Genomic DNA, 71,746 nt, shown 5'->3' on the forward strand with positions numbered 1-71,746 from the left:
GAATGACTTTAACCCGCTTGACCAGGTCGGGACAATGGCCTGTTCCAAGAACTGGCACACAGCAGGAGACAAGGCAGCGGCACTGATTAATGCCAGAATGAACATCGATTATGACTGGATAGCCTCAAAGAGGGGTCTGTGGAAAGCAACCTCCACTCTGGCCTGGACCCCGCTTGTGGGACAAACAGCAGTCATGTCACGGGACAGTTTCGCCTCCACACTCCACCCCTCATGACTGGCTCTTCCAATCTCATGCCTCCTCCTTCTGAGAGGAGGCTTGCGTGGCCAGCAAGGGGCTTCAGTAGTGTGAAGGTAGCTCACTCACGGCTAATTGACCGCATTGAAGACACAATTCTCAGCAACAGTACAGATACATACAAGAAAAGAGGCAAACTGAAAGAAGTGGTCCAAAATTAATATATTAAATATATACATAAAATAGTCCAAGTATTAGTAACAATTTTTTCCATCATGTTCCCCAAGGACCCAAACCAGTGGGTTAGTAGGTCACCAAGTAGGCTTGGGGACAGATCATTTAAGGCATTTAGAGTGTCCTTGACTTTTTATAGGTGTTAACAAAAAAATGATAGCAGATGCATCTGGTATAAAAACACAACAGTCCATTTGGATAATTGCACGGGTGGGCCCCATCCCCAGAACTAGATGCCACAAGATCAGCAGAATTCTAGGTCAAAAAGGCAAATGTTCAGCAGGGACTTGAATTAGGAGGGCTCCTCCCACTATGAGAATTATACTTGTAGCCTGGCCAGGCAGTGTAAGCCGCACATGTTGGCCAGGAGGAAGTTGTGCTCTCTGGCACGAGAAGGTGAATAGGAGGGGGAATGTGCCAGACTAGGACCCATTCTCCCGTCTTTCAACAGTGCGTGTACCAGTCCACATACAGCATGTCTCCATGGATGGTCTCAACAGCATTGGAATGACAGGGTCCCACCAGGGACTAAGCAGTTCCTCCCCATCCCGGGATGTGAAGTGACTGACCCATCCTGGTGGAAAATCCCATTGCAGATTCTACTAAATGGTCCTTGTTCCAGGGACAATAGTGCCCAACGCCCTCATTATCACAACTCCTTGGTCCATGACAGGCTTAGGGGCCTATTGCTCCGTCTTTTGTTTTCCACACTTTTACTATAATTTAACACAAAGAAAGAACCAAATTTTGATTTTGCACCAGTTTACTTTTGACACTTAAATCCACTTACCTAAATGTATTCTAATCTTAGAATGCTTAACCAGATCAGGACAATGGGCCTATGCCAGGAACCAGCACAAAGCAGGAAGTAAGGAAGAGGTGCTGATTTTTCTCAGAAGGAACATCAGTTACCATCAGACAGTTTCTACGGGGGGATTGTGGAAAGCAGCCTCTCATCTGGCCCAAGCCCACCCAGCTCACGGGACAGACAGAGGTCAGGTCAAGAAACAATATCCTCCATAGTTGGGCTCGGGTCCCAGCTCCTCCACTTAGGAAGCTGGGTATCTCTGTGAGTTACGAAGTGGGTCCAAGCCTTGATTTCCTCATTCATAAAATAGCACAAAAAATACTTGCTCTATCTCCCTTCAAGGACTGTTACAATGAACAAAAAGGCTGTGGGTGAACTCTGAAAACCAAACGTAAATATGTGTGACTACTATAGCCAAAGTGTGAGGGGAACTTACTGTGTGCCAGGCTCTGTGCATGCTACTTTTACAGAACCCCTCAGGCAGGTGCTGTTATTAGTCCCATTCCTGGAGGAGGAAGCTGAGGCTTGGAAAGGTTAGGTGAACCTAGCTTCCAGACAAGGTCTTCTTACTTTTGCTCTTAATCATTAAACTATATGACATGTGTAAGCCTGCCTAGTACTTCATTAACTCCCCTTCTGGTCTAAAGATGCAGTAACTTACTCCAGGCAGGTGCCGGTCCTCCATTTCTAGTAGCCCCTGAGAGGCTTGGTGGAGAAATGGGTGATGGCCTTGGTATACTGTGGCAGTGGGTCCTGTGCCTCCCGGGAACGAGAACCCCAGACTCTAGCAGCCTGTGCACTTGGTAGAAAAGTAAAGCCTAATGCTACAAACTGGCAGCCCAAAGACTCTACGTGGCCTGCAGAAGTGCTTTGTACAACAGTTCTGAAATGTGTTGAAATTTGCCTCCTCCATAAAGTGAAGGGGTTGATAGTGAATGATATTTCGTGATACTTCATAGCTCTTCTAGCTTTACAATGCCACCCACTTGAATTCAACTGAGTAACAAGATGAATGCTACCAATAAATTAGCACGTTTCTGGATACCTGCTTTCCCTTTATGCTTCATCTTTATATACTTAGAGTGGACACTATTGACCCTACTTCAACCACCACCAACGGCTGGGGGACAAGTTCCAAAATGCCTCCTCTAGAAGTAGGTCATGTCTTATTTATTTGGGAGGCCAAAGATTTAGTGACTAGTTTTGTTAAACTCTGAGACTCTGCCAAAAAGCACAATAGGTCACTGATAAGGATTTTCTACTTTAATCCAATTCTTCCACAGTTTTTACTACTGCATTAAGGCTAACAGGATATGACTAAAGATACTAAGGATGAAAAAGTCCAGGATTGTACAATCGGGCAGAGACACAGGTAATAAAATTGGGTAGAAAAATATAAACAGTAAATATATAGTCAGGTGTGTCACTCCCCCACTTACAACCCTCCCATGGCTCTTTCAGAAAAAAAGATCCTAACTTCTAACCCAGATACAAAGGCCCCGTGATCTGGCCCCTGCCTACCTCTCAGGTTTCTCTACTACTCTCTCCCCAAACCTGTTCTTTCAGATGCATCCCTACTTTAGGACCTTTTCACTGGCCATACTCTCTGCCTACCTCCCCATTCCTTGACTCCACCATCTCCAGATTTCTGCTTTTCATTCTGATCTCTGCTTGTATGTCACCTTCTCAGACATGCTGCATTGCCTCTACCTGAAGTAGCCAACCACTCTCTGAGTCACTTTATTTCAGTTTTCTTCACTGTTTGTTCATCTTATTTCCTGTGATGTGTCTGTGTGTGTGTGTGCTGTACATTTCTCTTAGAATTTTCTGTGATGATGGAGAATTGTATATGGGTGCAGGGCAAGCCCTGAATATGTGGTTAGTACAAATGAGGAAGCTAACGTTTTTTATTTGATTTTATTTTAATTAATTTAAATTCAGGGAGCATGTGAACTCTTTCTCCTGGCATGTGTTGTCAGTTTGGCTGAAATAAACACTTATCAAAATGTAAATAAATTAATTTAAAGTTAAATAGCCACACGGGCTATTGTGTTGCAGACTACTCAATACTAATCCATAAACACTTTAAGGCGGAACTCCTCCCTTTCCTTTTCTGCTCTATCCCTGAAACGTTGTAATGGACCCAAGAAGCATTGATTGAGTAAACAAATGGAGCCACAAAAGCATGGGGAGAGATTCTTTGTTGACAGAGGGAGCTTTCGAGGAGGAATGAGAAGACATCTCTAAAAAATGTGAAGTTCACAGTTGGAGCATGGAAGAAGGGTGTTTTAAGTGGAGGAAACAATGAACAATAGCCAAGACAGGGACACAGAACCAAGGCCCTGAGATGCTAAGTAATTGTACATGTCATAGGATTGCATTTTCTGACAAGCCAGTCTCCCATGAGAGCCACCACTGTGTCCTGAAGGCTCCCAAAAAACTCAGTGGATTTTTTTTTTTTAACAAAAGCTATAAAACCTTTATAAATTGTTACTCTTTAGAGTCAACTTTGTGACTGATCCCAGTTGAGGGATAGGCCCAGGCACTGAACATGAATTTCCAGATGCTCGCTGCACATGAAAAGGCACATGCTTGCAGGCGCAGAGGTGGCAGAAGCAGACTTACCTTTCAGAAGGAACACCGCTAGGCCGAGAACATGAAAAGCTGTCGGGAGACTATTGCAGTACTTCAGGGCAGAGGAAGGGATGGCAATGGAGACGGTCAGTGAACATCTAGAGCTAAGACTCTGGAGGTTTAGAAAGCAGAGCAAACAGGGTTCCTGAAGGCTGTGAAGAGTAGGAGCCTACAGATGAGTCCAAGGGATTTGAGCCCGAACAACGGAAACTGGAGGTGCCACTAGTTTAGGGACAGTTGCATGTAACAGGTTTGGGAGGAAATACTCTGATTTCAACCAAGCAAGTTTGAGACGTCTTAGACACCTGAATAGGGATTGTTAGAGTCCAGAAGATAGGTCTGGACTAGAGGAACATATTTGGTAGTCATTGGCCTAGAAATGGTATTTTCTTTTTTTCTTTTTTTTTAAGGTTTAATTTATTTTTAGAGAGAGGGGAAGGGAAGGAGAAAGAGAGGGAGAGAGACATCAATGCGTGGTTGCCTCTCGTGTGCTCTTTACTGGGGACCTGGCCCACAACCCAGGCACATGCCTGACTGGGAATTGAACTGGCAACCCTTTGGTTCACAGGCCCACACTCAATCCACTGAGCTACACCAGCCAGGGCTAGAGATGGTATTTTCAAGTCACAGACCTTGAGGGGATGCTCAAGGCAATGCTTGTGACAAAGGACTAGGTCTTGGGGCCTTTCACAAAAGGTTGAGCTGGCAGAAGCCACAATACACATAAGGAAACAAACCAAGGAAGTAGTAAGAAAAGAAAACATAAATGGCATCTGGAAGCCAAGAGAAGCAAATGCATCAACGAAGAGGCAATGATCATGAATCAAATGTTACAAAGGCAAGGAACGAGAAGTGTTTATGGGACTGAGCAACCCTGGAGATCACTAATGACCTTGACAAAACCAGTTTCAGTGAGTGACTGGTTACGCTCTCTGGGAATATTTGGGCAAACAGTTTACAAGGAAAGGGAAAATTAGGAGAGAGCTGCAGACAGGCAACTCTTTCAAAGAATTTTGCAGCCAAAAAAGAAAAGAGAAAATGGGACTTAGAGAGTAGGGCAACAGATTTATTAAAATGCTAAATATAACAGTATATTTATTTGATATGGAAATGACTGAGAGAAGGAAGAAAAATTGATTCGAGGGAGGAACAACTGGGGGAGCGATGGAGGGATGGAATCCAGTACCAGACTAGGGGATTTGGCTTAGCCATGGGAGGAATGCATGACCTTCTGGCAGCACTAAGGTGACACAGGAGGTAGATGTCATGAAAGTGTGACCAGCCCGAGAAGATGATGTTATTCCCCAGAAACCATGAGAGAGAAGTAGGAGAATCCACACCTAAGGATAGCTAATTTTTTTTAATCATCTTGGGTATCTGTAGATAACCCAATCAAGCATCTCCCCCCACCTTAAAAGCATACAATGGCTTCCCAATGCCAAAATCTAAACTCCACAACCTGCCCACCTTCCCAAGCAGATCACACTGTTCCAACCCAAGCCTCACACAACTCCAGCCAAACCATTACTACCTGCTAAGCTTGCAACCTCAATAGTTTGTAACACAGAAGAGACTGCAGTACTGTCAAACCTACAAGAGTCAGAAGCCAGCACTAGGCTCCTCCTTCACCAAACGTTAGACTTTACACAGCTAGTTATTATTTACAATTCACAGATACTTTTACTTCACAAATCACAAAAGCCAGTGAGCAAAACTACTAACACAGCTGTGCTCTAGACATGCACGTTCCCGTCTCCATAATATTCTGTAACACCCACTTCGCAGGTGGAGAGAGAGGCTCGGCAAAGGAACGAGCTCACTCTAAACCACACAGCTTTCAAGCCCAAACATGCAGGTCTTCCTCCAACCACACACAATTCCCGTCCCTGATGTTGCCCAGGAAAAGCATACCAACTCAGATGTGTAAGTCCATGGTTCCGTTTCAATGAGACTCTTATCTCCAAAGAAATTTAGAGAACTCTATTTATGTGAATTTCTCCTAGTTTTTAAACTTATTGTTAAACTACAGGTGATATAAAATATTATATTAGTTTTAGGCATACAACAGAGTGATTAGACACTGACATACCTTGCAAAGTCATCACCACGAAGAGCCTAGTACCCTCTGGGCACCATACATAATCGCTGCAATGTTATTGACTATTTTCCCTATGCTGCCCTTTGCATCCCTGTTAGTAATTTTGTAACTGGCAGTTTGTATTCTTTTATTCCCTTCATCTTTTTCACCCACCTCCTCCCCCACCCCAGTCAGGTAACTATCAGTTTGGTCCCTGTATCTGAGCTTGTTTCCATTGAGTTTTGTTTGCCCTTGTTTTTACACTCCACACGTAACTGAAAATGGGTGGTATTTTTCTTTCTCTGACTGCCTTATGTTACTTAGCATACTACCCTCTCGGTCCGGTGTGTCACAAAAGGCAGGATTTCATTCTTTTCGTGGCAGAGTGATACTCCATTGTACATACGAACTGCATGCTCTTCATTCGTTCATCTATTGTTAGATGCCTAGGTTGCTGTTTGTGCTGAATTTAAGAGCATTTGGGAGACATTGCAGGGCATGCCAGAAGCAGGCCATTATTCCTGTAGAGCTCAGGGGCACTTCGGAGAGACTGTGTGGGCTCCAGTGAAGGGTCTGGAGCTGCTGGAATGGGCTCCAGCAGGGCGAGTGGGTTGGGAGTAGGGGGCAGGGTCTCATGGAAAAGCCAGAGCAGGGCAGACAGTGTTAGCCAGGTGATGGAAAGAGAGAGACTTCATGCCTGCTCCCTCAGGACAAGCTAGATGGGAGGAGAGCACAACAAAGGAACAATAACACCCACCAGAGCTTCTGCCCCCTAAAACAGCTCCTGCCAACCCCTGTCCCTCCAGCCTTTGCCCTCAAGTTAGTCAATTTAGCTCCTCCCCTCCGTCCCAGGCAATTCTGGAGCTGCCGCTTCTGTGCTGGAGCCGAGGGTGAGTGAGTTTCTGCCCAGCCCTGTAAGTACAGAGCCTTGGTCTCCCGCAACCCATCTTCTATCTCAGACATAATCCCCACTGGTGTTCAAGGTTGGATGTAATGGAGACTCATCTTCCCAATACAGTTCTAGCACACTAGGGAGCCTGGTGTGGCACTCAGACCTCTGGCTTGTCAGGGGGGACTTCTGCAGTCCAGCTGTCCTTCCCATTCATTAACCACCACACCGGTATGTGGGAATTGCCCAGACCACATATCCACCCCTCCTACCTGCCTCAATATGGCTCCTTCTTTATAACCATAGAGGACCTCCTGTTCAGCTAGTCTTCAGGTGGTTCTCAATGACCTTTGTGCTACAATTTCCACGTGTTCCTAGGAAGAGGGGAGTTCAGGATTTACCTTCTTGGCCACCTTGACTCCATGCCCCCCGCCCTGAATTTTCCCTTATTACTGTTGGCTCAATCACTGTTGTCTTAATATGCCCTATAATACTCAGAAAGTTCAAGCAACAAAGTTCTGGTTTTCTCCTTGGCATACATTTCCAGAGGGTTCTACTTACCGGTGAGACAGGAGGCTTCCAGCTCCTCTGGTGGTTGTCACTGACCTTCCCCCAAAGGGTTTTATGGGTAAAGACAACTACCTTCCAGAATTCCATTCTTTATCTCTTTGCCACGCCTTCACATAAGAACATTGGGAAGTATCTTTGAAAGTCAAACTTCTCCTGTGGCCACTGTCTTCTTCCTGAATTTATCTACTTACTCAGTTAAATGGATTACAAGGAGATATTAGTGGGCTGGAACAGTATTTGTCCTCTGCTAGGCTGTCTTTAAAGATTTGGCACAGAGATTAATTGTAGGTCAAACTCGGCCTGAAAAGGCATGCAGATTTTGAGAAGTTTATACATGAAGGGGCCTTAAACTACTTGGGGCAACTGTTCAATTTATAGGATTAAACTGAGAACCAGAAGGAGGACTAGAGGATGGGGCCCAGAGAAGACATACTATGGGGCAGACACAGATGTGAAAGCCTGGTGTGCCCACTCCTACTGCCTGTTCTTGTCACTCAACGAACATTATTCCACCAAATATTCATTGAGCAACCCATGCTAAGCAAGGGAACATCCTATTTAGGAAAACAAGCTGCCACCTTTAATAAAAATGAACTAGAGCCACACTGTTCCCCAATATAATTGATGTACATCTTTTCTTATTGATTTGAGAGAGAGAGAGAAAGAAACATTGATTTATTGTTCCACTTATTTACGCATTCATTGGTTGCTTCTTCTCTGTGCCCTGACTGGGAATCAAAACCACATCTTTGGCCTATCTGGATGACGCTCTTACCAAATGAGCTACCCAGCCAGGGCCTGATATACATCTTTCAGATGTTAATAGCATGTCCACTGCCACTTGGGGTTCTGAACTTGTGTATGACAAAGATGTCAGAAAACTGGATGTGAGCTGAGCTCATGTTCACACCGCTAGAGGGAACTACTTGTGCACAGCAGGGTGTTTCCCTGCGGAATTATGCTATCATGGTGACTTAACCCCCCTCCAAAATGAAAATAATGGTATTATCTACTTGGAAACATGGACAAAATCACAGATTTGCAGTGGGATCCACACTTTCACTTGTAACCAGTGTGCCTTGTAGCATTATCACGTGATTGTAAGACATGTCCTTCACATGACCTTCAGGGACGATGGCGGGGTCAGAGAGACTTAACAGCATTGGGCTCTTAGCAGACAGGGTTAGGGGAGTTTCCTAAAGGGCTCTGCAACTCCCCAAACCAAAACCTCTGCAGGACTTGGGCCCCAAGTTGAAATGCCTGTGCTGACAGCAATTACTTCGAGTGGATGCTGGGCTCTGTCTCAATCCTTGTCCAAGCACTGTATTGGTGGCAGGCATTGGGACTTCAAATAATGTCCACAGGAAAACCCCCTGCTTGTTAATGATATACATTGACAAAGAATATCGACATTTTACTTCAACACTCACATGGAAATGTGAGGAAAGTGAGAAAAATAATTCACAAAACAACCTGCTTCATAAGAACCTATTTTTGTAAAATCATTGCAACCAAATGACAACATACATATGTGCATATGTGTCTGTATGGGAAAGTAACTGGGAAAACACGTGTGGATACCCCTGACTGTTCCGCGTCCTCTCTGGTAGGTTAGAGGTGACAAAGGGCCTTTCAGTTTAAGGCTATTTATGTATCATCTGAGTATTTTTACAACAAGAACGTACTAGTGTACTGCTCATATAATGTATGTAAAATGGTTTAACTAATGAAAAACACCAAAAAGAAAGCAAGCCCCCAAACTGTGTATTCTTACAGAAGTGGAAATCTTTTACATTTGCATTCATGTAACATATTTTTTGCACTCTAATTACATCCATCTTTTTCTTTACCTCCGATGGAGGGAAAAGAAAGCAATTGAAATCGACTAAAACTACATCCAGACATCACCAAGCCTCTAGAAAGATGGAAGATTATGAAATAATGCTTGAATGAACATATAAGCGCTTACACTACAAAACATGTTTTTCCATAAAGGAGAAAATGCATCAGGTCACTATGTATTTATTTAGGTGTCTGCTGTTAGAATCTGTGTATCACGTCATGCATTCACCCAATTAATACGTACTGAGCACCTGCTGTGTGATGAGAGAGTCCATTCCCAGTGACTCTCTTATTCTATGAGAGTCACTTCAAATTTTACAGCCGTAAATGAAGGAAGAAGGGGTAAAGCCAAGGATTAACATGTCCTGGTTAAAACAACAAAGATATCAACAGAAAATGCTTTTCTGCACCATGCAGAATCTAGTATGCAGGTCTGCTCATGCGTATTGCCTTTTATTGCAGTCATTTGTGTGGATATCAGGCTGCCCTGATGGGCTCGGACTTCCTTGAAGAAAAAACAGGAATCTTGTATCAGTGGCACGAGCATCATGGCTGGAGTCTGCAGCACAGCAGGCCTATATTCAAGGATTCAGTCGGTCTGCAAATGCTTATCTAGCACCCACGGGGAGTCAGGCCCCTGGGATGTGAGGTGAAAGATGGGGTTTCCTTCCTAGTTGAGTGTCAAGGGAGAAAAATCATGAAAAATGTAAACAAATTAGAGAATTTCAGATTCAAATAAACTACATATAGGAAACAAACTGGACTAGGGATGGGCAGCTTGGCACCCTAGAGAGAGTAGCTGGGGAAAGCTCTTAGATGACATGTAAGCTGGAAACTCAAAGAGAGAGAGAGGCAGCTCCGCAAACAGTGTGAGAAAAGTATTCCAAGGAGGAAAACGACTGTGTTGAAAAGGCTCTAAAACCAGAAAGAACTTAGTCTGTTCTAGAAGCAGAAGGGAGAGGTTGTTGAGGTCAGTGGAAATCAAGTCCCATGGAAAGTTTCGAAAGGGTTTAAATAACAGAGTAGTTGAATCTGGTTGGCGATTTAAAAAAAAGAAAAGAAAAATATTTAGGCTTCTGTGTAAGGAAAATGAACTATTAGGAGAGCAAGGTGAAATGGGGGGGATACCGGTTAGGAGGCTATTTCATGGATGGATGGATGGATGGATGGATGAGTAGGTAGTGGATGAAAAGAATGAAGGTGGGGGAGGGACAGATGAAGGAAATGAATAAGTTAATAAATAATAACCGTGATTACAAAAGAATAAGGCCTATGAGAGTATTTTGACCTAGGTATTATAGCTTAAACTGGTCCTTAAGTCAAATATTTTTTTTCTTAAGTCAAATTTCAAAAAACAAAAGTAAATCATTTTGAGCAAAAGGAACAATGCTGAAATAGTCTTCTAAAATGACTGCTTTGAGAAATTTAGTAATACACTGGCATATTTGTTTTAAAATATGTTATTTGGCCTAGATACATACTATTTCACGATCATATTGACACAGCAATCCCATACCTAGCACTTCGTACCTTGGAAGTGTACATAAATGCACACGTTTTTGTATAAAGGATTGCCCTTGCAGACTTATCTGAAAGGGAAGTGATTGAACAGATTATGCACATTTTTTCTACTGAATACCACATAGCTATCTAAATATAGAATGTTGTGTCACCTATTCTGACATAGACCAAAGTCCTTGTACAAATAGTGGGGGAAAGTAAGTTATATGTGTGTATGAGAAAGAGAGAGAGAACGAGAATGGTTTAGAAGTGTGCTCACACTGTACCACTAGCCTCATGTGGCCTTTGAGCACTAAAAATGTGACTAGTCAGAACTCACACGTGCTTTAAATGTAAAATACTCACTGAACTTTGAAGACTTGCAATGGAAAAATAACTAAAATCATTAATGACGTTTATATTTATTCTACATTGAAATAAGTCCTTAGGTAGATTGAGTTAAATAAAATATATTCCTAAAATTAACTTCAGCTAGTTCATTTTTACTCTTTTGAATATGACTAGTAGAAAATTTTAAATTACCTATATAGCTCCCATTGTGATTTTACTGGACAGTGCTGGTCTAGAAAAATCAAGTAATAACCCTGCTCATTCCTGGGGAGTGGGAATGGGGAGAGGGTTTGATGAGGAGGACAGGGAATAAGGACTTTCGCCTTCGCCTAAAACCTACTGTGTTTTTCACAGAGCATTTAACTGAAAATTTAAAAAGCCACTAGTGGGAATCCAAGCAATGCTTGTAGAAGTTTAGATGATAGTATTGCACCAATGCTAATGTCTCAGTTTCGACAAGTGAGCCCTGGTTATGTTGCTGTTAACATCAGAGGAAACGGGGGAAGCGTTGCAAATTTCTGTAAATCTCCAATTATTTCAAAGTAAAAAGGTAAAAAAAACAATAAAATAAACAAGCAACTTAAGAAGTGGTGTGTTTTCTGCTTAAAGAGAGATTCTTACTCAGAGTCTCAACACAGTGCAGGCAAGTGGCTCCAAACCGGCTGCCCTCCCCGGGTCCCTTGTGGGCGTGCTTGCTGGAGATAACATAGCCAGGGTGGCCAAATGTCATACTGTTTGGCTTCTATCTGAAACTCCACCCAATCAGATAACGCTTTTCTCCCCTGGGGACTAGAAACTACTTGGCTGCTGCTTGTACAGTAGGAATTTTTACTGCAGTACGAGGGTTGCTGGAGAGAACCAAGAAAGCACAGCTCTTCGGAGAACTTTACCGAGGCCTGGGCCGGGCAGATTTTAAAGCCACTGGATCCTCACTTCAACTCTCAGATTTAGCCAGGACTCAGGTCAGGAGATTTTTGCTAAGATCTTGTGGCAAACTTGGGAATAAAGACATGAATTAAAATAGCTATAATATCAGTAAAACAAAACTGTGTGAAATAACCTTAACCTACAAATACACAGCTGTTACATTTCAAGCATTTTATGAAAAAGAATTAAATCCAGCACACAATTGAGAAGTAATGACAAATAAAACTGTGGATAATAAAATTGAAAACATCTTAGATGTATAGACATGTGGATATTTCAGAGCCGACCAAATGAAAATAAACATTACAACGGAGTGTAAAATATTCCTATTTTAAATGAACAAGGGTTAAAACGAATGCAAAAGGAGAAATACACAAAGGAGAAATTATAAAAGACAGCATATCGATTTATCATGAAGCATGAAGCCAGTATGGACTGTAAGTTATAATAAAACATTTTCCAATGATGACATATGCACAGAACTATATCAAAATAATACGTATAATTAAGCAGTGGCCCACCTCCACCACCACCACACACGAATAGTTTAAATAACAATTAAAAAAAAAAATCTCACGCCCTGGCCAGGTGGCTCAGGTGGTTGGAGCGTTGTCCCATATACCAAAATGTTGGAGATTCATCCCTGGTCAGGGCACGTACCTAGGTTGTAGGTTCGGTTCCCAGGTGGGGCGCATACAGAAGGCAATCTATCAATGTTTCTCTTTCACATCAATGTTTCTCTCTCTCTCCCCACCCCCCTTCCTCTCTCTCTAAAATCAATAAACATGCCTTGTCTGGTGTGGCTCAGTGGATTGAGTGCCGGCCTGCAAACCAAAGGGTCGCCAGTTTGATTCCCAGTCAGGGCACATGCCTGGGTTGCAGGCCAGGTCCCCAGTTGGGGACAACTGGTTGATGTATCTCTCACACATTGATGTTTCTCTCCCTCAATTTCTCCCTCCATTCTCCTCTCTCTGAAAATATTCCCGTCTCTCTGAAAATAAATAAACAAAAGTAAAAAATAAAATCAATAAACATATCCTCAGGTGAGGATTAAAAAAAAATACCTCACTGCTTCTTCTGGAAAAAGAGGGCCACACCAAAAGCAGAAGGAATTTGAACAAGAATTCAGACAAAAACCACTACTATGAGGAAATGAGTCACTTGGAATGTCCTTTATAATTGTTGTCAATTAACTGATAATAAGACACAGAGGAGCTTGAAGGCTGAAAGCAACATTTCTGACTCATACCGCTCTTTGCACAGGTTTCTAGTTAAAATCGGTCAAAATCTGAGCCCTCCTAAAGCTTGAGAACCTTACCCAAATGGTCCCCCAAATGATCCAACTGAGTCCCAGAAAATGTGCATGGAAATCTTAAAAATTACAGCTCTAGGGCATCTCTACTTATCTCCAGAAGGATCCACACTTTCTCACTAGAAATCCAGAGACAAATTAATGTTTTCATTTAATTTTTTGAATTTAAGTTTAAATGAGAATAAAATTAAAATTTAAAGGGGATTTGAAATTGGCACCTGGGGATGACCCAAAATCAACTGCAGGCAAACCTCGGAGATATTGTGGCTTTGGCCCCAGACCACCCACAATAAAGCGAGCCGTAAATTTTTGCTGGTGAAGGACCCGGGCCCTGCCTTTAATTTGTGAAAAACTCACATGTAAAGCACAGTAAGGCAAAGCACAGTAAAACAAAGAACCATTTGGAATTTCTGCTTTGGGAATTTCAAACCGAGAAAAAGTCACAGTCAGACAAACCATAGTAAGGCTGGCCCTGGCTGGGTAGCTCAGCTGGGTAGCGTGTCACCCAGTTAGGCCAAGCTTGCAGGTTCCATCCCCTAACTGGACGCAGACAAGAATCAACAAGTGAATGCATAAGTAAGTGGAACAACAAATTGATGTTTCTCTCTCTCTCTCAAATCAATAAGTTAAAAAAAAAACAAAACATAGTAAGACCTTACTTTTTCAGTCTTAAAAGAGAAGGGCCCTTCTTTTCACAGCCTGTGAGACCCTTAGCAGAGCTCTGGGGAGGGAAAACAAACAGAATCTCTAAGGCACTTCTATGAACAAAACACATATTCAAACTAATTACACTTCCTAATTAAATTTCCACTTGTCATTTCCAGGGCACTTGCAGCAGCTTTTCATTCCGCTTTCCGCCACCATTCCCATTCCAAATAATTGGTGGAATGGGGCTCCTACTCTGGAGACCGGAGGTCCAGCCCCAGCTTGCTGCCACACCCTTCCACTGGCCCTGCTCTGTAAACCAACCAATCCTCCATTTCTTTCTATGAAGAGGACGGCAGACAGGAAAACATTGCTGTAATGTTTACATCTAATCTTTTTATTACTAAAGAAACTGGAGATTGTCAAACAATTGCAGAAGCATGTAAAAGAAAAAAGTGAAAGCTTGTCTCTTGGTCATTTGCCCCTGTGGGGTAGCCATGTTAACTTGGATATGTTCTTCCAGATATTTTAAGGGAAAGAAGAAATTTGCACCAACTGTAGATACTATTGTAGAACAGTTTTCTTTTCTTTGGACGTAGCGATATAGCACTGTCCTCTGACAAGTAACATAAGCTTTGTCAGAGGAAGGGTTTTATCTGCTGTTCCTAGGGACTAAACCAGTTTCCGACAGATTAGACGCCAGCGAACATTCACAGGCCGAATGGATGGAACCGGGACTAGGAGCTCTGGGGGGGTCAGGGATCTGTCTGTTTACTCTGCCTCTCTGGTCTCAGCATCACAGTACCTGGCACATAGTAAGTATTCATAAATTTTGTTCAATTAGCAAAACAGCTCAATGATGAAAACTACCTAATTCTACCTGCACCCGTGTGCTCATGGATCACAATAATCAACGATTCCCCTGTTGACGGAAAAAGTCTCTCACACCTTTGCAATGGTAATCCGTGCACAAACACACTCGTTTAAAGATTTTGTAGGATGAGAATCTCCTTTGAAGGGGAGCCACTGAGCTGCTCCAATGTGTTCTCAAGTCCCTTCCTTCCACAATTTCATAACTTTAAAACATTTACAATTAATTTTTCAACTGGTGTGACAGCCACTACCTAGGATTTTGCAAAACCATCTCCTTCCCATAGCTCCCTATAACAAGCCAGTGCTTCCCCAAACTGCCTGGACGCAGCCTGAACACTAGAATTCACACAAGACTTCAGACTGCCAGAAAGCCTCCTGGCAACAACTCAACAGGCTGGCTGTGCCTTTGGGGACTAGTATCCATGGCCTGGGGCACAGCTGCAGTTTAGTCACCACCTGGGAGGGGCGGTCCCCAGGCAGGGGCAGGTGTGTGTTGTTGATTAGGTCCTGGTGTGCTGAGGAGGGCTCAGCAGGAAGGGGAAACAGATGGGGGGGGGGGGTAACAGATTCCAAGCGCCTGACATGGGAGATGATGCTGAGAGATAAGAGCCACTTGGGCCTGCATAAGAGCACAGGTGGAGCTTAGGGGTGTTTGTGAGTTCTCCAGGAAGCGAGGTCACAGAGCCAAGTCTGTGGATTTCTGTGATGTGTGAGCGCAGTGACAGGCACTAGGGAGACAAGTAAGGCAGACCTAGTCTCCACAGTCTTGGGATGGAAGCTCAGGGACTTTCCACCAAGGGGCTTACTGCTGACAAACAGGGATTGCTGGAGCCCTTTGCCTTCTTTCCACCAAGAAACAGACATTGCATCCCAGTCACTGCTTCTTCTTCTGTGAACAGCACAGCTCCAGTCCTCTCCGTGAATGGAGAAGTTGGTCAGACACATTTCCCTCTGAGTGAGCCCCAAGCAGAACTTGACAACATACACCGAGCACGCTTCCCTTTTCCCCAGGTGCTCCTGCCCCGCCACCAGCTCGCTGGGCCGTCTCCTGGACTGGAGCAGGAGAGCTGTGCAGGGGTGTCTGCTGCTGGAGTCTTCCCTCAAAGCAGCAGAAACCCTGAGTCTCAAGGGAACCCTTCAAGACCACCTAGTCCTGCTCCAGTGGGTTCTTAACCTTCTGTGAGTCACTGTGCTCCTTGAAAGTCAGTGGCCCTTAGACTTTCTGGACAAAAAGACATGCGCACACCCCAGCACATGACTTTCCCTACAGTTTCGGGAGCTTTGTGGACACATCATGGGACCAAAATTCCTGGAACTCTGGAACCCCCCAGTAAGAATTCCCACTTTACACAGAAGCTCACTTGAGTGCTGATGCCCCAGTGAGCATTCTCTGGGCTGAGTAGCCCCGTTGGCAGGAGTGCAGAGGTCATGCTGTAACTGGCCTGGGTGTTGTGCAGGTAGGTCAGGGGCCAGTCCTCTGTGAGCCCATTATCTTCGGAAAATGGAAAAGGGTGCTCGGTAACCATGGCAGACACAACACCAGCTTATACGCTTCACAGTTTCCAGAGAGGACAACCCAAGCTCAAAAATGAAGCTGGGTGTGATGGCGAAGAAGAGTGACAACCCAGACGTTGTCAGGACCGCTACCCACAGCTGACGTAGGTGTAGTACTCTGAGGGGTCTTCTATCTCGTATATGTTCTCCTCGATTGTATAGATGTTTTCCTTTGAGCGCATCCCCTCTGTGACTGTGTTTTCTAACCCTGAGGGAGGGAGGCTGGCCAGCGTGATGAGCCTGTGGAAATAAAATGTTGCAGTTGAGGTAAGCATTTCCTGGGCATCGTAGAATAAAGAGAACAGGCTTTGCTGAAGACACACCGACCCAACGCAGTACATGAGGCTTGACTGGGTCCTGAGTGGGGGCAAGGGGAGGAGGAGAAACCATCACAGAGAATAATTTGATAAATATTAAGATAATTTGAAGTGATCTTAATTTTCTTAGGTATAAACAAATGGCATTGTGTGCTCTAAGAGAACACTCTTACTCTTAGGAGGTTTGGACTAAAATTTTGGTGAACTGTCAAGATGTCTGAAACACCCTTAAAATGGTTCAGAAGCAAACTGTGTATATTAATAAAGAAACAGATAAAGCAAACATCAAGTTCTTCACATGTTTATGTAAAAGATTCCATTGTTCCTTGTACTATTATTCCCAATATTCTGTACATTGGAAGAATTTCAAAAACAAAAACAAAATGAACATGGTGTATCCAATCAGATTTGAGTTTGAATACTGTCATGACAGTTACCAGCCATATAATCTTGGGGGAGCTGGATTTTGTTTTTCATTCATTTACTCAGGAAGTATTCAGTGTGTTACACACTGTTCTACGCAGGAAGAGATACAGCAGTGAATAAAACACACAAATCCCATGAAGGCTTCATATTAGTAAACTCTGTGTCTCGGGATCCTCATCTGCAGAATGGGAATAATGAGTGCTCTATGTCACCAGGCTGCTCCAAGGAGCATTCAGTAATCAAATATTTATTAAGTGCCTAGTAAGTATCCGTCACTGCGCTGGGGGATCCAGTTGCGCATGTGGCAGACAAGTCCCTCATTTTCTGTGCAGTTTGCCTGTACAGGTAGAGATGAACACTGACCAAATCATGTCACAAATAGTGATTTGATGCAGGTGACTGATACCTATGAATGTTATCACATTTCAGGTTTCCCCTCTAAGAAACAATAGTGACATAGATCATTTTAAACTCCTGATAATTACATATTTTACTTGACCTTTTTGACTTCTTTACTGCAGACTATCTTGTCTTCATGAACATATTGTCTCTACTTGGTCTAAAATTATTAGTGGTTTAGATGGCATCCAATAGACAGAGTCATTTTTTTTCTTGAAATAGACTGCGTTGAACCAACATACCAGATGTCACTGAAATCCAGTCAAAGGTATGTAAGCTACACGCATTTGGAACTGGGGTGTATGCATGTGTGTGTATGAATATATGTGAGCGTAGTCAGGAGTGGAGACTAAGACTGCAATATAATGAACCCTATTTGCACATTAGGATCACTTGCAAAGCTGTGAGAACAATACCTATGCTTAGGCCTCCTCCCTAAAGATTCTGGCGTATCTGCTCTGGGGTTGACAACACGTTGTGTAAATGCCATAAGGGATTCCAGCAGGTTTCTGAGTGAAGAACACCTGGATGGGTCTATAAAAGCCCTGAGAGAAGATTCGGGGTTTCTTGTTCACTTCTGGAGCCCAGTGCCTACCCAGAGCCTGGATATAGTAAATGCCCAATCAATTGAAGGGTCAGTTCAAGGAAACAATCTATTGATACAGAAATAAGTATTTCCTTTCAATGGGGAGATAAATTCTGAACCTTAACTTTAGGACTAAAGAAGCTACAGTGATCAGAACGTAAACAGAGCAGTGCGTTTGCATTTCATAAATTCAGGCCTACAGCAAAAAGCACTCAGAAGATTAGATCCCCAAGTCCCAGGGCAGGACTTCTGAGAGAAATATCAAAGCTGCATTAGTGTAAGGGCCTCCGAGATTCCTGCTTTCCCCTGCCCGACCCCTTATTCTTACCTTGAATTCTGTAACTTCTGTTTCCTATGAAAATGCCCTGGGTAAAAAAGGGAAGAAAGTCTATTAAAATTGCTTTCACAAGTAAATAAAATGGACCCACTGAAGGCAAGGATTGTTTAAATAAATCTGGTTTCCCCTTCGATTGAATTAAATCAAACTACTGCTGTGTGTCTTTGTTTATTACATGAACTACACCAGAAAATGATACAAATGCATTTTCCATATTTAACAAATAGATGGGACAACTACTGTGTGTCTGGTAGTATGCTAAGCATCAAGGACACAAAGGTGAATTATGAGCCCTGACTTGGTGAAACTTGTATTCTAGTGAGGGTGTATTTAAAATAGTAATAACTATACTAATAATATCTCCTGGTGATATAAGGGAAACCAACTCTGTGTTGGAACTGATCCTAGAGAGGCTGGCCTGAAAGCATGCTCAGAAAGGGGACCTTTAGCATCAGCTCTGAGAGAAGTCCACCACGCGAAGAGCCCGTTGGAGCATTCCAGGCAGAGAAAACCCTTGATAAAGACCACAGTGAGTGTGCCTGAAACCACATGCATGGCTGCAATAAGAGAGCGACCCAAGATAAGGGCTGAGAGGTAGCCTAGAGCTAGGTCCTAGAGGACCTCTTAAGTCACAATCAAGGGTTTGCATTTTATACTGAGACCTGTAAGAAATAACCGAGAGTGCAAATATGATGTCATTGGGTTCAAGAAGATCACACAGGCTGCTATGTGGAAGGTGGATTAAAAGGAGGTAGAAAGAAGTGAGGAGGTAAGTAGCGATGACAGTCTGTTAGAAGGGGGTGACCAAGAGAGACAGAGAGTAATGAATGGATTTTAGATATATTTTGGAGAATGGCTGCAAGAATTGAACTTGGATTGTGTGTTAGGAGTGAGGAAAGAGAGGATTCAAGGATGGCTTCTGGCTTTCTGGCCTTCAAAACCAGATAAATGGCAGTGTAAGAAGATGATGGGAGGGCCAGGGAGGGAGAGGCTGCAGGCTGGGAAGGTGCAATATAGCCTCAAGAGTTCTGCGGGACATGCTAGATGTGCGAGACATCAATTGGCACTATCAATTGGACAGACCCTCTGAGAACTGCAGAGAGATACTGAGGATGGCATTTAAGTCTATGGACAGTTAAGTCTATAGGCCATCACACAGAGGTGTAGAGAGAAGGAGACGGCCAGTGCTGAGGGATCTCAACACCTAGAAGTCAAGCAGAAGAGGAAATAAAAATGACTGAGAAGAAATGGCCAATGAGGTAGGAGAGCAGTGTTTCAGAAGCCAAGGGAAAAAAAGACTTTCTACAATGAGTGAGAGTCAACTTAAATATTTCTGCTTTGGCTCACAGGGAAGTCAGAGAAAAGATGGCCTTGGACACAGGTTCAGGGGGTTAGCCAGGGACAAGAGGCCACTTCTCATTGCTCCCCTCATTGCAAGTCTTCTAGGGTCCCTTAAAGTTGAGAAGATGCACGACTGCGAGGGAAGCAAGGTGTGGATGTGCTCCCACGAGGGAGCACGCCTTATTTACTCTTTTTTTAAAAATTATTTATTTATTTTGAGAGTACGGAGCAAGGAGGGAGAAAGAGAGGGAGAGAAACGTCAATGTGTGGTTGCCTCTTATGCTCCCCCCTACTGGGGACATGGCCCACAACCCAGGCATGTGCCCTGACTGGGAATCAAACCAGCGACTCTTTGGTTCACAGGCCAGCACTGAATCCACTGAGCCACACCAGCCAGGGCTCTTTATTCTTGCACTATATATGTTTTCCATAGTAGAAACTGTAAACCTAATTTTGCCCAGCCCTGAATGTGTGTGTGTATATGAAAAGAAAACATCAGACTTCATACTCCTCATTATCCTCCTTTCGCCCCCTTTTATACATACTAGAATGGTCCCTAATATTCAGGCCTTGGAAGAGCTCAGAAAGGTAGTGAGAGTTATCATTGCTCCTTATCAACTCATAGACTTCATATTCATGGGATCCATTCACAAACCCAGAGTGGCACCTCTGGTAAACCCTGGTAAGTGTGTAGGTGGAAGAGTTTCTTTTTTCTACTCAATCCATTTGGCAATAATGGCAGAATAACACAATAGTAAGGAGCAGGAAAGCCCTGGTTTCAAATCCTCTCTCCAGCAATTACCTGTGTGACTCTGGGCATGTTGCTTTACCTTGGGAAAGTGGGCTACTTTCTCCAAGCTCTACTCTCCTCTACTGTAAAATGAGGATAATAATCCTACCTACCTTATAAGATGGTGACAATGATAAAATGTATGTAAAACATTTAGTACAATGCTTGCCTGTTACAAGGTAACCACTGAATAAAATTAGCTATTATTATTGCTAGGATTTGGAAGGACTAGAGTTTTAGTCTAACCAGATTTACGTATAATTATAAACATATTTCTATCTAGGTTTATGGTGGCCCCTATATTAACAGTTTCTTATCAGAGGGAGAGACATACAACATGAAGTGACTTACATTTGAGAATTAAAGCACCAAAGATAAGAACCAGAGCCAGCCCAGCAGAAATCCCTGCTCCGATGTAGAGGCTTATTCTGGTGGTCGCACCAGAGTCTTGTAACTCATTAGTTGATGTGTATGTTTGCTATGGAAACACAAACAGAATCATAGCATCTGGCCAGAAATCGGTTGTATGCTCAGCCACTTCCTGACTTGTGCATTGGAACATCCGTTTTACAGCATCATGGGAGTACAGGGACCTTAAAACCACCCTGCTCTGTTCCCTTCTAAACAAGCCTCAAAACACCTGGAGAAAGGGAGTGCCTCAATCTTCGGAATTCACAAGGGAATAAAATGTGCCCTTCTGTGCGGCGGGTAAAGGAGGAGCTCTTAGTAAATGGACTTCCCTCTCCCGGAAACAAAAATGGGCTTTAGAGTAGAATCTTCTTCATTGAAGATCCCCTGGTGTCCCAGAAAGTTTCAGAGTAGTCGAAGTTTGGTGTCTTGAAACGTCTATTTTCACAGAAAGACAGTGACTCAAAAGCCAGATCTTTGCAGCCAGACAGTCCTGGGTTCAAATCCAAGCTCTGTCACCAAAAGCTGAGTCGTCTCATATTGGGAAAATGAAGTGACAAAAATATAAAATGCTTGGCACAGGACCTGATATTGGCTACATAATAAATGCTTAATTAATAATAGCTATTGCCATTGCTGCCATTTGTTTTTGTTTTTGTTTTTTTTGATAACTGAAGGTCACACAGAAAAATCCTCTCCTTCTAAAATTTCAGTCCATGTTCCCTCTTTAAAACCAACAACAGTCAACACTTCCCAAACAAAGAAGGAAAGAGAATAAAATGTTTACTGCAGGAGTGCTACACGCAGGCTGCTGCGCATCAGCACTGCGGGTGCGCAGAGGTACTTAGAAGGCAGTGCTTGGTCACAGAGAGGGGAGGGGCAAATACAAAGTGCTGAGCCTCAGTGGTGGTCGCCCGAGTGGCAGACCGAGTCAGATGAATGAGGACCCTGGATAAGTTCCCAAAGAACTCTTAAGTCATTGCTGCAAGTATGCTTTCTAGAGGTTTTCCCTTTTACTCTAAGAAGGTGGGGGACACTAGAATCGTCATTAATTACAGTATTGCTTTATTTATCGTTAGATATATAAGTTCTTGGCTTAGAATGTTCCTGACTGGTATCTTGTCATACATAAATAAATAAGTTTAATAGGAAAATAATAATCTTTTTCAGTTGGATGACAATGGAAGGAAGAAAAAAAACGTATTTTGGGGAGATGGAGGGTCTCCGAATTCTCCACAGTGGTATGCAGCTGTGAACTCTGAGAAGAGGGACAAAATGGAATGCTTCTTCTTTTTGGTTTTCTAGCACTTACTATGTGCCGGGCACTTCACACGCCTCACTGTACTCCACGCTTACACCAGGCCTATGTTACAACTGTTAGAACTGCTAGAGTCAACGTGTTATAGTCGAGGAATCTGAAACTAAGAAAGATACAGGCATTTGTCCCCAAGGAAAGAGTGGTCAGGAAGGAAGGCTAAAGCCGTGCTTTATTTTCTCTGAGTTAAACACGATGCACACACACAAATAGTCACTTACTGTTTGATTTTTATCATGGAAGGTCTCCGGTGTCTGTGTTTCTGCCACAAAGAAGAGGAAGAATGGTTAAAAATGTTTTCTTTTATCTGAGTTTTTAAAAAGTCTTAAAGATCCCTAATAATCCTATCTGAAGTTAATTCTACTCCATAATCTTTGCAACAATGAATTGGGAGACCAAAAACCTTTATTGAACACTTAGGAATCAACTTTAGGATTTTTTTTTACCCAGGTAATGAACCCAGTGCTACATATGTTCTCTGAAATGGAAATTTCTGCCAGGAAGACCTACGTTGAGGATGTAGTTTGTTCGGTCCACAGGCCCGAATGGGGTCTGCAAAATTCCAGCAACACTGATAACACTCAGGCAGGCATCGTATTATAATTAGACTTCAACAGATTACAGAAGTTAATTTTCCTGAAAAAGTTTGGCATTTTCTCAGAGGAAGACAGGGTATTTGCTTGCCTAAAAGTGAAAATAAAAAATAACTATAGCTACAATTTACCAGGAGCAGGCATCGTGTTAAACTCTTGAAACATCTCATTTACATTCAAAACAACTGTCCTAAAGTAGGAACAATTAGCTCCATTACAGATGAAGAAGCTGGGAATTAGGAAATGACTTAAGCAGGTCACACAGCTTAGTGAATGGCAGAAGTGGTCTCCCAATTTCGGTCTGCACGCCTTCAGCGCTCGTTTTTTGTTTAATTTGAGTATAGTTGGTCTATGATATTATATTAACTTCAGGTGTACAATACAGTGATTCGCCATTTCTATACCTTACAATAATCACCACAGTAAGTCTAGTAATCATTTGTCACAGTGGAATTAATCACAACATTACTGACTACATTCCCACTCACCTTCTTCACCTTCTCCCCGTCCTGGCTGCCATTAGTTTGATCTCTGTTACTATGAGCCTATTTTTGTTTTGTTTGTTCATTTGTTTTGGTTTTTTAGATTCTACATACAAGTAAAACCGTAAGGGAATTGTCTTTCTCTGTCTGAGTTATTTCACTTAGCATAATACCATTTAGGTCCATCCATGGATGTGGCACATAGCAAGATTTATTTATTTTTTTCTGTGACTGAGTAATATTCCTGTGTGTGTGTGTGTCTTCTTTATCCATTCATCTGTCAATAGCCAACTAGGCTGCTTCCACATCTAGACTATTGTAAATATAAGCATACACTCTTAACTCTGCTGCCTTCAACAACCTTCACATTGGCATTGCCACCACTGTTAAGTGCATCACATTGCCCAGCTGCCAGCTCACCTTCTTTCCTTTCTGTTTATTTATTTATTCATCTGCCTACTGATTTGACGAGCATGCACTGCACACCTCCTCTGTCAGGCACAGGGGACAGGGCAATGAACAAGAGGAGCACAGGCCCTGCCTGACCCTCATAGGTACGGCTTTGGGAAAACAAAGGATGCCATTCTTTTGACTCAGTCGGAGATTCTGAAACTCCCTAAGTGCCACTGCCACTTTCTGGAGGACTAAAACCCTACACCTTTTAACACAACCCCTGGTTTAACAGACTATGATTTCAATGTCATATGAGCATTGTCTCAGCCTAAAATTATTTTTTTAAAAAACAGAGAGGAAAAAGATTACCTTCTAGTCACCTTTGTTTTTATTTCCCCAAAGGAATTTAAAGTATAAAAACCACATTGGTGAAACTGCTTAGTAAACATGAATCTTAACCACACACAAGACTTTCTACTGTAAATCCAGTGTCCGCTTCCTAAAACTATCTGACTTCTCTCTCTCTCTCCTTTTACTTTATTTTACAGTGAATATTATCAATAAACTAGAGCCCTTCTAGGTTATCATGGTTTATTTTCACATAGATGCTCATCAACCGAGATGGTGGAACAGTTGGAAAAAGTTGTAATGCCTTTTCTAGGGAAACCAAGACTTGCCTCTGGTGGAGGCAGCAAGCAGTAGGGGTGGGATGCAATGGCATTCATTTATTTATTTATTTGTTTGTTTGTTTTTAGAGAGAGGCCAAGGGAAGGAGAAAGAGAGGGACAGAAACATTGATGTGTGAGAGATATCCATTGCCTCTCACATGCCTCCAACTGGGGACCTGGCCTACAACCAAGGCATGTGCTCTGACTGGGAATTGAACCAGCAACCTTTTAGGCCCTGGCTGGTGTGGCTCAGTGGATTGAACCAGCAACGTTTTGGTTCACAGGCCAGTGCTCAATCCACTGAGCCACCCAGCCAGGGCATAATGGTTTTAAAAGTATGTAAATTTAAAAGTTACCACCTAGTATGTATTATGTGCAAGACATGGTACTTAGCACCTTACATGCAAAATTTCTTTTAGTCTTCACCACAATAGGTAGATACTATTCTTTTCCCATTTTTCAGGTGGAAAAACTGAGTCTCAGAGAAGTACTTTGCCCCGAGCACACAACTATTAATTGGTAAACCTGAGATTCAAAGTCCTCCAGAGTGGAGGACCTACCCATGACCCAGTCCTACCTCCTTCAGGTGGAAGAGAGATTGCATTTGTTTTGTATTCAAGGTGGATTCAGAAGCTTCCAGGATCCTTGGAACCCTTATTGAGGCTCCACTTCACTTTACAGCAAACATATTAAATGCATCCACATTCCACATTAAGAAGAGGTACATATGACTACATATGAGTTGACTTGAGGGTAACTGTCATAATGTTACCTATTATAACTATGCAATTAAATAACATTAATTTGAAATTTTCATTTATTTTCCTATTTTAAATGTAGTTCCTTTTCTTGTTTATTTAAATAATTTGGGGGGTGTTTGAAAAGCTGAGATTATAGGTACTGTGCCTGTATTCCTTGGTGCAGGAAATGGCCCCATTTTTTTTTTTTTTTTTTTTTTTTTTTTTGCCTAGAGGTTAGGAACAAACAAGGAAGAACAGAAAGGGAGGAGACTTCTGTTTATGGCACAGACAACTCTAAGGAAGTGCACTGCCTCATGAGAAAGCGAACTCCCTGTTCGGAATGCATGTGGGCATAGAGTGAGTGTCCATTCGGTGGTGATATGCTAAGGAACACTGGAGCACAGGACGGGACAGTGGGCTGAAACAACCCCTGAAGTCCTTTCTAGGTCTGAGGTTATAGGGTCTTTAAAATATCATAATAGTGCCCTGGCTGGGTAGCTCAGCCGGTCAGAGTACCATCTAGATATGTCAAGGTTGTGAGTTCAATCCCTGGTGAGAGCACATACAAGAATCAACCAATGAATGCTTATCAACCAGCCAATAAGTGAAACAACAAATCATTGTTTCTCTCTCTCTAAATCAATAAAAATAAAAATAATTAAAAAATACAAATATAATAGCATACAAAAATATCTGATATTACTTGATTAGCTCACAACATGGACGATCATCTGCTCCCACCCTATTTCATCTCCTCACTAACTGTATAAGGGATGGTGGCTAGCAATCACTAAAGAACCAACAAAGGTTAAACCTTTAGAGAGCCGAAGTTAACGTCTACACTAATGACTAATTTTCAATGCTTTCTGTGGGCCGGGTACTATGCTGCACTTTACAAACATTATCACATTCAATCTTGATAACGATCCTAAGAAGCAGGCACTGGAGAGCTGAGGAATTGGGCCTCCCAGAGTTTGAGCAAATTTACCAAGTTCATAAATCCAGTATGAAGAACTGATACTAGAACCCATTCTACCTGTCACTGCAGCACTTACCCACAATCTCAGTCTGCCTGTGGTTTTTACTGACAATGTTAACAACTAACATGTATTGAGTAAACTATGATCAGACACTGGGCCAAGCACTTTAGTCATATTTCTTATTTAAATCTCATAAAGTACAATTGATGACATTTATGAGATTAGGAAATGGGATTTACCTATGTTTGACTTCACTTTACAGGATGAAAAACAGAGCTCAAGAGACTTCCGGAGAGACTAGGTCTCTGGGAAAACATATTTAAGATTAACCTTTCTGATCCCTGTGACCTGAAGTCTGCTTTTCTGATCCCATCTTCTCTTCCAGAGCAGCATGGAAAAGTCCTTGCTTAACTACTTAAAGAATTTAAAGGATGCTGGGCTTTACTCCAGTTACAATGGGTCCAGGATAGCACCTAATCCAATACCAAGCATGGCCTGGGGCCAAGTCAAGGCAAAACATCACCATCTAGGAATCACAGAATAACAGTGCAATGTAAAGAGTTTTCCATTACATTAAATTTACTTAATGTAAAAGTAATGGCAATGTGAGACAGAAGTTTTGCTTTTCTTACTTGGCAAAATATGTAGATCAAAATCCTTTTAAGTGGGAGTCAGGAATTCTATTGGGCCATGAAATCTAAAATTCTCTGGACAGAAGAGAAAGCTGAGATCCAAAGAAGTGAAAGGCATTGGCCCTGGGCCAGGTCTTGACTAACCCAGATCCTAGCCTGGGCTCATTTTTCCCAGCACAGGTTTATCTCCATCATCTCCCTCACCTGAAATACTACTTCGTGTGAACAAAAACATTCATACCTCCACTCTTAAACTGTTTCCTCATTTTCCCCATATTCAAAATCCTCTGAACTCAGAAACCACCTACAGGCTTCCTCCTACACCCCAGGTACAGTTACCTGAGCCACGTCCCTGGGTGGTGAATGTCCTCGGAAAGGCTGTGGTGAAGTCTCTCCATGGGGTCCAGGCAGGGGTGACCTTGGCTAAAGTGAGGAAGCAATGCAAGGATGAGGCTTCTCTGAGAGTGGGGAGCTTGTGTCAGGAATCGAAGGGGCAGCAAGCAAAACAAGAGACACAACGAATAAAGAGGAACACACGCTCAGCTTTCAAACCTGGACGCCTTCCTTGAGAGGATATCGCACATTTAAAATGTGCGTTACACATTTGAAGAGCTGTGTCACGGTCATCGTTTTCACAGTCTAATTGTTAAGAATAGAACTAAGAGCCACACAAATGGCCACACTGACGCTCTTCATAAAACATCTCCTAAAACGGTTCCAATGGCCTGTATGGTAGGTATTATCATACTTCATAAAGGAGAAAGTCACTGGGTTTAAATAACTTGTCCCCAGATTACACAGCTAGGAAGAGGCAGAGTTGGAGTGGAACTCAGCTGCAGCAGCCACGAAGTACATGCTGTGTAAATCTTAAACATCCAAGTACATGCCCCTCCCCACACATGCACAGCTCAGTGGGTCTCAATCCTGGGTGCAGGTGGGAGAGAACCACCTGGGGAAGAGTTTGCAAGATCCCAGGGCTCGGGCTCTACCTGCAGAGATGCTGCCTTCTCTGGCTTGTGGGTGGGGCTCAAGCACATGTAGGTGTTAAAAAGCTCTGCAGGTAAAGCAAATGGACAGTCAGGCTCCCAACCCCAGATCTGGGCCTTTCCTCCCATTGTATAGATCCTGTCCATGAGCTGCAATATAGACAGAGGAATTAAACGTGGTTGGGCACTGCTGAAGGGCCTTCAGTTCAGGTCTCAGGGGGCCACCACATAATCTGCAGATTAATCTCATTCATAAGGAAAGCATACAAAAGTCCACTCACCTGGTTTGATGTCCAACTGCAGGTCTAATTTTTTATCATTCATTGGGCCTGTAAATTGGATGCGGCAGCAGTAGGTCCCACTGTCAGCTAAAGTCACATTCTCTATGGTCAAGGACACATCTCCATTTTGCAAATACCCCTTTAGCTGATATCTGCTGGATGTGCGATAAGTTACGTGCCTTCCATCAGTGCGGAGCACCTCACCCTGACATTGAAACACAGGACAAGGTCCTCTGCCCCAGCACACGGGCACAAGGTCCTCAGAGGTGGATGGAGAGTAGTTGCAGGGCAGGTAAGCATTCTGGCCCACTTTGGCTGTGCGTGATCCTTCCAAAGACCCTGAAGAAAGGGAAAAGGAGGGCAAGATGCAGGCAATGAATGAGATCCGTCCACCAGAGGTAAAGTGCAAGTAACGCCTTTTATAAACAGAATAAAGAAAAAACCACTGCTGCTATCCTATTTGAAGGAAGGTCCACTGAGGCAATGACTCTCAGACTTGGGGGCATCACAATCACTGGGAAGTCTGGTTAAAACAGAGATGCCTGGGCTCAATTACTAGAATTACTGATTTAATAGTTCTGGGGCGGGGCATGAAGTTTTGTATATCTAACAAGTTCCCTGGAATTGCTGACATGGCTGCTCTTGGAACCTCACTTTGAAGACCAGTGCTCTAGGAGAGAATTGTGGCCCAGTCCTGTGAACCCTGGAGGGCAGGGCTGATGGAAATAGTCGGTCATCGTCAGCCAGGAAAACAGCTCACACATTCGGGCTAGTTGTCTGTTCATCAACAAAGGCACTTACCCTATCACAATTCTCCCTTCTCTCTCTGTCTCTCTCTGTCTCTGTCTCTGTCTCTCTCCCTCTCTCTTTAAGCACCAGGCACATAATGAATAAAAACACTTGCTTGAGTAAGAAACTAACATATGGCTGTCTTTAGATTTAAAATTAATTGCCTTTTTTAAAAAAGTACACATACATTGTAAAACAGTCAAACAACATTAAAAGGTATATGAAAAGGATACCCCTCTCTGCTCTTTCCCATTCCCCAGGTCCCCTTCCCAGAGTCTATATATTCAGAGGCATTCGTGTATTCCCACACCCTGCAACACACAGACAAATAGACGGCTCCTATATGTATTATTCTGCCCCTTGCTTTTTTTAATTAATATTATGAATTAGAGACATTCCATGTCATTGTGTTTAGCCAGTTTCACTGTTTGCAGCATGGATATATCACAATTTACTTATATTTGTCCACTTCCCTGTTCACAGATATTTAGATTGCTTCCAAACGTTCACGACTGCAAATATTACGACGGCCATCCTCGTGTCTTTGTCCTGCACTACCCAATTGCAAACGTCCAGCCCAGACTTACTTGTAAGTAGTAGCAGCCCCAGTAGGACACAGTCGAAGGGAAGATGTGAAAACATGCGTTCTGCTGGAGAAAAGTCCACGAAGGGCTCTGCTGATGTGCCGTTTTAACTCTCCAACTGAACTGGATACTTCCTTCACCTGCGTCTCTACTCCACAATCACGTGAGCGGCGGCCACTTCCCTGAGGGCTAGCCCAGCCAACCAATTCGTCAGACTACCAGTTATTCCTCTATGAATGCGGCTAAGTGTACCGTCACATCAAAGGAAACTCCAGTTCTCTGCCATGCCACACCACACACATCCTGCGGGGGCTCTGATACATACTCGGTTAGAACCAGCAAAGAGGAAGCAACACTCAGAGAAAAAGTCTTAGTCAATCAAAAAGTCTCTCGCAAGTAAAGGAAGCCTTCTGACACCTTCAAAGAAATAGTCCTCTGCCTGAAATAGACTGTGTCTGGGTCCAGCTCGTTACCAGGGAACAAAGATAGAAACACAGGCACTCAGTTGGTCGGTTGTGTGGCCATTGCTTAGGAAGCACTCCCTCTGTCAGGCCGTGGACTGGGAGCTGGAGAGCACCACAATGAATGGTATGTTCCTTATGCTCACATTTATGGGCCCTTTCCACTACACAAACTGGCCTATGTCACAGAACCTTGCTGGATCTCAGTTTCCTCATTTATATAACTTACAAGAGAGGAATTTGTGTTAACAGTCTTACTTTCACCTGCACTTTCAAACTCTTCCACCTAGGGAAGACACAATCCTGTCGGCAGCGATTCTTTTCCCCTCCTGTGGGCCCAATTAAGGCGACCTCAATACTCTATTTCACCTCATATACACAACATGTCCCCTCCCCTCCTACCCCAGTGGCTTCAGGTATCAATTGTAAGTAATCACGAGGTAACATCTCAGACCCAAACAGTCCCAGCCCTGGGACACTGACTTTTATCTGGAAAATTTAAAATCCAAGTGTTCTTTACAAAAGACAGGGAAGATCACAGACTAAATAATTTCTCAAAACCCGTGGTCTTTCTCTGTCTTTCCTTCCTGATTTCCTTGTCGTCTGCCTTTAGGCCATTAAATGCATTTATCATAAATCTCCAGCCAGTTCTATGTGTGCACAGATAGCGTCACAGAGCAAGCAGTTACTCAAGAGATCGGAGTCAACTTCTTCATTTTACAGACGGGGAAACAGGCATGGGAAGATTGATTTCCCCAAAGGCACATGACGGGTAATTTCAAATGAGAATGCAAGTCCTTAAGCTCCAGATTTTTCCACTATAAACTGTTTCGGGAGTTTGATATTTGCCCTTAACTTGTCTGCCCCCATAACTAATAACAACCAGCAAATGTCCATATTCAAGTGTAAGGTAGAGTGAATTAACCATGGGACTAGGAGTCATATTAGCTAACAGCATGTGGTATGTGAATTCTCTCTCAATAAAGCTGCTAAAAAAAAAAAAATTCACCTAACATTCTGGCCAGGCCTCTCCTACTGGGTATTTGCTAGGTTCACTCTGCCAACTTCCTCTCTAAGAGGTCCCTTCTCACTGCCAGGAAGAGTTCTAGAAATGTTCTCTGGCATGTGGTGGCTTTCTAGCCTTTAGAAAAAAAATTATTGCAAACATTGCATTGCCCATCCTTGTATCTTTATCTTGTGCTTTCCAATGGCACCTAATTCTTTAGTTCGTATCAAATTCCCCTGATTATCAACAAAATGTTCTCCCAAATATACAAACAAACAAAACTGAAACAGACTCACAGATGCAGAGAGAGGACCTAATGGTTGCCTGAGGGAACAGGAGGATAAGGAACTGGGTAAAAAAGGTGAAGGGATTAAGAAGTACAAATGTTTTTAAAATATATTTTATTGATTGTGCTATTACAGTTGTCCCACTTTTTTCCTCCTTTTATTCCCCTCTGCCCTGTACCCTCACTCCCACCAGCATTACCTGGTTAAGTGGCTCAGTTGGTTGAGCATCATCCTGTGTACCACAGGACTGCAGGTTCAATTCCTGATCAGGGCACATGCCTAGATTGTGGGTTCAATCCCCAATCAGAATGTCTTCAAGAGACAACTGATTAATGTTTTTCTCTCATATAAATGTTTCTCTCTCCCTCTCTCTCCCCCTTCCTCTCTCTCTTAAAAGCAATAAACATATCCTCAGGTGAAGATTAAAAAAATAAGTAAAATTAAATAAATAAATAAAGTACCATATTGGAAATACACTCAGTAACACTGCGAGAGCTATGTATGGTGCCAGGTAGGTGTGTACGGAAATATCAAGGCAAGGGAACAATTTTCAAAGTGTACAACTGTCTAACAACTGTGCTGTACACCTGATACCAAAACAAAATTATATTGAAAGTAAACTGTAATTAAAAAATAAACTAAAAAAGAATAAAGTGGCTCTTAATCCTAAAAAAAGATAAAATAAGAAATGTTCTCTTAGGTTTAAGTCCAGACCCAAACTGCCTTTGGCTCTTAACTGCCTGGTAATCTAGGACAGTTTCCCTACTCCCCTGAACCCCCACCCCCCAGACTGGTTGTGCAAGTCAGCTGCCCTGTGGAATGTTCCATGTTCTGACTTTCTCTCTTCCCTTGTGGTGTCATCCTCTTTTCTTCCTGATTCTTATAAATGAAACTTAGCACTAGAGGTTTGGCTGGATTCAGGTTTGACTATTTGGCAAAAATACTTCACAGCCAGTGCCAGCTGCTTCAGATTCCATCAAATTGTCTGGTTGCTCCATATTTAGAGATGCTAAGATTGATCAGCTTGCACCTTTCTCTCTTAAATGAACATTCTAGTCTGAAGATCTCTCTAGTTCAGCTCACGTAGAATGTCTTCATTCTTCCTCACAGCTACACATATATATTCCGCTTAACAAAACACTGGGTGGTGGTGAACAGCTTCAGACCTACCCTAGCACCTCCACGAGCCGCACGCTCAAAGGGTGGACTCGGTGAGCACTAAAGCCCCACTGAAGCATTTCCTGCTCTGTAGGGTTGGCTCCTGCACGGCAGCTCCTCTGCTGTAGTCACAGCTGATCCTCGCAGCCAAATGGCCTCGAGGTCAATCCCTCCCAGTGAAACCAATAGCAATCAAGCCTCAGCTACAACAGGACAAAGCACACAGCCCACACAGAAGCGCACCCTGAGCGCCCAGCTTCGGTGACTGGGGAGGCTGCACCACTGCACCCTACAGGACACCTGCTACATAAGGTTACTTTATGAAGACTGGGAGATGTAGCAGCTCTCTATCTAATACATAGAAACAAACATAGGAAAGCAGCCAAAATGTGGAGACAAAGAAACAGGTCCCCAATGAAAGAACAGGAGAAATCTACAAAAAAAGAACTAAATAAAATGGAGGCAAGCAAACTACCAGATACAGAATTCAAAACAATGGTTTATAAAGATGCTCAAGAAACTTAATAAGAACTTCAACAGCATGAAAAAGGACATAGAGACCATAAAAAACAACAGTCAGAAATGAAGGATACACTAACGGAAATGAAAAATAATTTACAGGGAATCAACAGTAGAGTAGATGAAGCTGAGAATCAAATCAGTGATTTGGAATATAAGGAAACAAAAATCTCCCAATCAGAACAGCAAAAAGAAAAAGAAATTAAAAAAATGAAGACAGTGTAAGGAGCCTCTGGGACAACTTCAAGTGTACCAATCTTCACATCATGGGGGTGCTGGAAGGAAGAGAGAGAGCAACAAATTGAAAACCTATTTGAAAAAAAATGACGACAGAAAAATCTCCTAACATGGTGGAGGAAATAAATATGCAAGTTCAAGAAGTACAGAGTCCCAAACAAGACGAATCCAAAAGAGATCCACACCAAAACACATCATAATTACCATGCAAAAGGTTAAAGACAAAGAGAGAATCTTAAAAGCAGCACGAGAAAAGCAGAGGGAAGCTCATGAAAAAAGCAAGGGAGTTGGCTCCCATAAGACTGTCAGCTAATTTCTTAACAGAAACTTTGCAGGCCAGAAGGGAATGTCAAGAAATATTCAAAGTGATGAAAAGCAGGGTCCTACAACCAAGATTACTCTACCCAGCAAAGCTATCATTTAGAATTGAAGGACAGATAAAAAGCTTCCCAGACAAGAAAAAGCTAAAGGAGTTCATCACCACTAAATCAGTATTACGTGAAAAGTGAAAGGGTCTTCTTTAAGAAGAAGGAAAAAAAAACATGAAAAATATGTTGCAATAAATACATATCTATTAAAAATTGAATCTAGAAAATCTGAAATAAATGAATAAGCAGAACAGAAACAGACTCATAGCTAGAGAACATTTTGACAGTTGCCAGTTGCAAGTGGGTTAGGGGCATAGGTGAAAAAGGTGAAAGGATTAAGAAGTACAGATTGGTTCTTACAGGATAGTCATGCAGATGTAAAGTACAGCCACTAATGGCCACTAATATTCTAATAGCTATGTATGGTGTCAGATGGGTACAAGATTTATTGGGATGATCCCTTAGTAAGTTATGTCTAATCACTGGGGTATACATCTGAAACTAATATAATAGTGTGTGAGGTATAACTGAAAAATAAAAAATTATTAAATGGAAAATAAATTTTAAAAAGAAAAAAGAAAACATGAGGTATAAATATAATATTCAGTATTATGGAGGTAATGACCATAAGAACTTGAAACAAAAACAGGTAAATGTGGTTATCTTTGCCAAATAGAACTGGGAATAAAGAATGAGAGATTTTTATTTAGTGCTTTATAATCTTGTTATGTTGGATTTTTATTACCATATTTATTTCATCTTTATAATTTAAAAAAGCGGTGAACTTAGTTTATATTATCTGGATGCTTACAAATCAAGTTATACACCACGGAAGAATTAAAGTTCCACAGATGGCAGTATCCTTCAGCAGTATACTTATCTCTTTTGAAACATATATGGCATAAAGTATAATCATTTTCTTTAAGAAGTGAAGTTTAGCAGCTGCATTAATGAGGAGGAAGGAGGCACTACATTTAAAACTTCCGTGATCAGTATGCAGACAGTACTAACGCCATAAAATACTAAGATGAATTAAGGTAAGTAGGAGGACAGCAGCAAGAACATCACCTAACATTTGAAGGCAATTTAAATGCCCTATGGTCAGCTATATTATATAATGGAAAACCATGCCAGTTTCTTCCTTAAGTGGATCAAGGCACTTTAGCATTACTAGCGTTAGGCAGATATAATAGAAAAAATGGGAAAAATGATTAAGGTTTTCTAGAATATATTTGATGTTGAGTAATTTTTTTTTTTATCCTCACGAGAGGACATTTTTTTCATTGCTTTTAAAGAGAGAGGAAGGGAGAGAGAGGAACTTCGATGCAGAAAGAAGCATCGATTCATTGTCTCCCAAATGCATGTAAGCATCCAGACCAGGTGTGGAGCACACAACCCAGATGTGTGACCTGACTGAGAACTGAACCCATAACCTTTACAACCGATTGAGCCGCGATGCCCAGGGAAATGTTGAGTAATTTTAGTAGAAGTCATTCATTTCTTTCAAAACTAGTCATATTTAAATTATGGTTTTAAATATAATTGTGGGCAAATTTCCTGACATCCAGAGAATGTGTGAATGTACATGAATATGGGAGGGGGAAGTGACTGAATTTGCCAGAATTTGTGAGTAAAGATCACATGACCCTCTTACAGATGTTAAATACCCTAGAGAGCATGAGTGTGGTTGCATCTGTGTTTGTTTTCCTGCTGCTGTCGTTAGGTGAATGCATTTTGGTACGTTCAGAAGGGCTCATGTAAACGGACAGAAAGAATAAAAATCAGTTAGCAAATATGTTTTCCCATACAGTTGGTTCTCGTTTCATTTAAATGCTGTTTTCCTTAGCCATGCAGAACCTATGCACCCCAATGTTCTCAGCAGCACAATTTACAATAGCCAAGTACTGGAAGCAACCTGAGTGCCCATCAGCAAATGAGTGGATCAAAAAACTATGGTACATTTACACAATGGAATTCTACGCAGCAGAGAGAAAGAAGGAGCTCCTACCCTTTTCCACAGCATGGATGGAACTGGAGAGCATTATGCTAAGTGAAATAAGCCAGGCAGTGAGGGACAAATACCATATGATCTCACCTTTAACTGGAACCTAATCAACAAAAGAAAAAAGCAAACAAAATATAACCAGAGATACTGAAGTTAAGAACAATCTAACAATAGCCAGAGGGGTGGGGGGAGGGGACAGTGAGGAGAAGGGTTTTCAGGAACTACTATAAAGGACACATGGACAAAACCAAGGGGGAGGGTGGAGGTGGGGGAGGGAGGTGGGTTCACCTGGGGTGGGGTGGAGGGATGGGGAGAAAAGGCATACAACTGTAATTGAATAACAATAAAAAAAAAAAAAAAAAGGACACACGGACAAAACCAAGGGGGAGGGTGGAAGCAAGGGAGGGAGGTGGGTTTGGATGCAGTGGGGGGTGGGGGTGGGGAGAAAATGCAGACAACTGTAATTGAACAACAATAAAATAATTTTTTACAAAACCAGTAAGCAAACCACATGTAAGAGAACATCTGTTTTTCCATCTTATAAATGGTAATTAAGATAAATAAACTGTTTGGTCCCAGGTAAAAACAAAACAAAATAAAACAAAACTTTGGGTGGTATACTTGAAACCTATATAATTTTACTAACTAATGTCACTCTAACAAACTTTATAAATGTTTTTAAAACATCCTCTTTTCCAATCTCTAAAAAAAAAATAAATCATTGAGTGAAAATATCTAAATTGTTCACTCCTTGAGATGGAGACTTTATGTCACGGTTTATTTGTAAAGATGACCATAAAAGACTCACCAAGGCATATGATTCTTTAATTATGTGCAGGGAAGTTTGCTTTTTAAAAGGGGCCCTGGAAAGTGTTGTTTGCAAAGGAGGCTTGCACGAAATTAATTAGTTTCTAAATTGTGTTTAGAAAGTTGCATTGTGAATTTTCTTCGGGGACAGTTGTTGAGTGTCAGTTACAATTATGTAGAAAGGCACTCCCTAGAAACTACTGGGTTAAAATACTACTATAGAAATGAAGTCAATGTTTTGCTTTTTCCCTTCATCAGCAGGAAAAGTGGCAGAAAATCTGACTCCTTAAAGATCGTCTCCAAGCACCAAATGAAAACATTAGAAACATATGTATTATAATTCAAATTACAACATAAAGGTAACGAAAGGTCCACTTGACAAAATTCATAAAACCAAGTTAGAGAAATTTACCGAGGCTGGAAGACAGGGGAAAAAAAAGGTGATATTAATGGATTATCTGGGAAATTTTTGGTCCAATTAGAATCCACCCTACACAGTGGGGGAGACACAGTGGAATGGATACTGGGGAGGTCACCACAGTGCCCACTAAGGAATACTATATGTACTTGATTTGAATCAAAAATCCCATTATTTAAATCTCAACATCTTATTTAGATTCCATGCAGCTTTAGTGCCAAATTTTTGTAAAGGGAAACACTATGGTTGGATTTTAAGGGTAAGAGGTTAAATTAAGCAATTCTGAGACAGATATTCTGACTTCCAGATTGCAGCTAGCCATGTGACTTCCCTTCCAGAGTACATGTAATAATGCAAGTCTATACTTGAAAAAACAAAACCTGTTTTTCAAATGATGTATCATATTCACTATAGAAAATTCTGAAAAATGAAATAAGAGTGCAAATAAATAAATAAAACAAAGGCCATAATCCCAGGACCATGAAATACCCACTATCAACATAGTGGATCTCCTTTCGGATGGTTTTCTGTGCACCTCTCTCTGTACACAAGCATTTTAACGTCAGCATATCACAGACAGTTGTGAGCAGCATGAACACAATGGGGTCCAGGAGAAGGTACAAAACATTTCTTTACACTCCCCATTAAAACTCCCGGCAGTCAGGAGACTGCCCCTCAGATGGAAGTCTTTTCATTTTCATTTTACCTTTGTGTTTGTGGTCTCAGCGCTCTCATTTGCATCCAGTGCTTTCCATGTTGCCCCAACCAGATGTGAGTGCTGAGAGGGCCACTTCAGACCAGAGATCCTGGGCACACCTGGATGGACAGCTCCAGGTCTTTCACTCTTCAGGAGGACACATAGACAAGACAAATTTCTCCCTTCCTGCTGACCACGTTTCATGGAACAATCCTATGCCAACCAACTCTTCTTTACTCACCAAAATGAGTGAAGATGTTGCAAGTGACAGAAAACCCAACTCACACTAGCTTGAACTATAAAGTGAATTTTTTGACTGACATGAGTGGTAAGTCCAGCTTCAGGCAAGACTTAGTTCAATGGCCCCAGTGAAGTCAACGGAGACCTCATGTCTGGCTGTCTCCAGTGCGGGCTCCTCCCTCCAATTCCGTGGTGTCCCTCTCCTGCCCTGTAGAGCACATACCCACACACCAAGAACACGTCTCTTACACGACTGCTCTTACACATTCCCTCAGAGGCCCAAATTGGCTTACAGGCACATTCCTAAACATTCTGTGTTCACGGGGTCAGTCAGGCCTGGGGCACATCCTCAAACTCAGGCTCTGAGAGTGAGAGCTGGGTCCCTCAAAGAAAGTGCAGTGCATTTCAGGGGGAGAACTGGATGCTGGGCAGCGAAAACAAACGTCCACTACAGACCCCTTCCCAGAAAGGGATGAGGCAGGCAGATGGGGAAAGAAATTCTGCCCCCTCCAAATAAGTGTCATTCTTTTTCTTACAAAAATGGCATTTTACCAATTCTGTGCTTTTTTAACTTACAAAGACATGCCCCTCACAATCCTGGGCCATTGATAAAGAGCTCTTGTGTTTGTAGAGTTTTTATATTTAGCGACTAGGGATGAATGCCAGAGAGACAAGCTTGAGGTTACACTCAAACGGGCACAAGAGCCAGCTTTGCGCACTCCAGGGCTCTTGGCCCCACAGCACAGAAAGCAGTGGCTCAGCCAGCACAAGTCCGCACTCGGAGCTACCACAACATTTACTTCTCTTAGAAGTTACCTGCTCCTCTTAGAAGCAAGTGTTGTGATACTGCTGCTGCCCACATAATCAAACCTCTTCACAGGAGAGGAAATGGGGAGGGCTGTGAAAAATTTACCCTTAATAGCTCAGTGAGCCTCCCAGTGATGAAACTGGAAAGGATGAGAAGGGGTCTATCACAGAGAAAATTCTGTTGGGCTGTGTATGAGTCACTGTGGGAACTCCTATCTGCAGTCTCATCTTGAAAAGGCAGGTCCCAGTACTTCGTACAGAGGCCATGCTGGCGGGAGAGGTGTTGAGCATGTTCTCCAATGTGGCACCTTTTCTTTCTTTTTATTTGCTTATTAGTGTTTTATGCAGGTTCAGAGTAAAGTTAACCATAATCCTCAGTTCAAGGGACGTACATCTTAGCAATTCTGGTGAGCACTTTTTCTTATTTTATTTCATTTTACTATTTCCCTCCTTTGTCCCTGAACCACATTGTCATTTTTTTAAGGCATTGGCCTTTTTAAGTTTTTTAAATTTATTGATTTCAGAGAGAGAGAAGACATAAGAGAGAGAAACATCAATTTGTTGTTCCACTTATGGATTCCTGACTGGGGATCGAACCTGCAACCCTGACGTATCAGGACGATGCTCTAACCAACTGAGCTATCCGGCCAGGGCTCCATATTGTCATTTTTCACTTCTCGTGGGAATCCACTTTACGAGAGAATGAAAAGCAGTCTTCCAAAGTGCTTATTCCAGCTCACATTCTCACCGGTGGTAACAAGAACTCCACGTCTTTGCCAATATCAGCACTGTCAGACTTTTAATTTTTTCCAGTATGATGGGTATATGATGATGTCACAACATGGCTTTAAGGGTCAACTATCATTTAATGGAAAATATAACAGATGTACAGAACGTTGCATAAACAAATTTACAGACACTCTAACCAACTAAGTTTCCCGGATATATATGTGTGTGTATGTATATATAATATTAGTTGTGGTTTGGTTTTTTTCTTTGCCAAACTGGTAAGGATATAATGGCATCTCACTGTGGCCTTACTCAGCATTTCTCCCATTACTTCAAGGCTAAATAAGCACTTTTCTTTTGTTTATGAACCATTAAGATTGGGGCAATCGAGACCCTGAGGGCTCCTAAGAAATTTTTACCTCTCCCTTAAAGAATTTAAATTAGGGGACTTGCCCATAAGAAGAGTTATTACAAAACAACTTTTTGACCTATCTATAGGGCAGGGCAAACGACTAATTACTGAATATCTTGTTTCTTCTGCCCTGTCAATGACCTCCTCCTCTCTGAGGCCTCAGGCATCTGACATCATCCTTAGCTCATAATGTCCTTTATTCCTTATTTTCTCTTTGTGTCTCTGAAGCACTCTTGTATGTGGAGTTCCTATACGCAGGGTCCGGCAGAAGTAACACCTGCTTGAGTGTGGTTGGTAAGGTAATAATATGGGTCTTATAATTTAGTTTTAATTTGAACATTTCACCTAACATGTCATATGGTGTGCTTGAGTGTGATATTGTTATGTTACAGTATTACATGCTTGTGATTTTGTAATAACACATTTTATAATAAAAAGGGTGTTATTTGTGCTGGACCCTATCTATCACATATGGCAAATCTTCCCCTTAGTCCTCTTAACAAGGTCATCTTGTTAGCTGGGGCCTTTGAACCTCCTACACATTTTTGAATAATCTTATCAAATTAAAAATAAAAAATAACCTGGTGAAAATTTGATTGGCTTGCACTGAATTCACAGATCAATGTGGGGTAAATTTGACCTCTTCACAGTATTGACTGTTCCGCTCCATAAACATACTTTCTCCTCTATTTAGATTTTCTTTAAAATCTTAATAAAATCTAAAAAGTTTCTCCATACAGGTCTTGAACTTATTCCATGATTTTTTTCCCTGGGTACTTCATAGTATTGATGCTATCTTACACAGTATCTTATTTAAAATTTTTGTTGGTTGCTGATATTCTGAAATGCATTTTTGAATGTTTTTGTCTCCAACCAGTAAACTCTCTATTAATAAATTATTGGTAGATTGAATTTGCCATGTAGAAAAACATTTTCTACAAATAATGACAGTTTAGTTTCTTCCTTTTCAATACATTTTCTAAAAAGATTTTATTTATTTACTTTTACAGAGAGGGGAAGGGAGGGAGAAAGAGAGGGAGAGAAACATCAATGTGTGAGAGACACATCAATCAGTTGCTCTTGAATGTACCCAACTGAGGACCTGGCCCACTACCCAGGCATATGCCCTGACTGGGAATTGAACCAGCGACCTTTCATTTTGCAGGCCGGCACTCAATTCACCAAGCCACACCAGCCAGGGCTCGACACATTTTTTTATTTTACCATGCTGGTTAAGAAATCTAGTACATATTTAATACTTTTGACAGCAGGCATCATAGTTTCATTCCATCTCTTAAAGGAAAGATTTTAGCTTTCCATCTTGGGTATATTACATGCTGCAGGTTTTATGAAGCTGTAATTTATTGGATTAAGGAAGTTTTCTTCTATTAAATATTCTAAGAGGTTTTCTTTTTTTCTTTTTCATGAATGGATACTATATTTTATAAAATGCCTTTTGTGTGTCTGTTGAGATGATCAAGTGATTTTTCTCCTTTAATCTATTGTGACAGACCACATTAATTAATTTTCTATTTTACATTTCTAAACTAAACATAGTTTGGTCATAAAACATTACCTTTTATTTTTTATGTATTACTAGGTTAGTATGTGTGTTTTTTAATGCTAGTCTCATAAAAGAGCTGAAGAATGTTTCTTCTTTTTCTATTCTCTAAAGGAGTCTGCATATGATTGGATTTTTTGTCTTTCTAGCCATCTTTGGTAGAACTTGCCAGCAAAGCCATTTTAAACAACTTGAAGTTTCTTTGTAATATTTTAATTACTGACTTTTTTTATCATTAGCTATTCAAGTTCCCTATTCATCTACAATATTTTCATCTTATTTCTTACTGTCTAGTCTACATAATCTATAGTAATCTTTTTACTATTGTTCGTGCCTGCCTCCTGTTTTGTATCACTCTCCCTAGGAGGAGCAGTAAGTTGGAGCCCCAGGCTCCTGCACCGCCTCAGCCCTTTGGATCAGATGTTTCCACACAGATAATTAGCAAGCCTGAGACCTGAGTATGTTGCTTGGGGACCATTAAAATGGGTCTTCTGTTTCAACCTCTACATTAGATGGTACCTAGCCTATGAGATAGGTACCATAATTACCATAGTTAAGTAAATAGGAAAGCCCAAATTCTACCATTCCTGATCTTTTTCTTTCTCTTTTAAACCTGTTTCAACTCTGACATTTGCTTGCTGAAGTGTCATGTGTGGCGAGTTACATTTGACTCTCAATTTCCTCACATGAAATGGTTTTCATGTAATTTCCCAATTTGACTATGCACACATATTTGTACCCAGCAATGTGCTTTGATCACATCTTAATCTTTCCACATCAGTGCTCTCATTCTTAATGGCTCTCAATTGGTCGCATGGTATTCATAGTAGATGATCCCCTTATTTGTTGAATGAATGTGAAAATCAGCAAAGACTCACAAGGCATCTTTCCTTGTAGAGCTGATACAATGCCTCTGTGGCCAACCACACCTCCACTGGACTCCCATCTTTTGAATGTCTTTCCTTATTCCAAACCTAGAGCGGGGAGCAGGGAACCAGCAGCTTCACAGAATTTGGCCACATGTTAAGCAAACGTGAGAAGCATCTTACTGTCTTACTCACTCCTAACCAGGGACGCCTGAAGTCTTCCCCGGGTCTTGTCTAGGCAGCCCTGGGAGAAAGGCTCCAATCAAAAAGATTTGTATTCACAACACACTACTGATTATTTTGAAAAATTCACACCCTGTTCTCTCCACTAGAAAAGGCCACAGTCAGGCACAGGCAGCAAGCCTCACTTGTTGAGTGAAGTAAAGCTCAGTATCAGAAACAGAACCTGAGTTGCATCATCTTATTCCTCTCTGCCACCTGGCTGCAGCTACTAAACTTGAGGTAAGAGTGCCACTTGCTGTCACATTCATTACATTGCAGTTTGAAACCAGTCTTCTCCAGTCTTTCATTCCAAGTGCCATGTGCAAAACACAGAAGACTTAACAGGAAGAATACTTGAACTTTCATCATTTACTAAGTACTAGAGATTGTGCTAAATGCTTTGTAGCCACAAAACCACCAAACTGACCCTGTTTCATAAAGTGATTATACGTAGGCATCTCCTTAAAATACCCACAGGAGTTTAAGACGTAAATGCCTTAACATGTCCGAAGAGAGTTCATAATTTCCATGTACAACTCTCTGCCTCCCTCAGCCCAGTATCATGTAGTATCCAAGAATGTGGACTTCACAGGGTCAAAATGCTGGATTCCACTCTTGGCTACACTACTTATTAGGACTTACTAACTATATGATGCAGTAGAGAGGTGGTGAAGTATGGAGGTTGAGTGTGTAGGCTTGGAAACTAGAACTCTTCAATCCTGGCTCTGCCACTCCCTCTGTTGGTGACCTTGGGTAAATTACATAACTTCTCTGAGCCACTGCTTCCTCATCTGTAATATGGGCATAAAAATTATGCTGATTTCACTGGGTTGTTGTGAAGATAAAATGACTTTGTGCCTGAAGTGATCAGAACAGTGTCAACAAAGCCTTATACGTATATGTTTGCTATTGATTTCCTATCAGATTTAGTATAAAATAAACTCTTTCTTTGGCCTTCTAAATTCTGTAATCTGCCCTCCATCTGCTTCTCTAAGACTAACCTCCTCTCTATGTGGTGGCCACAACAGCCTTTCTCATCCAAATCATGTCCACTTTTTATTTCCTCATGACACCCTTAAACTTGCTGTTTCCAGTGACCTCAAGACCTAGCACAGGCCTTTTCTGAAGTACCACACAGCACAGTTGAAGTTGCTTTCCAAAGCCCTTAACAAATGTGAACATATAAACATAACTTAAAAAGAAAAGGAATGAGGCATTTTGAGCAGGCAATAGGGATATAATTGGAAGCAAGAGTCTTCGGAATGTTACTCATATGATAGTTGGGACAGTTAAGGTGTAAACTTAACACCTTCAAAAATTAACTCATTTTTCTTGTTCATCTTTCTTCCATTTTCTTCCCTACTCTCCAAACCCCCAGCAACTAAACAAATATCAAGCACAGAAAAGACAATACTAACTACATGAATACAATGAATACATGAAAAAATTGGGGGCGGGGGGAGTGACCACCTTCACACAGAATACATTAGTACAATCTGTTTACTTTTTCTGTTTATATAAAAAATTTACTTAATGTGCTTAATTTGTAGTAGGTATCTACAGCACAGTCAGCTCAGCCCTCCTTTCCCTTGGAAGGTGGACACCTACTCCCATACAGACAATTTGGGGACTGTCGAATTCTTACAGGACCCACCTGATCGGTCCAGTTGGAATCAGGAATGCCACCCCTAGTTCCTCCATCCAGGCTGGTTAATTAGCCTTTCACTATTTTTTTCAATTTGAAAGACAACGCCCAGATAGCGGTGCAGAAAGACTTTTAACACTTGGGAACGATCAGCAGCCGTGTTCTCCAGCCATACCGAGAAAGAAGCTGGGCTGCAAAGGGAATGAAGCAGAGAATAAGGCTAACAGACAGAAAACAGACAGGAGACACAGAGGGGTCTGGATGGAGTTTGAGTTCCAGTTGCCCTGGAGACCCTCCCAATCCTCTTCATAGTCTGGATGTTCTACTTATTCTTCAATCCTATCACACAGTATCCTTTCCACAAATTAATCCTTTTGCTTGAACTAGTTCAAGTAGAGAGTACTGACTAATGCAATATTCCTTTAACCCACTGCGCAGTAATTAAGAGATTCTTAATGTCAATGCCAGGACTATCCCAGAACAAAAAGAAGAATCTCCGTGGTCTGGGGCCTGGAATAGTAATTTCAAGAGGTACCCAGGCTATTCTTCCCAATATTTCACTTTGAGGAATCAATCTATCAGGAACATCCATTATAACCAGGTGTGCAGAGATGTATTTTAATCTTCACAAGATTGAAAGATTTTATACAAACTTTTAAACTTGTAATTATCAGACCACTAGTGCTACTTTATACCAGTGCAATAGTTCACATCAAAACTCTTTTCAAAGACTTACAAGATAATATCCTCTCAAAGTCAGATTTTGCGATTCCTGGTAGAATTTCAATCTCTTAATCCTCTCCCAACACACAAATTCATATACAAATTATGTTGTAAATCTTATAACATTACAGATTCAATCAGATTATTTTTTCCCCCTGTAAGGATTTGCAAAGCAGTCAAAAATTGGTTTTGTACCTTTTATTAGCCCAAGGCCCTCAAAGTTATAAAAAAGTTGAGGGCAAAGACATTTCTTTTGAGAGTTGCTCAAGTGTTAACGCAATGTCTAGCTTGATTCCCCTCCCCCCTTCAATTTAACCTTAAGAGAGACTGGACTGTGTATTCCAGTCTCTGGAGCCCAAAGATCTACACCAAACTCACGCCAGAAAAAAACAAAAATAAATGTGACCAGGGTATACTTGGGAATAGCCTACACCCTAATATTCCTAAAGAGAAGGATGAATGTTTCATATAGAAACTTGACCTATGGGCACTTTAAACTGGTCTTTGCCAGCTCCAGAGCCGAAGACCTTAATAGAGTACATTCTTTAAGGATGGTATACTGGAAACCAGACTGAGGGAAAAATTGAAAGTGGACATCTGGGAAAAGGCATTACCTTTATCAGTGATTCTTAAATCTTGATTACTTGCACCACAATCATCTGAGGGCTCGCTACACCGCAGCGGGCTGGACACCACCGCTAGAGTTTGATTTCGTAGGTCTGGAGTGAGGCCTTAACTTTGTATTTCTAAGAAAAGCCCAAGTGATGCTATGCTGCTAGCCCACGACTACACTGTGAGAACCACTGGCCTGTATTAAGAGTAACACCGACAAAGATACTCAGACACAAGGCAGACTCTCCAAGTCTTGGTGGAAGGGAGGTTAGAGGGAAGAGAAGAGAAATACAGAAATAAAATCTGTGATCAAAACAAGGTGACTTCTTATTCATATAAAGTCAAATCAGCTGGGATTGGCAGGGGTGGGAGGCCAAGTTAAGGAAAGGCAGACCTAGTCCTCAGTCATCCAAGGGCCCAAACTGACAGAACCTTTACCATCTTCAAAATGGTAGTTATCCTGGGTGTGGCCATCCAGCCAGCAGATGAAAATGGAAGATCATGCAAGAAATTTTTATGGGGCAGGCCTGACTTTTTACCCTCATATCCCGCTGCTAATAATTTAGTCACGTGACCTTACATAGCTGCAAGGGGAGTGGGGAAATGTAATCCCTGGCAGGGTAGCCTTATCTAAGCAACCTATCTCAGGGGATACACACGCTCCAGTGAACACCTAACAGTCTCTGCCACCAAACTACGTTCCCATTGCAGGCTGCCAGCTTTAAGCAAGTATAAATTTAATTTTTAAAAAATGTACAGCTAACTACATAAACATTTTTATTACTAAAAGGAATGGTTGGAACTAAAATTGGTCAAAGGACTTATTATATAAATGACTAAAAAGAGTTACAGGACCCATCCAGGATAGGGACAAGAGGCCAAGAGAGTGTGTTCACAGGGGCAGTCAAGAGGAAAAATAAAATTGCTGTTTTCTAACTCTGGGGGTTCCTCTCTTTTAACACATTAAAATTACTTTTTAGAGATTAAGCAAATTTTAAGTAAAACATAAAGATTTCATAATGTCATATTTATGCAGCTTGATATCCTTTATTTATCACTCTTAAAGCAAATAAATGACCAATCTACTTTTCCAGGGTGAAAGTTTGCTATTACTAAGTATTTATTATCTTCAACGCTTACTGCAATAGGAATGTTCCACACAACAGCAGTACTTTGCTTTTTAGGCTGATTATACATTTTTTAAAAAATATTTTATTTATTTTTTAGAGGGGAAATGAGGGAGAAAGAAAGGGAGAGAAACATTGATGTGCAAGAGAAACATCAATCAGTAGCCTCTTGCACACCCTCAACTGGGGACCTGGCCCACAACCCAGACATGTGCCCTGACTGGGAATCAAACCAGTGACCTCTCAGTCACAGGCTGGTGCTCAATCCACTAAGCCACACTAGCCAGAGCTAAATTGATTACTCTTAATATAGTCATATTAACTTGCCTATGCTTGCCATAAAGTGATATTACTGCCTGTGACATCTCATAATTGATAAAATTGGAGAGTGAGGCTCTTCACATAACTCATAGTTCTATCTCTTTTAAGATTCCCTAAGAGCAAATTAACAAACATATGATGCTATTTACTGAAAGGAAAAAAGAAAAACAACAAAAAAATAAACATCCTTCATGGTCTTTCATTCATTTCATCAATTAGAACACACAAGGCAGCGTCTTTCTCTATAATCTGGTCTTTCCGATGACCTGAATTTTCTCTTTGTTGTTCATTCTGTCCAGTACAATTGTTGCTATCATCAGCATCCATTAGTTCAGCTTTTACTCTCATTCCTGCTTCTGAATGGGGTAAATCATCAGGCAAAGAAGCCAGGCAATTCTGAATCATCTCAATGACTCTTTCCAGATGCTTCTGAAATCTCTCAGCTGTTTCAAGGCGTTGACGTTTCTGCACCTCCATCATGACCCTCAGGGTCTCTCTTGCTTGGTGGGGTCGGTATTCATTTATGAGATGATGCACATGTACAAAAAGCAGCTTAAGATCTTCTAGCTTCTCTTCTCGTTTTATACTCCCAGGGCTCCTTATCAAAATATCTAAGAGGTCTAAGAAATTAATAAGGATAGACATATTGAGTTTTCTCAGTTCTTTCTTGTGATCAAACTGCATAGGATGAAGCCGTTCAATGCCCTGACTTTCTAAAGGGCGGATGATAAGATCATCACATTGGAACTGGTTGCCAAACATCATATAACTGTCTTTTATTGGAGGTGGAGGCTTGGGAGCTAAGCCTTCCTGAATATTTTCATCCGTATACTCCTTGATGTACTGCATTGGAGGTGGCGGAAGGGCACTCACTTGCTGTGGCTCACCCATTGTGGAAGATCAAGAACCTATAGAAATAGACCAAAGATTTAGAGTGCCTCTATAAAACAAACCTGTCACACTGCATGCCTAGAGACAGGATATTTTCATTTTTTTCACCCTGGCAGTTTGGGCCCAGCACAAAATGATCTCCTTAGTTTCTAAAACTAACATGTACAACAGGGAAAGGCTGCCATCCTACTCTAATTATCCAAATACCTTCCTTCTGTACTTGACACTTCCATTAGCATAAAAAAAAAAATGCTGTAGTATATTTTCACCTATAAAGAAAATCTAGATTCCACACCTCACCAGTTATTCCCTATTTCTCTACTCCTCTCTATAGACAAACTTTCCATGCTGTCTCCCTATCGAATGTACCACTTTTGTTTCATATTATAGATTGATTTCCAAAAGCAAACACTTAAAACTCTAATAAACACTTTGACAAAATTAACATTGTTATATTCCAGACAGCTGGTATCATCTGAGCTACTTTGATAAATGATCCAATTTCACACCATTTTTTTCCTGCAAGGTACTCTACATGTTTTCTACTTCTGCTACAGAAATTTCAAACACAAATGTATCTTCTATGGCCATAATAACATCTATTTCATTTTAAGCTCAGGTTCATCATAAAATGGTAAAATTCCCTTCCAAATGTTCATTTGGACTGATCCTATTAGATTTTCAAGATATAAACCACCATCCAACATCAGAGATGGCAAACAATATACTGGAGGCAGTTTTATACTTGGAATTTGTAAAGTTCTAAGAACAGTTCTGGGATATCCCTGAGTTTCCACCAAGCCACAGCGGTAGAGAGAATGCTGTTGAGAATCAGTGAGGCAGTGGGCATAGGCATCATGAGTTACTGTAACTATACCAGCCCCCAGTTCACTGCTTTCTGGCCTTCTGCATATTCATTTTTGTTATTATCCAATCTGTCTTCAACCTCCTAACCACAAAAACTGCTCATCAAGGTCATGAGCAATCACATGATCATCCATTGGATATTTTTCTACAGTGTTGTTTACTCAGCCTATCAGCAGTTTCTTCCTTTTCAACACATTTCCCTTCCCACCCAGGTTTTGCGAGCCTTCATTTTTGTTTTCCTCTGACCTCACTAACCACTCTTTCTGTCTCCTGTACTGCCCTTCTCCTTTATCCAAAGTTTAATGTCGGTGGACAATGGGAACATTTTATTGAGATAAGGAAGATCAGAAACGGGGAGGAATAGGTTTAGGCTCTATGTGTATATAAGGGTATATATAGTGAATGAAATCAAATCAATTTATTTTTAAGTTTGAACACCTTAGGAGACATAGGGTGTCTCAGAGGACTGCCCTGGGACCTCTTGTCTCTAAACTAGGGATTCACAAAGTGGAAAAGGCAAGCAACATAAAGAGTGAAGCACTGTGGGGCAGGGATGCACACACATGCCAGATCTCAAAATCTCTAGCCCTTAGCATTCATGCAGGAATGAAGATGAACTGTTCCTCAGTTACTTTAATTTTTCAAGAGAGCACAAACCCAGATTTTTATGTGACATCTCTCAATTTTTAAACATTGCTAATTAATTCCAGAAATTGTCCAGTACTATGAGGTCAAAAAGAACGTATCTGCAACAATCTTGCTGGCCACTAGTTTTAGACTTCTGCTTTAAATTCTTCCTTGGGTGATTGCAGACAATTCCACAGCTTTTAATACCATTTATATCAGTGGTTCTCAACCAGGGTCAATATTACCCACCAAGGAGACATATGGCAAGTTCTGAAGACATTTTTAATTGTCACAATTGAAGGGGTGCTAGTGGCATCTAATGTATAGACGGGGATGCTGCTGAACACTTAAAATGCACAGGAGAGCCCTCCACAATAAAGAATTATCCAGCTCAAAATGCCAATATACTCTGTCAAAGTAGAAAAACCCTGGTCTGTTTATGACTCTTTACATCTCCAGTCCAGGCCTCTGAGCCCCTTCTGGATATCTCATAAGGTGTTCAAACTTTTTTTAAAACATTGATTTCATCCCCTATATACACATAACAGCCTAAACCTATTCCTCCCAGTTTCTAATCTTTCCTATCTCAATAAAATGTCCCCATTACCTACCTAGGATTTCAAGCCAGAAACCTAACGGTTATCTTCATCAACCTCCTCTCCTCCCCATCATTGTCAAATTTATGAAGTCCTGTTGATTCCACACCTTCATACCTCAAATTCATCAAGGGTGACCAAGTCACTATTCCTTCTTGCTGGAATACGACTGCTTCCCCAGAAATCTTTTTGCCTTCAGTACTGTTCTATATAATGGCCAACAAAATTCTTCTTACACCACATTCCTTCTCCCTTACAAATCCTAGCAATATTGTCTACAAACTAGCATTCTTACACAATTCTTTAACAGTTTCTTCTGCCTTTGGGTCTTTCTGCTTCAGGCAGTAGCTCAAAATGTCACCTCTAAAGAAAGAACTTCTCTGATTATTCATCAAAAGCAGATCCTGCCTTCCGGCATTTATTCTCTGTACCAGTATTTGCCTCCCCAACCAGACAACAAGCTGGATGAGAAGAAAATTTTTGACTATCATAGTTCTCACTGTGTCCACAACTGCACACACAGGAGCTTCATAAATTATTTGTTGAGCAGCTCCATCCATTTCAAGAGAGCTCCAAATCAATGAGAATTTGGAAGTACAAACATCCTTAATGTTTGTTCACTCCTCCATAAATTTATTGTTTGTTAGTATATGACAATGAGTATCCGGTGAGGATTATGATGATGGATAATATTGAGGGTATACTATATGCCAGACACTGTTCTAAATACTCTTCTCATGGTTGTGAGAAATCTGAGAAAAGAAAGGTGCTCTTTCCACTTTAGAGATGAGACAATTATGGCTCAGAAAGGCTGAGCTTCGTGTGTGGTCACAGAGTAAGGAGCAGAGGAAGGATCCAGAGTGTGGACATCTCAAACCCGACACTGTACCCCTCTCAAGAGTAAACAAGGAACACTGCCTCCATCCTAGTGCTGCTTACGATCTATCAAGGAGACAACTACAAGTTTTAAGACTCCTGCAGAAAACCAATAGGTCTGACTACCAAAAATAAATTTAACACAACGGATTGGTGGTTACCAGAGAGGAAGGAGGGTGGGGAAGGGCAAAGAGCGTAAGGGTCAAATACATAGAGTCTAGACTTTGGGTGATGCGCACACAATGGAGAAATCGTATTATAAAGATGTATACCTAAAACTTATATAATATTATTATTAACCAATGCCACCCCAATAAACTTAATAAAAACAAACAGGAAAATACATCATAAGCAAAATTAACAGGCAATCCCATTTTTTTTCTGGGGTAAAAATGCTTGCAAGCTAACAAAGGGCAAATACTAGAAATTTTATTTTGATTTTTTAAAGACATTCTCTGACTCCATCCCCACTAGAAGAAAAGCACTATGACTTCAGGAACTGCCTGTCTTGTTCAGAACTCTACCTCCAGCACCCCAAGCAACCCCTGAAAGGTGCTAGACCTTCTGGGAAAGTCCACTGAATGAGTCTTTTTAAAACCTACATTAAAAAAAAAAATAGGCAAAAGATGGCAAGGAAATGCACACACTAAATAAAGGCGGAAAGATAGCTAATACACGTTTGCCCTCGCAGAGGTTGTTGCACCCACTGACGCAAGAAACAGATGTTCGGAGACTTTCAGGATGTTTTCAGAGATGTTACTTTAATGGCCAATTCTTTTAACCTGCGCAGGGGCGGACTCTTGATGTGTCCCGGAGACACGGTGCTCTGAAGAGCTGCAGATGAGAGTCGCGCCGAACGCTCACAGGCTAGCTCTTTTATACAGTGAGAAGCAAGCAAGCAAGTTACAAAAGCGGGAGTTGCTGTTATCTCTGCATAGCTCTGAGCTCTGGAGGAGTTTTGCTCTGGGTTCAGGAGGAACCATCTGTCTGTCTCCTGTTGATAAGCTTATTTCGGATGATGATTTGTTTCTCTTCCTTATCCATTCTAGTGACCTTCAAGAGGTTTTCTGCTTAGCAATGCTTATAATTGTCTAGCTCTCTTTCCTAGCTCTCAACAGAGGTCACACTCTCCTCCCTCTCCACTTCTTCAGAGTGGTCACCCCAATTTTAGAAGCAGGCTTTTAGCAATCCTGGCCCTCGGAGAAGCCTTCTGGGCTGGAGCGCACGCACTCACCTCAGCCCTCACAGAAGCCACCACCACTTAACATGCTTAGGTGGCAGGTCAGTCCACCCTAGAGAATATGGGAAAGTCGCATACACAACTGATAGAAAAGGAAACACATACAAATACATATTTGGGGTTTATTTGGGGTTTCATTTGGCAGTTATCAAAAACGTTAATGCTGATATTTGAAACAACAGTTCTATTTCTAGAAATTTATCCTATAAAAATATTGGTACAAGCACACACACACACACAATGTGCATATAATACAATACAGCCATTAAGGAAAAAGAGGTGGAAGTGCATGGGGTGGGGGTTATAAATATGTGGACTGTTTCATTTATTTACAAGCTTATGACAGCTGCAAAGTTATAATCAGCTTTTAAAAACTGTTTAACACAAATTGAGACATAGAAACGTAGTGTGAACAGTATCAACACGAAGAACGTTCCATTTCCTTCACGCAGATTCTCCCAATGTTAACATCTTCCCTCATATGTATTATTGGTCTCTCATCTCTTCACACGCAAACACTGCAGCGCATATCCCCAAAACAATAATGTGCTCTGGTTAACGACGTAATTACAAAAATCAGAGAACTGGCATTGCTCTGGTACTTCACAATAAACGAAGACAGCCTAAGTTTCACCCACTCAAGCCTGTTTTGTAATTCTCAGCACCGTGCCCCTTCCTCTATTTAAGATGCCATTTTCCAAAGACCAACTAGGTAACAGGTACCATTGTTTTACACCCTCTCTTAATCTTCGTAACAATTCTGAGTTAAGCACTATTTCACGATAGAGATAAGGATTCCACGTCTCAACGCGGGGAAGTTTTGGCACCAGATCAAAAGGTCAGTGAACGGTCCAGGGCAGGAATTCTCAGCCTCGGTCCTTTCAACGGCACGGGGCAAGCTCTCTTAAATCTGGACACTGCGAAGCGTCCAACTGTATAAAAGGAACTTGATACAATAGAGAAATTATGTTTATTCTTGTCACTTCTCTAGACTGAACTTTTCAAGGCCATGTTGGTCTTCAGTACAACCAGCGCCAGGTGTCACAGCGCGTGGCCCGCGCCTCTCCCCAGACCCTTGACTCTATCTGTCCACTGTCAGCGAGGCTGGTACAAGGTAGTTGTAAAGCCTCTCGGGAGGAATCTCGATTAGGCTTGGGGTCCACCTCCCTCCCCCGCCCCCTATCAGCCAGCGATTTCAGCGTTCTCCCTGAGGAGGACGGGCAGGGATGGAGACTCTCAAGGCCACACGGCTTAGGCTCGTCCTCCGCAACCGGAGGCAGCCCCGAGCCCGCCGGGCTGTCCACCCGGGGCTCCAAGTGCGGCGGGGAGGCCGCGCGGAGGGGCACGGGAGAGGGAGCCGAGCCAGCGCACTCCGCGTCAGATCTCCCTCTTTCCCATTCCGCCCTGACGACCCAGCGGGTCCGGAAAGCGAAAACCTCGCGGAACTAAGCCCCAAAACGTCGCCGCCCACTCACCTCGGCTCTAGTTTTACTCCGGTAGCCACCTTCCCCACCGCAGGCGAATCCCACTTCCGGCGCCCTCCTTCGGAAGAAAGCTACTAATGCTGTGTTTTTATTGGCTGGAAGAGCTGCCATTTAACCGAGACTCTTTTGTCCCTCCAGAGATCTCTGGCTCGCTGTTGCGCCTGCGCAGACTTTTCTCCTCCCCCCCCCCACCCCGCCCCCGCCCAGTCTCCGGTAGTCGTGCGAACTGGGAGGGTTAAAGTGGGGTTGTAACTCAACTTTCTGTTAGTAGAAGTACAATAGCAGCTGGTAGCTCCGTGTTCTTTTTCAGCACTTAAAATTAAACAAGGTATCTATCTATATGCCATACATAAAAGTTAGAAAATAGAGATAAGCAGATACATTTTTTAATTATGTCGACTAACCCCACTGACAAAAAAATTTTTTTAATGAGATTGGATTCCACATACTACTTAAATATTTTTTAATAGAGAAATGTTTGCGACCGCTATTGGGAATGAATAATATATTCTCAATTTCCATTTCTTCACCATCTATTTACTTTTATTTTTGTTTAGAAATTCAGACATATTTGTTCTATTTGCAGGCAACAAGCAAATTAAAAAGTAAATTAAAGTTTTCTTTTGAAGGCTATTTCATTAGAAGTGTCATAAATTTGTAAATTCATGGAAAATTTACAAGAGCATGTTGGATGTAAAAGATTGTTATTCTGATTAAAGTTTCAACTTTACCTCTTTAAAACAAGATTCTTTTATTTCATTTTTATAAACTTCGTACGGAGCGTTCCAAATGTCAACAAAAGTTGCTGCCACTAGTTTAATGCCAACAGGAGTGCCCAGTATGGGATGCGATAAAAGGAGAAACGATTGGGGTTAACAGTTTACAAAAGTGGGAGACACAGCCCCCACAGGAAAGAAAGTGTGCTTCTCCCACTCAAAGGGCAATCCACTTTTTTTAGAGAAAGATCCCCACCCTAGTCCCTGATTGGTCCATTTCTATGCAAGTGAGGAATCCAAATTTGCATATTCTGAGTGGTTTAAGTAGCACTGTCCTGATTGGTCAGAGTTATATGTTCTGATTGGTTGGTATGTCTGGTCACTAAAGATGCAAATGAAGATATAGCTGTGTCATTCCCATTGGACAGGGCAAATCTCCCCCGGTTGGTGTAAAATCTATACCTGGAACAACTCCTCAAGAGTTGACTAACAGGCAGGAATACAGTACTAGACCGAATTAGCTCAGTCTATGGCCTTTCCCTGAAATACAGAGTACCATGAGAGGACTTTGTCAGCAATGACCGCTAGACCCTGGTTGTGAATTGGTGCCCAGCTAACCAGGAGGAGTCCGTCTCAGCAGGTATTTCCTTCTCAGGGTTCACACAAACATATGAAAAAAACTGGAGAGAGTAGTGTACTCATCACCCAGCTTCAACAATTGTCTACCTATAGGTATTATTTCATTTCAACATGCATGTCCAAAAGATAAGGACTTTTGTTTTTTCACATATCCATAGAACTCATTTTAAAATAAATTTAAAATATTTAATATCATCAAAATCAAGTCAGTATTTGGATACCAATCGCCTCAGGACCCAATAAAGTCCTTCACTTTGTGACTGGCTGATATGTCCTTTAATTATGTTTTAATCTATAGGTTGCTTCCCCGCATCCCAGTGTCTCCCCATATCAACTTATTTGTTGAAGAAATCCATTCACTTTTGAGCATATTCAATTAGGCTTTTCTCCCTGCCACTGAGACCAAGGTGACCTGCACATGTGACCTCAAATGGTCATTTTTAGTCCTAATTTTACTCCACTCTCAGCAGCATTTGGCACATGTGATTATTTGAATTGACTCAGTTCTCCCTTCTTAGGATATCATCCAGGTGATAATGGCCAGGTGGCATCCAGGCCCTGACAACAACCACTTTGTACTTAGACCTCCTTCTCTAACAACATTACACATCTTTACTCAATTGCAAAGGCTCAAATCTAAAGATTCATCTTTTACTCCTCTTTCTCCCATATGCCATCAAAGTTACCATACTGGCTTCTTGTATTAGTTCTATTTAGAGGTAAGCAAAAGTCCCACATACAGTATAACTAATTCTTACCATCCCCATTGCTCTGGTCCTGGTCCATGCTACCACTATCTCCCATGGACTTCTGAAATAGCTTCCTAAATGGCTTCTTTGCTTCCAATTTTGTCCTTAGCCTACTTAGCCTACTGTCTTAAAATATAAGACAGATCTGACCACTCCCCTATTCAAAAGTCTCCAAGGTATTCATTCTACCACATTTACAAAAAAAAATCAAATGTTCCTATAATGGCCCCTATAAAGTCCTACAAAATCTAGTCCTTGGTTTTTCCTCCAACCATATTTCCTACCATATTTTTTCCTTTGCTCACTCTTCTCCAGCTACTGGCTTTATTTTTTTCCCCCTCAAAATCACCAAGCATACTCCTACCTCAGGCCACTGCATTTACCTGGAACTCTCCACAGATACCACATGCCTCACGTCCTCACTTCATTCAGGTCTCAGTCAAATGCGGCCTTTTCAAATCTTCCCTGAATTGCTCTCTATAAGATAGCACACCCCCAATCATTCTCTTGGGGGATGCCCCAACCTCCTTATTTTACATTATCCTTCCTTCATAGAACTTATGATCCTTTGATGCCATGTTATGCAGCATGTTTATTTATTTATCTTTAGTCTTTCTTCCCATGAAAATAGTGTTCACGAGTATAGGGCCTTTGTCTCATTCACTGCTACAACCTCAGCACCTAGAACAGTGCCTGAAATTAGCAAGTACTGAATGCACACTTACGGAATAAGTTAAAATGAATATAAATCATCATTTTCAATTTAATTCACAGTGTGACATTGATGGATAAATCAGTCTATTTAGCCAGAGTCCCATTGTGTGCGACTATTTTCCTGTCAATTTTCATTATTATTAATACACTGAATAAGCATCCCGGTACATACAGAATGGGGAAGTGTAGGTGTACAGTTGTTTGTATGGAAAATAACACAGTAATTAATAAATAATAATACAAGAATAAATTCTGTGACTTGCAGACTCACGACTGTACACCTATTTTTGTCCCATCCTATAGATGTTTATGCACATGTCTATCTTTCTTCCTTAAGATAAATTTCTAGAAATGGAATTACTGGACCCAGAGGTATAGTGTCTTACAGTTAGTGGGCGGATCAAGGCTACAATCTAGGACTCTTACCTCTCAGCCTAGTGTCCTTCACAGTACACTACAAATGGAAAATGGCATGAAATTCCCATCACAAGAGGGACTGGTGGAAATATGGCATGTACCAACATTTATTTACAAACTGTATTTCCAAAATCTGAAAGGAAGGCTTATTCCTTAAAGATGCCTTGCATGGCTTAACAAGGAATACATTCATTCAACAAATTTTAATCATGAGTCTGCTGTTCCAGGCACTGTTCTAGAAGGTAAAAAAGACAGACAAGCCTTGCATTCTAATGCAGACACACAGACAACATGCAAACAAATAAGAATTTCAGATATTCATAAGGGACTCTGGGGAGGAAATATGAAGTAATGCGACAGTTACAGGAGGTGAGGATAGCTACTTTACAAAGCATGAACGGGACAGTCTGCTCCCAGAAAGTGACTTTGGAGCTAAGACAGGAGCGACAAAGAGTCAACCTTGCAAAGACCTGAGAGACAGCAAAGAGCCCCAGGCAAAGAGCCCAAGGCTGCCATGACCCTCCTCATCAGGGAAGTTAGCGGCAGGAAGGGTGCTGCATGCAAAGGGAGGGTGAGAGGGCGGAAACAGGCACGGTATGTGGTAACTGACATCTTGCCTGTTTTAGGAGCTTGACACAGTATGAGAAACATCACTATTTATCATTTGATCCCAAGTGGCAAGCAGAAATATTCACACTTTGCCTTCACTCTCTCGATTTATTTTAAGGTTAGGCTTATTGTGGTATAATTTATATATGGTAAAATTAACTTCAGGTGTACAGTTCTGTGGATTTTGATGAATATGTGCTGCTGTATAACCACCATCACCAGCATTTAAGATATAGAATAGCTCCATCACCCCAAGCAATTCCTTTTGTGCCTCCTCTGCATTCCTTTTCCTCCCTTAAACCCCCGTCCCTAGTAACCACTGATCTGATTGCTGTTTATATGGTTTTGCCGTTTCCAGAATGTCATGTAAATAAAATCAGATAGTATATGGACGTTCTTGTCTGGCTTCTTTCACTTAGCATAAAACTTTTGAGGCCCATCAGTGTTGTTGCATGTATCAATGGTTTGTTCCTATTTACAGGTGAGGAGTATTCCATTGCATGTAATTCCATTCATTCATTCACCAGTTGATGGACATTTGGGCTATTTTCACTCCTATAAACATCCGTACAGGAATAGAATTGCTGGGCTTTGTAATAGTTATATGTTTAACTATATAAGAAAGTGCCAGGAGTTTTTCTAAAGAAGCTGTATCATGTTTTATTTCTACCAGCACACTATGAGAGTTGGCAGTTGCTCTGAATCCTTGTCTGTACTTAGTATTTTCCTTTTTATTTTTACTTGTTGCAATTCTAATAGTTGTATAGTTGTTATAATTTCCATTTCCCCAGTATTGAGTATCTTTTGTATACTTAGTTGCCATGTGTACCTTTTCTCTGGTGAGCTTTCTGTTCAAATTTTTTGCCCATTTTTATTTGGCTTGCTTGTTTTCTTACTATTGAGTTGTAAAAGGTCATGCCCGTGAACACACACAATAGAGATGTCCTAAATCAGATACATATTTTGTAAGTATTTTCTCCCAATCTGTGGCTAATCTTTTCATTTTCTTAACAGTGTCTTTCAAACAGCAGAAGTTTTTAGTTTTGAAAAAGTCCTATTTACTTTTATGGTTTTTACATTTTTGTGTCCTAGCCAAAAAAATCTTTGCCTAACACAAGGTCACAAAGATTTCCCCTTGCGTTTCTCCTAGAAGTTTTATAATTTTGCATTTTACATTTGGATTAATTTTAATATATCTTGTATAAGATGAGTTGAGATTCCTCTTTTTTTTTTTTTTTTCATGTGGGAGTCCAATTGTTCCAGCACATTGATTTTGATTTCATTGGTTTTACCGCCTCTGTCATTTGTAGACAGGTTCATAAATAACATCTCTGAGCTCTTATTAGTCAATTACCTCGTATTGCTACTTGTTTATCAGCCCAGGCAGAAGAAATGAAAACTGGCAACTTAAATTTTTCATCTCCAATTCCTGCTTCCTTCTATCATATAATTTCTACCAGCTCATGTATATTGTTTAAACAATGCACTTTAGGTGGGAGTCATCACGAATGCCTTGTTCCCTGCTGGACGGTTTCAGCTCCTCAGCTCCTGGTTACTAACAACCTCATCACTAACAGTGTTAGCAACCTAGATGGTGCAGCAGATGGGATGTGAGGATGCCAGTTTCTCATGCCTGCTATACCTTTTCTTAGCAGCAGGGGACAGCAGTAGCCCTGGTATTTGGGAACTATCCCATTTACACTTTTTTTATAACAAAAATTTGTGTCCCCAGGTATGAGGTCCCACTGAAGGCCACTTATCTCTTCTTGCAGGTTTAAGAACTTAAAATGGACTTAAACACTACAAAAAGGCAGATGATCCCTTTTGAATGACTTGTTGTAGCTGTTACTGTGGTTAAAGTCTACATTTACATAGTTATGCGAAATTTTACCAAAGAAAAATGAACCATACCATTATCATACCTGTTCTTGAATCTCTCCATTTTATTAGTTGCTTGAGTGGGGCATTGGAAGCCCTATTTTTTCTGTGATGTTTGGCTGGAGTGGAACAGTTATTGTCTAAAAGATTTTTGCCTTTTTTGCCTGCTCTTTTCCTGGTCCTTTAGCTAGAGAAACATGGTTTTTGTTGTGTCTTTTCTTTAGAATTGCCAAGTCTGGAATGCATGAGACAAAAAGAAAAACCCAGGGAACTCACCACCATGTTGTTCCTCATTTTCTGGGGCCCCTGGCAAGTCTCTCTGCATCTCTCCACCTTTCAGAGTCTTGTAATGTTTATTTTATATACAATGTCCTGGGTCTTTAGTTATGAATGAGAGGAATAAGGAAAAATATGCCTACTCCATCTTTCTGGAAGCATAACTCTAAATAGTCCATTTCTGAGAAATCAGTGAATTATCAAAGGGGGTATTTGTTTTCTTTTTTCCCATATCTACATATTCTATACTTTCTAAAGTAGACACAATGTTACAATAAGAAAATGTGCATTATTTTTAAATTATTTAAATTCAAAACCATATATAGTACATTATACCCTTCCTAGTTATCACCAACTCTCTCTCTCTCTGTCTTTCAAATACAAGCAAAAGTTTATTTAGAAAGTCACAGAGGTAGAAGAAGTGAGCCATGAAAGAGTGAGCCAGCTGGGCTTCATGGGCTCGGGAAACAAGTTATAGAGGCAAAAGAAGGGCCATTGGAGCTTAGGAGAAAGAAAGCAAGGATATACACACAAGGGGGAATTAGAAGGGGAAAGGCACATGAGAGGGGGGGGAGAGAGAGAGAGAGAGAGAAAGAGAGAGAGAGAGAGAGAACGCGCCTATCACCAGCTCTTCACGTTAGTGGAGTCAGAGGAGGAAGCCACAGTACATTACACTAACACAGTGTTGCAGATTGTGTTCCCCCAAAATAGATTTTTTTGCTTGTTTACTTTTTTTAATCCTCACCTGAGCATATATTTATTCATTTTACACAGAGAGAGAGACATTGTCGTGAGAGAGAAACATTGATTGATTGCCTCCCATATGCACCCCAACTGGAGATCAAACCCACAACCTAGGAATGTACCCTAACCAGGGGTCGAACCCTCAACCTTTTGGCGAACACCACAACACTCCAACCAACTCCACCCAGCCAGGGCTATTTTTTTATTTTTTAAATATCATTTTGTATTTGTTTCAGGTGTATAGCATAGTGGTTAGATAACACTTTACAAAGTGTTCCCCCAATAATTCAAGTACCTACCTGGCACCGTGCATAGTTATTACATTACTATTGACTATATTCCCTATGCTGTACTTTACATCCCCATGATGTTTTTGTAGTTACCAAGTTTTACTCCTTAATCCATTCACCTTTTCCACCCAGTTCCCCTGAACCAACTCCCCTGTGGCAACCATCAGTATGTTTTCTGTATCGACAAATCTGTTTCAGTTTTGTTTGCTCATTCATTCTGTTCTTTGGATTCCACATATAAGTGAATTCATATGGTATTTGTCTTTCTCTGACTGACTTATTTCATTTAACGTATCTTCTAGGTCCATCCATGCATGCCATTGCAGAGGGTAAGATTCTTTTTTATGGCTAAATAACATTCCATTGTATTTGTGTACCACGGGTTTTTTACCCACCCGTCTATTGATGGGCACTTGGGTTTCTTCCATATCTTGACTATTGTAAATTATACTGCTAAAGAAAAAAGGATTTTGAGATAGACTTTTGTGAGAAGGATGTTTATCAAGGAGTGCCCTCAGGACCAGCACCTGTGGAAGGGAAGGGAGCGAGAGAAAGCAGGAGTACACAGAGGGAGAAGTCTAGCTGTGAGGCAGGCCCCCCAAGGTGCTCTCAAGCCTGAATTGCCCTTGAAATTTGGTCTGTGTTGGACTAAGATGGCCAGACCGTCACACTCCACATCAATCACTTCTTATTGTGCCCTCTGGGAAGAGCATTACCTGGGGTGGGAGAGTTCTCTGAAGCCAAAGCAATATCCAAACTTGCCCCAATAACCTAGGCCACCCCACATGGATATTTCAAGTGGAAAGTTGTCTTTCAAAACATCCCTTCCAATCTCCTCATTATATGGATCCTGTGGCAAAAGATAGGAAGGGACATAAGGTCACATATTAATAACGCCCTCCCCAAATATTTCCCTTCTCAGCAAACACAGTGCCCTTTACAAAGTGCGGATTTGATCAAGCCACTCCTCTATTTAAAACACTTCAGTGGCTTTTCACTACTCTAAGGTCGGATGCCAACATCCTTTTCACAGACCTCCAAGCCTGACCTGAACGGCCCCCTGCAGTGTTCCTCGGCATCTCTCTCCTCCTCTTGCTGTGCCAGCCCTGACCCTGCCTTCAGTAGTTTGAGGCACCTTGCCTCTTCCCACCACAGCACATCTTCCTTGCCTGGAAGACTCCACCTGATCACAACTCCATGAATTACCATATTTTGCTATTGACAAAAGATTCCCTTCTCATCTTTCATATGTAGGTGTGGGACACGGGTTAGTAATCAGCCATCCATCTTCTCGTTACACTTGCTGCAACAGTGTTGCTACTATGATGATGGATATTGCTGTCAAAGATATTGGCCTTCATCTGATGGGGTGTGTTGACTTGATGCCGAAATTGATATCTCCCCCCAGAGGAAGAGGCCTGTTGCTTTGAAATAGGTATTTATGCTTGTGTCTCTTGATGAACTGTCAAGATAGAAAAGGAAATACAGAGAAAGTGCCTGGCAGAGCTTGCTGTGGTGGGCAAATCCCCACCTCCACTTTACTTCATTGGCATTTGCGTAAAATTGTGGGTCTGCTCAGCTAACGCCCTGCATGGTGGACGAATTAGGTTTGTGTTAAAGAAGCACTTTGGGACGCAGGAGCGGAAATGCATAAAATAAGGCTAAAAGAAGGACAAAAGATAAAGTTGTGATCTACAGAATCATGAGATCAAACCATTTGAAACTAGTATATCAGACTCTGGCATAGTGTAAATTTGATGGCTTTGGAAAGAGCTCCCCTTCTCCCTCCCCTCGACCCATAACCTCTTGTATTCCCAGTAGGCTTCCCCAAAGGCCCTTGTAGGTCTTTGAGAGCATGCCTCTACCTCCTACCTTCACTCCTTCAAGAGTCAACTGTAAGGAGCCCTGATTCCCAGCATCTAATGGTCCTTTTATATCGGAACTCACGAGGTGGGATTTTCCAGCCACTCATCAGAGCAATGGAGAAGGGCTTCCCCCTGATATTCCTAAGCTGCCACACCGCCCAGAGTACCATGTTTCTTACCTCCTCGACTTCTGCCACACACGTTCAGTCTCCGGAGAAAGTCCCTAAGTTTTATTGCTCTGTTAGACACTATAGTCACAGAGGAGAATGAGCGAAGAATCGCAAGGCTGGGCAGGCCACTCCGAGGCTCAACCCAAATACACATAGTTCTCAGAATCATTTTTCACAAACCCAACTTTTATCATCTATTGTTAAAACAACTTAATGATTTTCATAGACTCATGAAAGTATTGATAACTTTTTAAAATGGAAAACCAATGTAATTTCTTGTTAAAAATAGGCATTTTAAAGATTTGTTTTCTCATTTCTAATGTAGTGTGATTGATTTTTGGAGCTACCTTCCACGTGCATATGTACTTTACAGAGTTCTTTAGTACCCAGCATTTTGGATTTTTCTACAAGATATCTAACCCCTTTCCATGGTCCTTTTCCATGGATTCAAAGGATTTATGTTACTTAGAATTTTTATTTTTTACTTATTGGAAGGTATCTTTCAGACTTAGGTACTGTTGTCATCTACCTCTCTTGCACAAAGGAAAACATAAGTGCACTAAATTGGGTGGTATTTCTAAGACACTGACTGCCAGCTGACAGCAATTTAAAACCATGCTAAGTTCAGAGATGTTCAAATGAAAAAAGATACAACAATAAATTACCATGGATATGCTACTTTGCTTAATAGAACCATCCCCGATCCATTGAAGCTCTTTGTATGTACCTCTCAGGTCAGCCCTCCCTCCTTTTCACCCTATAGGCACCCACTCTTCTGAATTTTGTGTTTATCATTTCCCTGCTTTTCTCTACACATTTAGAAAATACCACCGAACGTATCGTTTGACCTTGTTTCTGAACTGTTCTACAAATGGAACTATATCATCTGTATTTTTCTGACTTGCTTTTATTATTCACCATTCTGTTAAATTCCTCCATGCTGACTTGTATAGCTATTATTTATACTTTTGCTGTTGTATTCTATGCACTGTAGGCAAATACCACAATCAGTTTTTCTGTTTGATGAACATTTGGGGTTTTGCTGTAACAGATTGTTTCATTATAAAAAAAATCTCCTAGTTGTTGCCTAGTAAGCATACGTGAGAGTTTCCCCATAGTATACACCCAAGAGCAAGATTACATCTGCGGTGCGCGAGCCTTTTTCTGGTAAGTGGCAGATAATAAATATATTAGACTTTGCAGACAATACAGTCTCCGTTGCAACAACTCAAATCTGTTGTTTCAATGTGTAAGCAGCCATAGACAGTATATAAGCAATGGCTGTGGCTATGTTCCAATAAAACTTTATTTACAAAACCAGGCAATTAGCAAGATTTGGCCCTTCGGCTACCAATTCCTGACATAGACGATAAACTTCACTATTCTGATTGCCTACACATACTGCTGCACCCCTAATTATTCCCGAGGAGACATGAGTCCTGTCTTCACTTAGTCTATGGACTGGACTAAACATCCGTGTTCAGGGAACTCAGGAGAAGAGGAAGAAGGGCATGGGGACTTGGTGGTGGTGGTGCTTCCCAGTCCATAGTCTGTGGCCTGAGGCCACAGTCTTGGGGAAACCAAAGGTAGAAGAGGGTTGAGGCAAGGCAGAATGTTCATATTGGGCATGGGTGGGAGGTGGGCTTCTGTATGATTGGAGGCTGGGGTCTCAGGCTTGAGCACAGTTCACATCACAGAAGCCACTGTGAAGTCACCACCAGGATAGGGGACATAGAAAGTCAAACAAAAGCAGCATTTCTTTTGGACTTGCATGGTGTCCTTTATTAAAGAAAGCGGGCATTGTCTCTAGGGATACCTGTGAGGCTGGTCTCCACTGCAGCGTCCTGGCCTGGCTCCTATTTAAACGGGTTTGTTTTCTATGAAGATTGTCTCTGTCATCTCTGATGTCACGGTCTCACAGATCTCCAGATCCTGGCCACCCGGGCCTTTCTCTACCTTGGCCTCGATGTTGCGCTTCCCTACCTTCTTAGCCACGAAGTCCATCTCTCTGTTGTGTGACGAGACCTCTGTTTTTGAACCACGAGTGACTCTGAAGCTCCTGAAGAAAGAGCCAATCCTACTGGACTGCTTACTTAAATTACCTGAACTGCTAGATCTGCTCTTCCCTGGTTTGTGAGCTGTCCTCGACTCCTTAGCGGTGGAACTGTGGCTGGCACTCTTGTGAGAGCTGTGTCCTCTGCCCTTTACGCTGCTCTGCCCTTTTTCTTTTTTGTCATCTCTTGTGCTTTTATGGCCAGATGATGTCCTGTGGGAGGATGATTTCCGGGATGACTTGCCCCCTCCTGTCCTGTGGCGATGGGAGCTCTTTCTCGTGGAAACCCTGTCCTTCTTTTCCCTCTTTTCTTTTTTTTCCTTCTGAGCCTCAGCTCCGGGCTGGGAGACCTTCTGGCTTCCGTCACGTTCACTCATGTAGCCTTCACTCTTCAGGGTTGAGACGAGGGGTCCTGTTACTGGGCCTTTAGCTCTTTCTGTGGCAGGACTTTTGGTTATCACTGTGCCTGCAAACAGAATGCTGCTCGCCGGGGAGACACTGGCAGCCCCTGCCGTTGCAATGGAACTACCTAAGGAGGATGAGCTGGCAGCACCCACCAAGACCACATTCGTATTCTCTGAGGATATGTTGGCTGCACCTGCCACGGCCTTGATGGATCCACTTTCTCCTGGACCCTTGCTGGTGGCTCCAACCAGGGCCGAGCCTACCTGGCCTGAGCCCACATTCTTGGTTGCTGCTATGCTTAAAGCACCTGCTGTAGGACTTGTTCCTGCTCCTGCTACTGCCACGTTTGCTGTAGGAGTTGTTCCTGCTCCTGCTACCACCATGTTTGCTGTAGGATTTGTTCCTGCTCCTGCTACTGCCATGTTTGCTGTAGGGTTTGTTCTTGCTCCTGCTACTGCCACGTTTGCTGCTCGATTTGTTCCCACTCCTGCTACCGCCACGTTCGCTGCTCGATTTGTTCCCACTCCTGCCACCGCCATGTTTGCTGTAGGTTTTGTTCCCACTCCTGCTACTGCCACATTTGCTGAAGGGCTTGTAGCTGTTCCTGCTACTGCCAGGCCTGTGGCTGGCCCCCTTGCTGCTCCTTCGGCAGTCCCTGGAGTTTTGCTGATGGAACTTGAACCAGGCATTCTCTCTCCCCCAGCATAACCAGAAGAAGTGGCTCTGGAGACATCACAAAGCTTGTGAAGGCTCACATTATTCTGATCCCCTTCTCCTTGGAGTTCTGAGATCTGTGCCAAGGGGAGGAGAAACAGGTGAGACAGAGATGACAAAGTGATACCACAACGGTCTGCTCTCTCTCATCCTGGAGCTGAGCAACTCCAGAGCTTCTAATTGAAAGAAACTCTGAAATTTTTACATCTAAGCTTAATGGTGCCATGGGATGCAACGTCACATCTACAGCACCCCTATCAAACAGTCACTCGGTTTTCTTGACTGATGCCCATTCCAAGGAAAGCATTGATATAATTCCCAATCTTTATACACTTTTATTTTGCATGCTTGTGTTTATTTCTCTGCAAAACAGATTCTTACAAGTGGGATTGCAGGATCAGGGGCTTCACACATTTTATATTCCAGTGCCTGCTAAAATAAACTGCAGATGCACAGGTGGGTTATGCTGACTGTAATCAGCAATGGTAGTGACAGAGAGACAGAGGAAGGAAGAGACCACTGGGGTTGGGGTGAGTGTTCAGGAAGGGATTAGGCAATCAGGATGCTGTAGAAGCGGTTACAACCCTGGATCTGAGACCAGAGCAGCTGATACCTAAGGTCTCTCTGAAATTCGGCCTTGGAAGACAATTGGGAGAAACACTTGGAATCTCCCTAGTGTGGTAAGTGCCATCATGGTGGCCCTGAGCCTTTTAAAAATGGAATGCATTTCCCAGGTGAGCTTCAGTGAGCACCAAAGGCTTTGTAGGACCAGCTTTGATATACTCTCCCAAAGCCCTCTGCCCCATTATCTTGAGTCTCTGTAGATGCTTACCACCAAGCTCTTGTCATCCTCTGTGGTCATCGTGTCCCCAGTTCGTTGTGTCGGGGTACTGCTGCAACTCTCCACTGGTGGTCTCAGGAGATAGACCAGTTTTTCCCAATAGCAAAATAGGTCTTCTCGTGCATCTGAAGAGGGACAGAGCTGCAGATAAAAAGTACGGCCGGTAGCCAGCTTCAGGCGCAGCTGCTGTTTCTCACGATTGTGGATGGAGATCTTGACAAACTTCAAGGGCAGCAGCCTGGTGAGCTCTAGGGTCTTTGCAGGCTTGCGACCTCTCCTCTTGGTGGGCCGGGCATGTCTGGCATGCTCATCACAAACTTTAGTTGGCCGGGCCAGCAGCATGACGTCAGGTAGTGGGAGGATGGGGCTGGTAGATGCGATGCCTACCGTCACCATTCGGACACGGTTGTGTACATCAATCATCTCTCCTTTCTTGCTAATCTGGATAAAGTCACTCTCAAACATTGGTGCATACTTGAAAATCTCATACTCTCCTCCCTTGTACAGTTGTCTCTGCAGGTCCCCCATGGAGGTATTGAACACACCCATTGAACGGTAGCTGCGGGCTGTGTAATAAGGTAACAAACATTCACTGCTCATGTTCTCTAAATTTAAGACAGCTCCACCAGCCACTACTCGAGTCTCCGAGAGAGAGGGAGTGAGGGCAACCACCCATCTCCCTGCAGGGGTCTGCCTAGGCCTCCTTACACCACTGCATTTACCCTTCACAGTCCTTTGTGACCTGTCACCATTACACACCCCTTTGTCCAGCTCCCAAGCAGCCACCCCCCTGAGGCAGGGTCACCAGCCTCCCCCCAAACAAACCACCACCTCCAAGGGTGACAGACTGACCTCGCCAGGGTGTAGGTGTGGGTAGCCTATATATCCTTTCTAATCAAAATGCTGGGATGCATAATTGATGAAATCATCCTGCTTTTATAGTGTATTTGGGTTGTTTCCAGTTTTTTGTTGATTTTGTTTTTGTTGCCGATATCCCTGCAATGATCATCTTCCTGCAAATATATTCTTGCTTTTGCTGAAAAACTGCCCGAAAGTGAGCTGTGTGCAGGCGAGCAGCACAATGCCAGCAGGCACTCAGAGGCTGAACGAAGTTGTTGAATGAATGGGCCAAAGGGCCTTCTGAAACCTATCAGAACTAGAGTCCCATTGGTACAGTGGTTTCCAGGCTGTGGAGAATTTCTCACCATTTCCTCATGTGAAGGAGGCTAATTTTGAAAACCATCATTTTATGGTTAGGGACGGAGGCTCAGGGTTATCTTGCTCAAGGTCAGAATGCAGAGCCACATTCTATCCCAGGACTTGGGACTCAGGTCAGAGATCTTTCTCTGCCTCAAGCTGCATGGCTCATGGTTAGATTCTCATTTTGCTCCAAATATAGAATTGCTTGTGGTTAGTCACATACATGGGGACTTCCTGGGAACCACAGGAATTCATAGAGGTCTTGAATCACCATAGGATTTCCCACACTGGTATGCCTGCTGCTTCACTCTCGATGTCTATTTGATAAACCACTGAAGTCTGGTTTCTTTGAAAAGCTCTTCAGAGAAATTATGGCAAAGACGTCTTTCTGGAGTTTTTCTTTTTCACTTTGCACGAGGTGAAAAGTCCGAATTCCCCCTCCCTCGGTTAGAAAACTACTTCTGAGGTAAAATACATCCCCCAAAGTCAGTGATCACTCTGTAAAGGTCTTGAGGTAAACTCCAACCCCCAAATGTTCTTTTCTATATCCCTAGAGCCTCCCGCAGTACCTGGCACATGGTAACTTTTCAATAAACATGAACTTGCTTATGCCTGTTGAGATTCCTTCCTTCATTTATTTGCTCAACAAAATGTATTGAGCAAGTATTATTTTCAGGGCCAGTCAGAAAGTGGAAATGCAAAGATCACTTCTACCTCTGACACACTAAAATACTTTTTCTAAAGATATTAAATGACTGCTCCAAAATAAAAGAACAAAGTGGCTTATATTTTATTGTAAGGAGATAATCACACAAAGTTAACACTAATAGGTTTAAAAACAAGAAGTGAGTTTTTCTATATTATACTTGATCATGTATTCTCATAAGTCCGTTTCTGATGAATGATTGATGAGAGAAATCAACCATATTATTGAGAACTTAGTATAAATCAGACGTGGTTCCACCCACTTTACATTTTTAAAAAACTTTAATGTTCACGACAGCCCTGTGAAATGTAGGTTACAACTATCCGCCCTGATTCATAGAGGAGGAAATCAAGGCTCAGAGAAGTTAAGCAACTTCATCGAGGTCACAAGAGACCAAAAGCATATGGAAGTCCCCATATGTGGAAATGGTGGGACTACACTGGACTAGGTCACACAAATAGCAGGCAAATATACAAGTACTGTGCAGCATACGTTAATCCATTCAATTAATATTAAATGCCTACTTTGGGCCAGGCCCTGTTCTAGGTGCTAAGAATACAACAATGGACAAAAACAGACAAATATACTTGCTGTCGTGAAGCTTGCGCCTAGACAATAAATGAGTAAACTATATGGTATGTCCAAAGCTGGTAAGCACTATGGAGAAAGATAAAGTGGGCAAGTGGGGTGGGGTGTGTGCAGGGGATGGGGAACTAGAGGTTGATCAAGGAAGGCTCAATGAGAAGCCACCTTTGAGCAAAGACCCTAAAGGAGTTCAGGGAGGAAGCCATGCTGATGCCGGGGGATAAGCATCTCAGTCAGAGGGAATACCAAGAGCCAAGATTCTGAGGTGCGAGCATGCCTGGTGTGTTAGAGGGTACCAAGGGAGCTACGATGACCGGAGGGAAGTGAGGGAAAGTGGTTGGAGATGAGGCCAAGCGGCAACTGTGGGCATAATCAGGAGCAGACCATGTGGGACAGACCTTGTGAGACATTAGGAAGCCTTTGGCTTTGCTCTAAGGGGGAGATAGTGTGACCTGTATATATGAAGGATCATTTGGGCTGCACTATGAAACGACGTTGTAGAGGAACAAGGGGGACAGAAATGGAGACTGACAGTAGGACACAGGTCGCAGCAGTGAAGGAAGGGAGGAGCCATCAACCACCGAACTTGCTCTGATCGGGACAACCACTGTGGATACTGATGTTAAACAATTTTCAATAAATATTAGTAAGTAAAAAAAGCAAGTTGAAAATAGCATACATGGTATGCCATACATTTTTTTAATACAGATTTTTTAATTGTGAGTGTGTGTGTGTGTGTGTGTGTGTGTGAGTGAAAGGATGCAGAAAAACTGGCAATAGGAGCAAATTGGGGCGGCTTTCGGCTGAGGGAAATGCTGGAATGGAGACAGCTTTCCAGGACATTCTCTTCTATACTTTTCAGGTTTTGTTCCATTACATATACTACTTATACAAAAATAAATAATGCTTTCAGTTTATAGATTTATAAAAATGGTATGCCAGTAAAATTATATTCTTAGAATAGTCATTGATTTAAGCCTGGAGATAGAAAATAAATAGCTTCACTCAAAGTTAACTCTCTCTGACATCAAACTTTAGAATTTGAGAACCAAAAATACAAACTGTTATTCAAAATCGATTTTCTGACTTTTTCTTTAAGACTTTTCAAAAATTTATTTTTTTCTCCCCAAGTTTAAAACTCTGACACATCCCTTTTCCAAAAATTGACATCAATCTATCAAGATATATTTATTGGGGGCCCACTATGTGCCGATCGTTATACTCAGAATATTCAGGTTGTCAAAATATAAGTTTCAAGTGTTTGTAAACATGATCCTCATATAAATTATAGAATGAGAATATGTCACAGGTTTCATTGATTCATCAATGAGAGACTGGCAGGATGGTAGAGCTGGTTCAAAGGGAATTAGGAATACGCACCAGCACTGGAGAAAGGATGTTGGACTCACATTGCCAGGCTAGCTTTAAAAAACTGGTTACATGTCTACAGGACAACAAAAGCATAGCCTCTGGGGTTCTCTTTTCTGCTAAACAGAAACCCGTAAGTAAGGACAGAACGTTGCAGAGTCCGAGACTTTAATCAACATTAGCTCTCTTGGGGTGCTGAGAATGCTCTAAATTTACATCGTGATGGGCATGCAACTCTGTGAGCAACTAAAAACCACTGCACTGTACACTCCTAGTGGTATGTGGAATGCATCTCAATAAAGCTGTTACAAATAATAGACAGCGATACTTCCGCCTTGATTTATTGATCCAACCTCACTGTCTTACTTTCTTCTCTTAAATAATTAAATAATCCTTGGGCACGCATGTTAAACAAGCTTTAATATGACATTGAAAGTAGAGGTTGCCTGCTTTGTGATTTTTTAATTTACAAGTTTTGGGTAATTTTTTCCTAACAGGAATATAATGAAGCATGTATAAGCCATGACCCTAAATCCAAAAAGCTTAAAACCCCGCAGAACACCATGAAGAAGCAGAACCAAATAGGAGGGCAATGAAATACAGGAGAGAGGGATAGTGAATCAGTTGAAGGAATGGTGGAACTAGTGACATTTATCTCAATATTTAAAACCAACAATAATTGTTTTGTAAGAAGAAACACCGCCAAACAATTCTGAGGGTAGTTTTCTGTCCATTTTAAACGGGCCTAAGAGTGAAGCCATGTGAAGAGTGAAGACACAAAACACTATAGGATGTACTGAGTACGCGTAGACACACAAAATTATAGATGGTTGAAGTCTACATAGTTATCACGGGAAGAGGTTTCAAGTCACTGTTGTTCCCCCATCTATTATTTTGAAAAGCAAGGCAAGCAGACAGCTATAAATAGCCTTTTCAATGAACATGCCTCCTGGAGGGGGTACTGTGAGCTAGGCAGGATGTGAGGGTGGGGAGATTTCCATACTGTATACAATATGTACATGCTGGGTAAATCCCCTGGCCTAAAATACAATCCACAGTACTTTTATGTTGATGCTGCTGAGCCGAGATGGCGTGGGATGAGCTGCGGTTAGCCTTGGGCACCTAGGACTTGAGGAAGCCCGCCAGATTTCTGCCTTACCTCTGGCTGTCAGAAAAAAACCACAGCCACCTAGACTCTTCCCCTGAGGGTCATTATGCAAATTAGCTTGCTTTTGCATCAGGTTTGAAAAGAAAATGGGAAAAAAAAAACCCAGAAAGATAATGGGCTGGTATACATAAAAGAAGCCAGGCAGGTGATTGAAATAATTGTATTTTTCAACTTGCTGATCCAGCTAGAGGCCCCTCTCTTTGCCTCCCACCCTCTTTCTGCTCCCTGCTTGTTTCTGTCCTGCTCAGCTATATTTAGCCCAACTCACAGCCAAAATTCTGCCCTGCTTATCACTCTTAGGACTGTTTCCCTCTCTCGGCTCCCAATTTTGCAGTGTTTGTGAGCCATGAAAGGTCCCACCTCAGTTTATA

The 71,746-nt window shown here is 41.9% G+C and overlaps 3 protein-coding genes across 4 annotated transcripts; all 3 read right to left on the bottom strand.

The window, feature by feature from the left end:
• Positions 1-14,361: 14,361 nt before the first annotated feature.
• HAVCR2 (hepatitis A virus cellular receptor 2) lies at positions 14,362-31,330 on the bottom strand. The gene is made up of 7 exons (XM_024576779.3): positions 29,463-31,330; positions 28,087-28,425; positions 27,159-27,242; positions 22,553-22,593; positions 20,960-21,086; positions 18,469-18,505; positions 14,362-16,652 (listed from the first exon to the last, which is right to left on the bottom strand). Exons 1-7 carry the CDS (start codon positions 29,515-29,517, stop codon positions 16,502-16,504), a joined length of 834 nt encoding a protein of 277 aa, XP_024432547.2. The 5' UTR covers positions 29,518-31,330; the 3' UTR covers positions 14,362-16,501.
• On the bottom strand, positions 28,337-53,331 carry MED7 (mediator complex subunit 7). The gene is made up of 3 exons (XM_024576926.3): positions 53,260-53,331; positions 43,914-47,595; positions 28,337-28,425 (listed from the first exon to the last, which is right to left on the bottom strand). The coding sequence occupies exon 2, from the start codon at positions 47,576-47,578 to the stop codon at positions 46,877-46,879; it is 702 nt and encodes a 233-aa protein (XP_024432694.1). The 5' UTR covers positions 47,579-47,595; positions 53,260-53,331; the 3' UTR covers positions 28,337-28,425; positions 43,914-46,876.
• A 10,410-nt stretch (positions 53,332-63,741) lies between these two features.
• On the bottom strand, positions 63,742-66,948 carry GARIN3 (golgi associated RAB2 interactor family member 3). Of its 2 annotated transcripts, XM_053927086.1 has the most exons (3): positions 66,340-66,948; positions 65,386-65,584; positions 63,742-65,157 (listed from the first exon to the last, which is right to left on the bottom strand). In XM_053927086.1, exons 1-3 carry the CDS (start codon positions 66,946-66,948, stop codon positions 64,196-64,198), a joined length of 1,770 nt encoding a protein of 589 aa, XP_053783061.1. In that variant the 3' UTR covers positions 63,742-64,195. The 2 variants fall into 2 exon arrangements, with proteins under 2 accessions (XP_053783061.1, XP_045041075.2); XM_045185140.2 differs by having other exon boundaries at positions 63,742-65,584.
• Positions 66,949-71,746: the final 4,798 nt, after the last annotated feature.

Source organism: Desmodus rotundus, chromosome 6 (assembly GCF_022682495.2).
Source record: "Desmodus rotundus isolate HL8 chromosome 6, HLdesRot8A.1, whole genome shotgun sequence".
Classification (NCBI taxonomy): domain Eukaryota; kingdom Metazoa; phylum Chordata; class Mammalia; order Chiroptera; family Phyllostomidae; genus Desmodus; species Desmodus rotundus.

Coding starts and splice junctions, on each gene's coding strand:
- HAVCR2 (XM_024576779.3), bottom strand. CDS start 29,517: ATGTTTTCACATCTTCCCTTCGACTGTGTCCTACTGGGGCTGCTACTA. Junction 21,087..22,552: donor TCCATGATAAAAATCAAACA/GTAAGTGACTAT, acceptor GTGTTTCCATAG/CAAACATACACATCAACTAA. Junction 18,506..20,959: donor TGGTGCTTTAATTCTCAAAT/GTAAGTCACTTC, acceptor TTTTTTACCCAG/GGCATTTTCATAGGAAACAG.
- MED7 (XM_024576926.3), bottom strand. CDS start 47,578: ATGGGTGAGCCACAGCAAGTGAGTGCCCTTCCGCCACCTCCAATGCAG.
- GARIN3 (XM_045185140.2), bottom strand. CDS start 66,948: ATGAGCAGTGAATGTTTGTTACCTTATTACACAGCCCGCAGCTACCGT. Junction 65,585..66,339: donor AGGATGACAAGAGCTTGGTG/GTAAGCATCTAC, acceptor CCCTTGGCACAG/ATCTCAGAACTCCAAGGAGA.